The 72,089-nt window shown below is 36.8% G+C and overlaps 3 protein-coding genes and 2 pseudogenes across 4 annotated transcripts; 2 read left to right on the top strand and 3 right to left on the bottom strand.

Moving 5' to 3' along the window:
• The first annotated feature begins 26,317 nt into the window (after positions 1-26,317).
• Positions 26,318-29,888, top strand: LOC143589055 (uncharacterized). Its single transcript, XM_077069911.1, has 2 exons — positions 26,318-26,639; positions 29,373-29,888. Exons 1-2 carry the CDS (start codon positions 26,363-26,365, stop codon positions 29,753-29,755), a joined length of 660 nt encoding a protein of 219 aa, XP_076926026.1. The 5' UTR covers positions 26,318-26,362; the 3' UTR covers positions 29,756-29,888.
• Positions 29,889-32,860: 2,972 nt separating this feature from the next.
• LOC143589054 (mitogen-activated protein kinase kinase kinase 17 pseudogene) lies at positions 32,861-35,178 on the bottom strand (annotated as a pseudogene). The gene is made up of 2 exons (XR_013145204.1): positions 33,865-35,178; positions 32,861-32,914 (listed from the first exon to the last, which is right to left on the bottom strand). The product of XR_013145204.1 is annotated as a mitogen-activated protein kinase kinase kinase 17 pseudogene (transcript).
• A 2,499-nt stretch (positions 35,179-37,677) lies between these two features.
• On the bottom strand, positions 37,678-40,765 carry LOC143589060 (uncharacterized). The gene is made up of 3 exons (XM_077069914.1): positions 40,698-40,765; positions 38,916-39,685; positions 37,678-38,801 (listed from the first exon to the last, which is right to left on the bottom strand). Exons 1-3 carry the CDS (start codon positions 40,763-40,765, stop codon positions 37,678-37,680), a joined length of 1,962 nt encoding a protein of 653 aa, XP_076926029.1.
• A 10,532-nt stretch (positions 40,766-51,297) lies between these two features.
• On the top strand, positions 51,298-52,696 carry LOC143589053 (mitogen-activated protein kinase kinase kinase 17-like; annotated as a pseudogene).
• A 1,850-nt stretch (positions 52,697-54,546) lies between these two features.
• Positions 54,547-60,617, bottom strand: LOC143589050 (cyprosin-like). The gene is made up of 13 exons (XM_077069908.1): positions 60,261-60,617; positions 60,098-60,158; positions 58,909-59,003; positions 58,741-58,853; positions 58,501-58,669; positions 57,774-57,813; positions 57,618-57,682; positions 56,959-57,072; positions 55,998-56,062; positions 55,743-55,896; positions 54,987-55,106; positions 54,791-54,879; positions 54,547-54,706 (listed from the first exon to the last, which is right to left on the bottom strand). The coding sequence occupies exons 1-13, from the start codon at positions 60,612-60,614 to the stop codon at positions 54,622-54,624; spliced, it is 1,524 nt and encodes a 507-aa protein (XP_076926023.1). The 5' UTR covers positions 60,615-60,617; the 3' UTR covers positions 54,547-54,621.
• Positions 60,618-72,089: the final 11,472 nt, after the last annotated feature.

Raw genomic sequence — 72,089 nt, 5'->3', positions numbered from 1 at the left:
AACCGTCGACTCTATAAATCTTGCCACGACCTCCGTTGGAGTAAGAGTTGGAGGTGGCAAGGATACAATCTCCGGAGTCGATAGCTGGAATGAAGTGGGTGGGAGGCCAAATGAGGATGAGGTAGCCACCACGGGAACATCCGTGGCGCTTGGCCTTATAACAGGTAATGATGAAGGAACTATTGTCATACCGGACAGTGCGGGTGGAGTGAAACGTACCACCCTTGAGCTCTCACCAGCTCCCGATCCTTCACCTGTCCTCTCCCTTCTTGATCTTCGAATCAACTGATGTACTTCTTCCTCAAAATCTGACTCGCTGTCATCATCAGTTCTCTTTCTTTTCCCTTGAACCCTTTCTTATGTAACTAAGATGCGTCTAGCTTTAGCCACTTCATCATCTGATGAATCTGAGTCAGCCACCGTCGTAGCTGCCCTAGTAACATTCACACTAGAAGCTCGTGCTACCGGGACTTGTACATTCTCCTCAAGGTCAACACGATCCATATCAAAGAAGCCTTGACCACCAAATGCTTCATCAAGGTCTACAGCCTCCTCCGGTGACACAACAGGAGCAGCAGGGATAGCTTGAGGTGCTCCAGCCTGTTGTGGTTGAGGATCCCGAAACTCGTCCCCAATAGCTGGCACATACTCCGGGTTGATCAGGTACCCAAATAAAGGAGTATGTCGAGGACAGAGCTCAGGTTTGCTCCTCGCACTGGATGATCTGCACTGAGCAAAGATCCTCTTGCTCACACTTTCTACATATCTGATTGGGCGGCACTGAGGTAGCGTTGGAGCAACATGATTCAAGATCATCTGAAGGAATCTTAGATACATGATAAATCTCTCACGCGCCACCGCTCTTCTTTGTCGATCTATCTCGTAAAAGACCATCTGACTAAAGCTGTAACGCTTATTGTAAGTCAGAGCAGTCATCGCCGACTGCATGGTCGCGCCCATCCCATCAGTACCAGCCTTTCTCCCTGACATGCACACGATCATCACATGCATGAGAAAGCGCCACTGGTCTAGCAAGAACCCCTTCCTTCTCTGAGTATCCCCCAAGGGACCAGAGTATCCCATTCTCAAAAACGCTCCATCTCGGAAAGGAGCTACAAAGTCTGTCGGGTCGTCTCTTGTTTCATTTCCAAACCGCAAAGCCGCCCGGATTTGTTCAGATGAGAACTGAACAATCTGATTATTGACCGTTGCACGCATGACCGGGGGCTCGACTCGACAGTCATACTCCACCGTCTGCCAAAAATCCTCTATGTTTGGCAAAGAGATAGGCAGGGTGGTAGTAATTGCGTGAAAGATACGCGAGCGAAGGAGAAACGTGATGATCTCGCGGAAATCATCAACTCCGCTCGCATCCGGGTCTAATGTTATGTACATGTTGTGACCCGGGAAAAACTGTCGCTGGTTGTCTCCTCCATCATCACCACCTGCGCCGCCTGCTCCAGCTACAGCAGCCATTTCTGCAACAAACAGACTAAGTTAGATAAACGTCAAGGCAAATCACAAGTTCGTCTGTTACCATGAGCGAAGTTGTGATTTATTCTGTATAGGCGAAGTTAGAGGTGGGGCGAAGTTGGGAACAACTTCGCCTCAAGTTGAACTTCGTCTGATAAATGTTAAGTAAAAAGGGGCCAGGCGAAGTTAATGAGAACTTCACCTAACCACAACTTCACCTCATAAACTGTTACATAATTAATTGTCAGGCGAAGTTAAACCTCAGGCGAAGTTACGGATAACTTCGCCTAACCTGTAACTTCGCCGAATATGAATCGGCAACAGTTAAGGTTTTGAAACAAAACTGATTTGATGAATTCGGTTAAATTGGAGATTGCGGATCCCGTAAAACATGTTTCTATGACGATCTAGACGTACAAGTTGATTACGACCACGTGAAATTAAGTTTGAAAATCGGTTATTTAGTTTTCGAATAAACGGGGTCGAGATTCGGGTCGAAACGACCGATGATTAAAGTCAATAACATTGATTATACGATACTATAACCCCACACACCTTTAATCGGACTTGTAATCGAGAAAAGTTAAACACAGATGAACCGATAGATAAGTTCGCCTAGGGTTACGGAAGATAAGTTCGCTGGGTTTTGAAAATAATAACCAGTTTGACCTTAAAAATCCTTTATATAGGGTTAGAGTTATACAGGCGAAGTTATGGGTAACTTCGCCTATTGCAGGCGAAGTTATCGATAAGTTCGCCTATATATTAAACTTTACAAAACAAACCTCTATAATTTGAACAATTTGCAATTAAGGTTTAAAATATCCTTTAAAGAGTTAAATGATACGATCAAGACCAAGTAACCAGGTATAAAATCATACAACTACATAAGTAGAAAAACTTTAAAAAATAAAGTACACGGGATCAAATTTCAGTCTCGACGGGGACAACCATGTTTTAGAAAAGATCCGAACAGGAATCATACTAATTACGTGACTGTCACACAGATCCGTGTTCAGCTGTATTATGACATAAAGAAACAGGTTGTAGGCAGGTATATAACTTAAAATGGTCTTCATCGTTTCTGTGATACGGGTTATGTTCAATTAAGCTCAAAACTACAATGGGCAACAACTCAGAGATTATGATGCCTCCTATCTATTCTCAAAGCGTATTTGGCTTTCCCTAAGTCACCCTGAGTTGACCTCGACCCGTAGTGTCTGATTAAATAGTAAGTACTCTTCGATCTTTAGACTCTTCTTCCCGTTCTCTTTCTTACATCTTGATTGAGAATTATTAACATTATGAACTCTAGAATATCTCAATAACACACACATTTTTTTTTACACAACTTCAGAGTAGTAAACAACTGCAAGTCCCGAATCTGGATCACTGCAGTTTCTTGACACACTATCTTCACGGGAATCAGAACACTCACGGGCTCGTGTATGACTGGGTAATCGCTTTTCTGCCTATCATTCGGAAAGATATATGCGGAGACATACACAACTCTTAAGGAGTTTCCACGTAAAATCGAGTAGATTTAGTTAGTATCACTTCTACTTTTACGCACCATAAAAAGCTACCATGACATACAATGACTGTTCTAAAGTCTTTTAGGCCTAATAACTTCACTAGTTAAGCACACAGAATCAGTATATCTATCACTTTCCAAGGTTGGATCAATTTTCTGTTAAACATAGTTAAGGAACTTCTTACGAAGTAGTAGACTTGAAAAATAATTTCATCTCCCCAAAAATTTTAACTTCAATCGCCCCGATCAAATTGAAGTTTTCAGGTAAACGGCTATCCTGAAGATCCAATGGATCAGCTGGACCGACCACATACAAGTATGTCCTTCTAACTACTTATGAACGAATAATTTTCAGCGAAAGAATAAAAACACATCATAAATCGCCCCGGTCACTTTCAGTCATCTGGTTAATGGCTATCCTCATATTCTACAAGTAGAAATGAGGACCAAACATATCCGAAGATATGTCCTTCAAACTGAGGCAACCGACATAATTCTAAGCAATAGTGACGTTTTTTTTAAACAAAGACTAAATACACGGTTACTCGGGATTGATCATCCCATTCAACTCAACAAGGTTTTGAAAACGGTTTTTGTCAAACGCTTTAGTGAACAAATCAGCGAAATTATCTAACGTATCAACCTTTTCGAGCACAATCAGTTTCTTCTCAGCACAATCCCGTATAAAATGATGACGGATGTCAATGTGTTTAGTTTTACTGTGCTTTACGGGATTGTTAGTTACTGAGATAGCAGCAGTGTTATCAATGCAAATAGGAGTATGAGTGAAATTCAGACCATAATCGCGCAATTGCTGTTGTATCCAAAGAACCTGGGAGCAGCAGTTAGATGCTGCCATGTATTCTGCTTCACAGGTTGAAATGGCGACTGAGGTCTGCTTCTTGCATTGCCATGACACTAATCTGCCACCAAGAAACTGACATCCACCTGTTGTTGACTTCCGACTCTGATTGCACCCTCCATAATCAGAATTCGTGTAGGCGACCAACTCCAAGTCTCCTCCTTTCGTGTACCACAACCCCAGCTTAGGCTTGCCTTTGAGATATCGCAATATTCTCTTCACACCCTTCAAATGAGATTCTTTTGGGTTTGCCTGAAAGCGTGCACAAAGACAAACTGCAAACATAATATCAGGTCTAGAAGCAGTTAAGTACATTAAAGAACCTATTATTGCCCGATATTGGGTTGGGTCCACGTCTGCATCACTGTCTGAATCAGCACTCAATTTATGGTTGACGCAGACTGGAGTATCAAATGGAGTGCTGTCCTCCATCTTGAAGCGTTTGAGAACGTCTTGGACATACTTCGTCTGATGAATGAACATCCCATCTTTCTTCTGATCAGCCTGCAGTCCTAAAAAGAAAGTTAGTTCACCCATAGCACTCATTTCAAATCTTTTTTTCATGACGGCCTCAAATTCCTGACACATGGCGACTTTTGATGCACCAAAGATGATGTCGTCCACATAGACTTGCACCAGAAGAAAGTCGCTTCCTTTTCTCTTAAAGAACAGTGTGCTATCAATCTTTCCCCTTTCAAAATCATTCTCAAGCAAGTAATCAGATAGTGTTGAGTACCAGGCACGAGGAGCCTGATGTAGCCCATATAGCGCTTTACTTAGCTTGTACACATGATCGGGAAAGTCTGGGTCAGGAAATCCCGGAGGTTGCTCAACGTACACTACCTCATCAACTTTACCGTTAAGGAACGCACTCTTCACGTCTAACTGAAATACCTTCATCTCCTTGTGTGCTGCAAATGCCAAAAACAGTCAAATGGCTTCCAATCTCGCCACAGGAGCAAACACCTCATTGTAGTCGATCCCCTCTTGCTGATTAAAACCTTTAACAACCAGCCTCGCCTTGTTCCTGATAATTATTCCTTTCTCATCTCTCTTGCATTTGAAAACCCATTTTGTGCCAATCGCATGCACATCCTTCGGTTTTGTAACCAAATTCCATACTTCCATCTTCTTGAACTGGGCTAACTCTTTTTGCATGGCTTCGACCCACGAGCTGTCCTTGAGAGCCATTTGATAGTTCTTTGGTTCAATCTGGCTGATGAAGCAGGTGTACAAGCATTCGTTGATTATGCCCGTATCTTTAATGCTTGTGTAAACACAGGTGTGCTCATTCAAGCTTTGTCTTGTTTGTACACCGTCGGACAGATCACCTATCACGTTCTCCAAAGGGTGATTTTTGTGAACTCTCGTAGTCGGAACCGAACTGACTTGCAGATTATCTTCCAGGTTCGAAGATAGCTCATCAATGGGTGATTGTTGTTGAGAGTGAAACGGATTGAAGAATTCTTCTTCTGTAGAGGCAGCAGGGGTATCGACAGCATTTGACGAGGAAGGCTGACATTCATCGTACAACGGTCTTTGCACAGCATTTTCTTCCTCATCATAAAGCATCTTCGTAGCAATTCTCTCATCAACTTCTGCACAATCCAAGTAAGGCATGTTAAAAGATTTTAAAAAGCCTGTCATAGTCGAAAACCCCAGCGGGTCCCGTGCTTGGTTTTGGTGATTTGTAACTTGTGATATCAGTGTTACACACCACCTCAACCTTGCTGGTCGATGTATTAAAGACTCTTCTGTTGGGAGTCCCAACAACATATCCGACTAAAATACCTTCGTCGGCTATTTCACCAAATTTAGAATTTGTCTTTAATATCGAACACGGGGACCCGAATGGTTCGAGACCACTCAAGTTGGGCTTTCTCCCATGCATAAGTTCATAACATGTTTTATTCAATCTTTTAACAGTTAACACTCTATTAAGGATATAACAGGCTGTTGCAACAGCTTCAGCCCAGAACACCACAGGAAGTTTCGAATCAGCCAGCATGGTTCTGGCTCCTTCAATTAACGTTCTGTTCTTCCTCTCAGCCACTCCATTTTGTTGCGGAGTATATGGCGCGCTGTACTGGTGTTCTATCCCTTTTTGTAAGCAGAAGATATCCATCTGATAGTTTTTGAACTCTGTCCCATTGTCACTCCTGATGTATTTCACTCTTTTCCCCATAATATTCTCAACCTTGGTAATCAAATTTATTACCATCTGAACCGTTTCATCCTTTGACTTCAGGAAATATACCCAAGAGTATCGAGAGAAATCATCAGTTATCACCAAGTAGTATGATGTTCCTCCTAGGCTTTTTACATTCACGGGACCGAAGAGATCCATGTGAAAGGTCTAGGGTACTGACTATTGAATTGACCTTCTTGGTGTGATGGGATTTCTTGTGTTGCTTTCCCTTTTTGCACGATAAGCATTGGTCTTCAAAGTTGAAATTCTTCAAGGGAACTCCAAGAACCAGCCCATTCTTGACAATGTAGTTCATTTTTCGAAGATGAATATGCCCCATTCTTCTATGCCATAACTCGGACTCCGATTCAGTTGCTTTTGACAGAAGACACGATTCTTCTGTTGCCAGCTCAGTCGACCTCATGTCCATAATATACGTATTCTTTTCTCTTGGAGCCTTCATTACAATCCAATCCTCTGGTATCTTGAAACCAGGATACAGCACGATCGCCTCATTCTTGGTAAAGTGCACGGTGTAATCTTTGTCACAGATCTGCGATACACTCAGCAGATTATGCTTCAGTTCTTCAACGAAATTCACTTTCTATAAAGTCATTTTTCCATTAGTCACCATCCCAATTCCTGTAATCCTTCCACCGCTCTCTCCAGCAAAACTCACTCTTCCTCCTTGAACAGGTTTCCAATCGTGTAACAAATTCTTTTTACCCGTCATGTGCCGGGAACAGCCACTATCCACAACCCATAGATTGTTTGCAGCCCTGTTCAACTGTTCCTGCACGATTAAAGCAGTGGATTAAAATCTGGGGGCCCAAGACCTATTGGTCTTAGGTCGATACATCCCGTACTTTGGCTGTCCAAAGTTAGTATCAGAATAATTTCTGTAAGTCCTAAAAGGATACCTTCTTGTAGATTGACTATAAGGCCATCCAAACCTTCGTGAATTAAATGAATTATTACTTATGGTTTGGTTGTTAGCAGTGAAAAACTGAGATCGATTTCTTTGAAAACCTGGATTAGTCCAATGTCTGAACTTTGATGAGTTTTCATTTTTACCATTATTGTATTTACCGTTAGATCTATTCTCAATTTTTGAAGGCCTCAGACCTCTGAATCTCTGCTTCAGAGGGCAATCAGCAATCAGGTGTCCTGTTTGATTGCATCTAAAACAACTTCTGTGTTCAACTTTCTTCTCAATAGTTGTTTTAGATGTTGAGGCTGCATTACTGCCCGTTTGTCTCACATATGGTGGGACATACGGGTTTAGTGAAGAATTCTTTTCATTTGTTTTATGTTTCTCTCCACTTTTTGGTAACACTGCCTCTTCTTTTGTCTCACTCGACTTGGATGTCTTGTCCGAATTTGATGAGACTGGACTAGGTACAGAAATCTTAACACTCGAAACAGGCTTACTTGTTTCGCCTTTACTAACTTCTGGTTCTTTAATAGTAACCTTAACCGGAACTGTCTGACCAAAATCAACATCAACAGATTTCTGATTACTAGGATCATAAGTGTAATTATGATTGTAAGGTGGTGGAACTTCATGATATCCAATTCCTCCCCTTTTAACTGGGGAACCTTGATCACTAACGAGGTGATCAAGTATAGCAGAGGAATTTCTGAATTGCTCAAGTTTTCTGTTAAGTTCCACCACTTTCACCTGGTGATCAGCTATCTGTTTATCCCTTTCAGCTATTAGTTTGGTTTTCTCTTCTAACACTTCATAACTAAGATCAATTACTTGCATTTTCTCAGCTAGATTGGCTTTAAGACTTCTGATATCTTTCTCACTAGCTTTTATTTTTACTTTGTAACTATTTTCTCTAGCTTTAGTGAAATGATGATCTTCTTTTAATGTTTTAAATTGAGCATCCAAACTAACAAACTGATCAGTTATAGTTGTCAATTGTTCAGACAGATTTTCACATTTAGTACAAGGGAGTTTAGTACTTACCTTGGAGAGCTGATCTGTCACATCGGCCATGAAAGCTTGATTTTCTCCAGTCACCTTCTCACTTTCTGCAGTTTCGATGTTCGCCAAATTAGCCTGTTCAAACACTTCCTCAACATGCAGATTCCAGTTGTACTCCCCGTTCTGTCTGGATATCATGGCTCTATTCTTATTACCACCCCCACTCTGCTGTGTAGACCTATTATGACTACGTTCAACACGTTCATTTGTGCACTCTTTTGCAAAGTGGCCATTCTGTTGACAGTTGTAACACCGAACCTTTGACTTATCAAAACCTGGTCTTTCACCAACAAACTTCCTACCAGTCTTCTTCATAAACCGTTTAACCCTCCTTAGAATCATCGCCATCTGCCACTGCAGATCCATCTCTTCCAGATCAACAGCATCGATCTGATCATAGTCTTCATCTAAAGTAGCAGGATCAACAATCTTACCTTGAATGTAATTTTCATATGAGGCAATGAAAGATGCATAGAGAGCAAACTGCTGTTCAGCAGATTTAACACTCATGGGCATCTTAGAGTAGTTGTTGTTAGGAACACTTGAGGAAAAACTACCCTTGGTTGCTTGAGGTTTAGAAGCATTTGATCCACCAGCTACAAAACACACATCACCATTCATGTTGAGAGATACATGACCTTCATATGTTGAGTTAGCGCCCGACTCTCCCTTTGAGTAGTAAGCAGATGATTCAGACTTCGAACTTAAACTTGAGTTAACTTTTGCACCATACATTCCAGGATCTTGAACCTGATCGGTTGGTGTCTCTTTTCGAACCATGTTAAGTTCAAAAGTTTGTAGTTTGTTGACTGCTGTTTCCAAGTCATAGTCTGCAAACTCTTTGTCTTCTCTCATCAAGACAGTGTACATCTCCCATTTCGGTGGGAGAGCATCAAGAAGCTTTTCCACGATCTCATCTTCTTTGTAAGTAATGGAATAATTGCTGAGTTCGGTCATCAGATGATAATATCTCGTGATGATATCATCGAGTGATTCATTCTTCAAATACTTGAAGACCGAGAATTGGGTTTTGAGTAGTTTAATCTTCGATGCACGTATCCCCACATTACCCTCAAACCGAATTTCAAGTGCGTCCCATAGCTCTCTGGCAGTTTTATACTTCCTGAAGGTATGAAGAATCTCTTGTGGAAGAGCCATTGTAATCGCAGCATGAGCTTTGCTTTCGGCCTCATACATTTTCTTCTCTTCCTCTTCCATCTTGCTGTATTTCTTAATCTGATCACGACCCTCATACTCAGCAGTTGGTGGAATGTATCCATCTTGGATGCACACCCACATCTTAGCATCTTGGTATTTGACATATTGTTCAAACCGATCCTTCCAAGCCACGAAATCGGTTCCTTTCCAGTTCCGTAATATTTATTGAAGTCATCTTTCAAGAAACACAAAGAAACCCGAAAAACAAAAATTTTATTCTTAACAGTACTGTAGGCGAAGTTGTGGATAACTTCGCTTAAGTCTTAATTTCGCTGATTCTTAACTTCGCTCCCTTTTTAAATTCGCCTGAAAAGGCGAAGTTGAGAATAACTTCGCTTAAGTTAAGCGAACTTGTGAGGTAGGCGAAGTTGTGGGTAACTTCGCTTAGGCGAACTTGTGACGTAGGCGAAGTTGTGGATAACTTCGCTTAACCTTATATCTTCGCCAAAACCCTACGAACAGTGACGGCAACTTCGCCTGATGAACACGATGGTTTTGCAGGTTTGATTTCTGGATTTTGCGAGGTTTGTGAAGGTGTTATGGGTTTTTTATGATGGTGGGAGGTGAGTAGGACACAAAAACTCGGTAAACTCGTCCCGCGAATAGTCGAACGGAACGATTTTTACACCCGCGTGATAATCCCGAACCACACAATCACGAGCAATTGCTCTGATACCAATTGTAGGTTCCCAGCCGGATCTACACGGAATATCTCGTTCTACGTAGGTGCGGAATCCCTACGTAAGACGTTACGAGCGTAGAAGACGATTTACGTTAACACGATCGAACACACGTTACAATAAACAAATACTCGTTGTATTGCAACTGGAAACACGTGATATCAATGATCACCGATTACACAACACGTTAACTAACTCGTACTATCAAAAATCACGTTCTAAGCCGTAACCTAGCCATATATAAACACGACAACTTCGCCTGGCATGTTCAGGCGAAGTTGTCCCTAACTTCGCTTAGTTCATAAGTTCGCCTGTATCAGCGAACTTGTGAGCTAACTTCGCTTACATCCAAATACAAATCTAAAAAACTCGATTACAGACACTTGACACTGAACTACTGACATCATGTACCAACAGACTCCCCCTTGGCAGTAGCTTCATATCTCTATCTTCAAGCACGTGTCTCGTAATCTTCAACAATCTTGTATCTCTATCTTTAAGCATGAACTCCTTCGCGTACACAAACCGAAACAACTCTTTGATATTTCCTCGCTTCGTCTTTCCAAGCAGGAATATAAAATATTTTCTTCTCATTCAGCACCTGCAGATCAGCTTGAGACAAGTTCACTAGATGCATCGGATCATACACTCTCAGCAGCTCTTGTTCATCTTCATCCTCCATTACTGCCTCAGCTGTTTCACAATCTACATACCACCACTTCAGGTCTTTGAGCACATCCTTGGGCATTTGTTTCATCGGCACTTCTTCTTTTTTTTTTTTTTTTTAACTTCGCCTAAAGTCAACTTCGCCCCTCCTTAACTTCGCCTGTCCATAACTTCGCCTGTCCATAACTTCGCTTGTACATAACTTCGCTTAACCTTATATCTTCGCCTAAACCCTAAAATTTAAGCGACAACTTCGCCTGAACCCCATAACTTCGCCTGCGGCGGCTGTTCGGCCAAAAACGCATCAGAAACGTGCCAGAAACACCAAAACGCAGATCTCGAACCATAGCATAAGAGCCTAAGGCTCTGATACCACTTGTAAGTCCCCCCGGGGCGTCGCCGATCGATACGAGATCCGCACGAGGTCTAGGAGTGCGGAATCCTCCTAGACTCGTTTAATGGTATAGAAGACGAAGAACACGATTACACACATACAAACACACGAACAAACACACGAATGGGATAAACACATCTGCAGATCTTTTATATCATAACCAAACCATGTTACAAAACGAACAAAAACAAAGACATGGCCGACCCGAGGTGAGCTCTACCTCGGGCCGTCCCACACGACTCGGCCTCTCTGTTTCTCTCTAGCTACTTGAACTGAACACACAATACTCTAATTTTCTGGCTGCTCAAACCTAAACAAGACACACATATATATATAAATAAACTTCGCGGGCTTATGCTTGGGCCAGTAGGCAAAGTTGTTATAACTTCGCCTATGGCGAAGTTGTTCTAACTTCGCCTATGGCAGAAGTTGTTACAACTTCGCCTATGGCGAAGTTGTTATAACTTCGCCTATGGTGAAGTTGTTCTAACTTCGTACTTCGTTTCCGCTGATCAGAATTGCATAGCGACGGTCACAAAATGCACCAACAGACTCTCCTTTGACCGTTGCTCTCAATTCTAACAAACACAAAAGATCATCTGTTACAAAACATGCACCAACAGTGCTCAATCGCAAAAGTACTTACGCCAAAACTACGTTCCGTTTCTAGCTCTCTCGATGACAAAAGACAAAAAGGAAAGGAAGATCCAAGATGTTCCTGTTGTTCGTGATTTCCTTGATGTCTTTCCCGCTGATGTTACCGGTCTTCCTCCCGTTCGTCCGATTGAATTTCAAATCGATCTTGTGCCCGGCGCGATGCCTGTGGCCAAGGCTCCATATCGTCTAGCCCCGTTGGAAATGCAAGAACTATTAAACCAACTCGAAGAACTTTCCGATAAAGGCTTCATTCGTCCAAGCTCTTCTCCTTGGGGCGCTCCCGTTCTCTTCGTGAAAAAGAAGGATGGTTCGTTTCGTATGTGCATAGATTATCGTGAACTCAACAAGCTTACTATTAAAAATCGTTATCCATTGCCACGTATCGACGATTTATTCGACCAACTTCAAGGTGCAACTTGTTTCTCCAAAATTGATCTTTGATCGGGTAATCATCAATTGCGTGTTCGCGAAGAAGACATTCCTAAAACCGTTTTCCGTACTTGATATGGACATTTCGAATTTTTGGTTATGCCCTTCGGGTTAACAAATGCACCCGCGGTATTTATGGACCTCATGAACCACGTTTGCAAACCATTCCTTGATAAATTCGTTATTATCTTTATTGATTACATCCTTATCTTTTCTAAATCCAAAGCCGAACATGAACATCATTTGCGTTCCATTCTCGAACTCCTTAGAAACGAACAACTCTATGCCAAATTCTCCAAATGTGAATTTTGGCTCGAGGAAGTTCAATTTTTGGGACATATCATAAACGACAAAGGTATTCATGTTGATCCCGCTAAAATTGAGGCCGTTAAGGATTGGAAAACTCTAACGACTCCCACGGAAATTCGATCCGTCCTCGGTTTGGCCGGATATTATCGGCGTTTCATTCGGAATTTTTCCAAGATCTCTTTGCCTCTTACCTCTCTCACCCATAAGGGAAAACCCTTCGATTGGGGTTCGAAGCAAGAGGAAGCCTTTTGTACTCTCAAGGACATGCTTTGCAATGCTCCTATTCTAACCCTTCCCGATGGAAACGACGATTTTGTTGTATTTTGTGATGCATCCCATCAAAGCCTTGGTTGTGTTCTCATGCAACGAGGTCAAGTCATCGCATACGCATCAAGGCAACTTAAGGTCAACGAGAAGAACTATACGACTCACGATCTCGAACTTGGTGCCGTCGTTTTCGCTCTCAAAATCTGGAGACATTACCTTTATGGTACAAAATGTGTGATTTTTACCGATCATAAAAGCTTTCAACACATTTTCGACCAAAAAGATCTTAACATGAGACAACGACGATGGGCCGAATTACTTAGTGATTACGATTGCGAGATTCGCTACCACCCCGGTAAAGCGAATGTTGTCGCCGACGCCCTAAGTCTAAAGGTTAATGTTAAATCCGTTCTACTTCTAAGCGTCATTGTTCAAACCGATCTTCAAATTCGTATCTTTCAAGCTCAACGCACCTCCGTCGAAGAAGGTAATATGTACGACGAAATGTCATGTGGAGCCGAACTTCAACTCGAAACCAAACCCGATGGTCTTTTGTATTTTCTCAATCGTTTATGGGTTCCCAATCGCGATGACCTTCGTACTTGTATTCTCGACGAAGCTCATAATTCGCATTATTCCGTTCATCCCGGTGCGGATAAGATGTATTTCGATCTTCGTGCTACCTTTTGGTTGCCGGGTATGAAAAAGGATGTAACGTTGTTTGTATCTAAATGTCTTACTTGCTTGAAAGTCAAAGCCGAACATCAAAGACCTTTTGGTCTACTCGAACAACCACCGATTCCCGTTTGGAAATGGGAAGACATTGCTATAGACTTTATCACCAAATTACCCAAAACCCAGAAAGACAACGATAGCATTTGGGTGATCATCGATCGATTAACCAAATCTGCTCATTTCATTCCGATTCGCGAGAAGTACTCTGTCGAGCAGCTTGCTCAAATCTATGTTCGGGAAATCGTGTGTCGACACGGTTTGCCATTGTCTATCATCTCCGATCGCGATGCCCGTTTTACCTCTCATTTTTGGCGATCTCTTCAAGAAGCTTTGGGAACACCTCTCGATCTTAGCACCGCTTATCATCCTCAAACGGACGGTCAATCCGAACGTACAATCCAAACACTCGAGGATATGCTACGAGCATGTGTTCTTGATTTCGGTGGGAATTGGGATTCTCATCTTCCGTTCATCAAGTTCTCCTACAACAATAGCTACCACTCTAGCATTGATGTGGCTCTTTTTCAAGCTCTTTACGGTCGTAAATGTCGTTCCCCGATTTGTTGGAACGAAATCGGTGAAGCTCAAATCACGGGACCCGAGATGGTCCAAGAAGCCACAGATGTCATTAATCAAATCCGTAAGAATCTCCTAGCCGCTAGAAATCGTCAAAAGAGTTACGCCGATATACGACGAAAACCTATCGAATTTAATGTTGACGATATTGTCCTTTCAAAAGTATCTCCTTGGAAGGGGGTAGTCCGTTTTGGAAAGAAGGGTAAACTAGCTACTCGTTTCGTTGGTCCTTTTAAAATCCTTGAACGTGTTGGGAAGATGGCTTATCGACTCGAACTACCGGAAGAACTTGCGGGTGTTCATCCGACTTTTCATGTATCAAATCTTAAGAAGTGCTTAGCCGAGGGTAATCTCCATATACCTCTCGACGAAGTACATGTCGATGATTCGATGATCATGGTTGAACGACCCGTTGAGATCATGGATCGCAGCGAGAAGAAAACTAAGCGTAGTTCGATAGGAATCACGGCGTGGCGCGGAGTTCACTTGGGAACAAGAAGACACAATGAAGGAGAAGTATCCACACTTGTTTGCATCATCATCGTCATCTTAATTTCGGGACGAAATTTCCTAAAGTAAGGGATACTGTGACATTCGTCAATTTCGGGTCTCGTTTGTATTCGTTTATCATGTAAACCGACCCATTTTGTAAACCAAAGCTTATGATATAATCAAAATGATGGATTTTATGTTACAATATTGTTTTACACTTGTTGGGTCTTGAAAACATTTTTTTTGGTCCTTAAAACTCCTTAAAATGACTTAAACCAAACTTTGGGGACTATTATTGCCATTTACCAAAAACTTGTTTGACCATTTCAACCATCACATGCATCTTTACCCTATTTGTATAACCATACTCTTACCATTATAAAAGCAAGACTCCATACACCATTTTGGCTGTTCATCTTCTCCAAAATCTCTCTCAAATCCAAGTATTCATCTTCAACATTTTGTTATTTTGATTTCTTAAGTTCGACTAACTATAGTCTTTCATTTTAATTTGTTCATCTAATATTACTAACACTTGAATATGGTGGTACAACATATATATAATACACACCCCTTGTTTCCTTTATTTGTTACTTCACCGACTCCGGTTGGTTAAGTTTCGAAAGTCATAAGGCAAGGCTTCATGGAGGACTTCGTGTTCTTGATATACATACACACACATAAGTTATTATACATATCACTTATGACTAACTTATAACCCTTTTAGTTTGTTCATCTTATTTACAAGTTCCATGGTGTGGGTTTGTATAAGACTAACCTCGGTTTAACCGAAACTAGTCCAAACCGGAAACCAAACTTTTGTTTACTAGTTTTGTTAAAATAGTTGTTTAAACATGTTTATTGCTAGATTTGAGTTTTAAAAATAATTTTTACAAGTTCTTTGATATTAAGCATATGGAATCCATCTATGAACTCGTTGGGAGATGGAAACTGAACTAAACCGAAACTTTTGCTTAAAAGACTTGTAGTTAACTTTTTTGTTGTAAAATTTAAGTTTTCTTCATTTATAAACCAATATACAAGTTCTATGATATTTGGGCATGTATAAACCATCTATGAACTATTTTTGAGATGGAGACCGAACCAAACCGAACTATACCGACTTTTACTCGCTTAAGACACACAAGACTTGTATATTTCTTTAAAAATAGTTTACAAACTGATTTTAATTATTTTCTTAAGTACTTGGAATTGTTGGATCCAACTTGATCTCATCATATAGTTTGGACCAATAAAACCGAACACTCGCTTAACGTGCGTTGTTAGTTCAAAACAATAGATCTACATACTTGGTTAAGTGTTAGTATATTTTAATGAGTTATCTCATAACAATTAATATGTTGGAAAGTTGACTTTGGGTTTGACCATTTGTCAAGACCCGAATCGACAGCCCGAACACTCGTTAAAAACCCGTTTTAGTATCTTTGTACCAAAGGAACTTGCATTTTAGCATTTTTCCCACCTTATTACTTAACATTGGTTAAGTAAATATTAAGGTTAGATACTTTAACCCGGTTTCGAGCAAACTTACATTTTTAAAGGATTGTTATTATAAATTCTTAAATGGTTACATTTTAAACATTGAACTTTAATTGTTTACTTTTTGCAACAATTATTTTATTTAAAGATCTTCAAGACAACCATTCTAATTCCAAGATTTTATTGTCATTTAGGCCTTGCTCGTTAAACTTCATCCATCCGGTTATTCATCTTTTACCGATCAAGTTTTATACTTGAACGTGAGTAACTTCATACCCCGTTTTCTATCTTTTGTTTTGGGGTGACATTTCATACTTATTTCAAATCAAATGCTTTATACTTGAGTCTTTAAACACAAACGTTATTGTATACTTTACTTGAATAATTGCTCGATTTGGTGTTCTATGCATATATGCCTATGTGTTTATCGCCTTCGGTTGGTGGAATCTATAAATCCTAGACTACTTGGCATCCCCTTGTAGCAAGGTGTCGTTAACGTAATGCAATTAACGATATTCTATTAAATCCTAGACTACTTGGCAATCCCTTGTAGCTAGGTGGCGCTAACGTAATTCTATTAGCTATTGTCAATTTATCCAAGTTTATAGCTATTATTTATGGTTTTGTATATTAGTTTTGTGGCTTTTCATACTATATATCTATTGTTCAAACTTATGAATTGCTCACCAACCTTTGTGTTGACAACTTTGTTTTATGAAATGTTACAGGTTTGCATCTAGTTTGATTATGGAGTTCGGTGAAGAAAATGACACAAATACCGTAAGGATATTAGCAAAAATGAACACTATTTGATTTGCTATATTTTGCTATATTTTGTTGTATTTGACTTAGGAATATTTGGTTATGTGACATTTTCGATGTTGTGAAATGAAATGAATTTGTTAAATATTGTCGCTTTAAATAGTGTCATGCGCTTATGGGCAATCGTTACACCTCGGCATGTTCCGCCGCCTTTGGTCGGGGTGTGACAGTGGAGGAGGTGGTTAAAGGGGATGGGCAGGAAGTGGTGGTGGGTTCAGAGTGGGAGGTGGTGGTAGTGAAGTGGTGGAAGAGGTGTTTTAGGGGGAGGTTCAAGAAGTGGAGGGGGCTTTGGAGTTGAGGTGGTTTAAGAGGTGATGGCGGTCTAGGAGGAGGTGGCAGTGGAGGAAGTGGTGGAGGTGGTGGTTTAGGAAGAGGTTCAGGAAGTGGAGGGGGCTTTGGAGCTAGAGGTGGAGTAGGTGGCGGTATAGGAGGTGATGGCGGTCTAGGAGGAGGTGGCAGTGGAAGAAGTGGTGGAGGTGGCGGTTTAGGAGGAGTTCAGCCAATGGCAGAGGGTTTGGAGTAGGAATAGGAACAGGAGCAGGAGCAGGAGGAGGTGTAGGCGGTCTAGGAGGAAGTGGTGGAGGTGGTGGTTTAGGAGGAGGTTCAGGCAATTAATGGCACAGGGTTTGGAGCAGGAGGAGGTGTAGGCGGTGGAGCTGGAGGTATTAGTGGTGGAGGTGGCGCGGGTGGTGGCGACGGAGGAGGTGGTGGTTTCTAATGCTTAATTTATATAAACCGTTTATACGTTTTATACGTTGTAACTCTTTTCATTTATGTATTTGAAGTTATTATGCTAATAAAGTTTAAGCCATAAGGCTTCGTGTTATAACTATTCAAAGTTTAAAAAAACATATTAAAGTATATCTTAAGTATACAATATGAGGGCCAATTGCATATATCCTGCTCTAAAACGATGATGATATTTACGAAACGAATATAAATGTAAAATGAGTAAAGTTGTAAATCCCCAAAATTTCGATCCAAATTTGACAACTTGGTAAAGTTGAAGGATCGAAATTATTCTCTAAAATAAGTAATGAGAAAAATTAAATAAGGAAAATAAAATTATTTTATAAAGGAAATAAAATATTCCATAAAGAAGGTCATCTCATGTTAAGGATATGGAATAAGGAAATTCCTTCCCACATTGAAAGATGTAAGAAAGACGAAGCATTCCACATGGGTATAAATAAGGAAGTTAAAACCCATCCCACATGGAAAGTGGTAAAGAAATGGAAGCTCTTTATAAGGAAGAGATTTTCCATATTTATATTCATATATACCTAGCATGCACCCAGTGGTCCTAGCGGAGGGTGCGAAGCACCCGATGCGCACACGCACACGCACGGGCTCGGGCGTTGGGCGAAATGTGGCGCTTTGATGGCGCACTTTGCACTTCGCACGCTAGCATCGCCGAGAGCCGCCTTAGTATTTTTGTACAATAAGAGTTAGACCCGGAAGTGACAAGCTAACAAAAGACAAGGGACTAAAAGTAAAAAATTGTGTTTAGGGACCCATCGCGCTACGCGACGAGCCCAGAACAGGTCATCGCGTACCGCGATGGTTCCGATGACTCAGGGACACGTGTCACACTCTGGTGACACGTGGCAGTAGGGAAGGACACGTGGCAGGCCACGTGGCATTCATGCAGAAATGGCGGCGTCGCGGTACGCGACGGCTAAGGAAGAGGACCCATCGGCTATAAAAGGGGGGTTCACGGCTCATTTATTCCTCACACCAAACTTTCTTTCTCTAGAAATACTCTCTCTACCTCGGTTTCCGTGCACCGACCCGACAATCGTCACCTCGTAATCCGTGCCATACACCGATGAAACCTCGAAATGCGTGCCACCCGAAGATAACTCGACAATCTATCTCGAAGTACGTGCACGACACGACGACCACCATATGTTGCCTCGTTTGCGTGCCAAGCATCGTAATGCGTGCCAAGCTCTAAGGTTATGACAGTTTAAGCTCTAGAATGCGATAGAGAATGGAATTGTTGCTCAGTCAATCTTAGATAATCAAACTCCGAATACCCATGTAAGGTAGGGGTTCTGCCTAAGTCATTATTTTATATTATATGGCTTAGACTATAGTCAGGGATATAGCCCAAACCTTGATCATAATTATGTTTACATAAGCTTTAAACATACAAAGGATTATAGTAAGGTTTCTTTACAATTAAGAAACACATATTTTTCATTCATAAGGATATAGTCAAGATATAGTTTCTTAACGATTAAGAAACATAGTATTTCATACACAAGGAATATAGTAAAAACATTGTTTCTTTATGATTAAAAAACATAAGATTTTACATTTAATACTAAGCACTCAATGAATGTTTCTTCTTGAAGAAGAAAAAGATTATAGATGTTTCTTCATGAAGAAGAAACTCAGCATATGATTTGGTAAATAAATAAAAAAGACTATTTGTCTCAATATTTTATTCAAATAAATGATCAATCAAGGTTTAAAGCTATCAAAACCAGACTAAGGGTCTGTAGCCGGATCAAGTAACGATCTGGATATTTATATACCTATTTTATAGGTCAATCATCAATCAATCAATCATTCACAAAAGGTTTCAAACGAGATCACCATATCATTCAGAACAGACAATCACAGGTGAATACGTTAACCTTTTTAATCAGTCAAAACAAATTTATACTCAATGAGACGAACGGGCGTTTGTCTTAACGAGTCAATCAATGTCTACATGAGATAATGAAATTTCTAAAACGTTATAATACAAAGTAGAGAATAATATCAACTCAGACCGAATACGCATGTGTATGGATCCAAACATAATTGTTAAAGCTCAATCAAAAAGGCAATGAAGCCGCGAGCTTAAACGGTCACGACCAGTTCTCAGTTTAGGGCCGTTTGGCTTGGGGAATGCCGTTGTGTGTGTAGGGCAGTGGTACATATACCGGAAGTAGAAATGCTTCCGCTGAGATTGTCAAGAAAACTACATTTGTATTATAATGTCATTCAAAATGTTTTATTGAGTCATACGTGTTCACCAGCATATCGCTGACGTATTTTTCCCCACATTTCAGGGAAACAAATTAGCACAGGTACAAGGAATATAGTCATTCATGAAGCTAGATGCTCGCAAGGTAGAGATGGCTCGGTTTTAAACTATTGAATTATCATAAACAAGATTTAAAATATGATTTATAAGTCAAACACTCGGATATTTGTTATCCGAGAAGTTTCAAATAAATTAATAATTTATTATAAACAAAGTCTTCCGCTAAAATAAACCGCAACTCTGATGTATTTACAAAACAGGTACCAACTATTGGTCATATGCCTAGGCCCTAAACCGGGGTGTGAGAAAGGTGACCATATCTCCTATGTTTTATAGCAACAAAGCGAACCATTACAGTAATCTAAACGCGGCCATGATACACCATTAACATTCTTTTCAATATGTCGTGTCAGTATTCAAAGCGCTCTTACCATTGACTATAAAAACAGTCTACCAATAAGTTTGATGCAATTTCACCAATAGGGTTGCTCATTCATATGCATTAATCACATTTACTTATGTTACTTATGTAGAAGGGGCAACTCACTAACTTTCGATTAAATTCTTCAACAACATTTGTACAAGTTGTCGTATCAAAGTATCATTAGACTTCTCATTGACCTAACACTCTCATATCTTCGCCTTCATGTATGTAATTAAAGACATTAAAACAAAGGTTAAAAGTCTTTCATGGGACATGATAGGCATAAAAGCGATATTAGCATCGCTTTAAATGCACATGTATTCTCATATCCAACCTTCTTATGCTAAATTAACCACTGAATTAAGTTTTTAAGATATTATGATTTGTAATCCGAGTTTATAATCTATTGTATGGGGGCGATCTATGTACAAAATTTTTTTAACGTAGGAAGTATATACAGTATTAGAATACTTATGTTAACGATGGAGTTATTATTATTATTTTTACGTCACATTTTTTAACTAGAGTAATAATAATAACTCAAAATTGACCGTAATTGTTATTACTTTGATTCAAAACTAGTTTGCAAATTGGTTTGATGGTACAAACTATTTTGGTCTATTTGTTTGATTTTGTATTCATATTTTTTATCAAATAGTGAAACAAAATAATGGTTATTTTTTGTTAATGGTTCAAACTAATGGATTGCTAATGGGAGTGGTCAATGGTTAAATTTTGTTGCAGTGACTAGCTACAAATTGTACAAGCTGTACGATTAGACTAGCAATCTAACTTTGTTACCATGGTCATACTATAAAACAACGTACAATAATGCAAGCATTGATCATTGCTTATAATTGTAATGTTGTATGCAAGTGGATATGACTCGTAGGAGTAATGAACCCACATGTCTATATAATCCTTCTTTTTAGAAAGAACACATACACCAAGAGTAAGTTTAGGTTTAGTCATATAGACTTATGGGGTTATCACATAAATGGGTTTGGGTGTTGTTTCTTCTAATTAGCATAGTGTGTCACATGATTGTTATCACTCATGGAGATGAAATAATAGAGGCTGGGAAGTGGACTTGTGACGAGTGTCGGTTTAACCCGAGTAAGTGTGGCAGTCGTTGTACTCGGCCAAGGCGTGGTGGTGGTGGAGGATCTAGAAAAGGTCGTGGTCGAGGACCTGGAGGTGGTGGAGGGGGGCTTAGTGGTGGTGGTAAGTCTAGAGCTGGAGGTGGTGCAGGTGATGGTATTGGCACAGGCGGTGGTGGTACAAGGAGAGGAAGCATTGGTGGATTTGGAACTGGCGGGAGTGGTGGCGGTGGCCGTCGAGGTTCAAGCCATGATTGAAAGTTTTGAGATGGTGGCGGTATAGGTGATGGTGGTTATAAAAAGAATGTTTAATATTGTTAAATAAAAAGTTTGTTACAAGCCTTGTATAGCTCAACTGGTGTCTTTATTACATTAGCTATAATTTATTTGTTCTTGTTCATTCGCATCGTAACAAAATGGACTATGTTAAAAATGTTGAGCTTCTCGGAAATTGTCAGAGCTCAAGTTATATTGGTAATAATGTTAAGTAAATACACGAGAAAGTTAAGGGTGTATGAGTTATCGTTAAAAAAATATTGTTACTGCTTTTTTTAAGGAAATCCCACTTTTAATGGGTTGGCCAATAATAATCCCACCTCCTGTATTTCCCGCTGGCAGTCTCACATTTACAATATTTTTTGTTTTATAAACCAGCGTTAAAAAAACTTAACGGGGTTAAGTTTTTGTTGATGTGGCTGGTGAGTTGGCAATGTCATAATCCTACATGGCTTTTCCCTTTTAATCCTAAAATGCAATTACTATATTAATCCTACAAAAACGGGCTGCAGGGGATTCGAACCTGCGCCTCCAGCCCCGCAGTCAACACCCACATGCATAAGCCAACTGATCTGAGTGATCCTTTGATAAAAATCCAGAAACAGAACCTATATAACCAGACATTCGCAACCCATAGAGTATTATGAACCCTAGATCATCAATCGGCCAGGTCGTTATTTGATTGGCCGATTGAAATTAGGGCTATTAAAGAGGGAATGACGACGAACACAAAGGTATAATTAGTTACCTATAAAGATGATTGGAAGAGGGTTAATTTGATCCCGGCAGTGACGGCGGAAGGGGCTCAAGAACACGCATCAAAACATCAATGATAATATAATTCATTATAGGGTAACTGTAGGCGATGTATGTGATGTTCTTTTTGAAAGTTTAATTGAATTATTATGAACAATATAAAGCATATTGATTAACAGGTTACGTCGGTTCATTCAAACGAGTAATAGGAATCAATAATTGATCTCATTCCATGTTTATGGTGTCGGTGGGCTCGTTATGGTATGCATAAGGATATGCAAGATTCAATTTCTAAGTTTAGGACGAGAATTATAGTGCAAGCTAGTGATTTGGGTATCCGGGTTCGCTAATCGGGTCGCGGGTTTGGGTCAGATCCAAGTTAATAAATCTGGATAATAGGATTTAATATAATAAAATATAGTAATTGCATTTTAATTCAAAGGGAAAAGCCATGTAGGATTATGACACTGCCAACTCACCGGCCACATCAGCAAAAACTTAACCCCGTTAAGTTTTTTTAACGCTGGTTTATAAAACAAAAAACATTGAAAAGGTGAGACTGCCAACGGGAAATACCGAAGTTGGGATTATTATTGGCCAATCCATTAAAGATGAGATTATTTAAATCCAATTTTCATTTTTTTAATTGTACCTGCCTACTAGGTACATATTAACCAATGCATTTTGTTGTTTAATTCTTTTACGACTCTTGTCACTATGTTGATTTATGGCTATCAACTCAAGAATACTGTCGGCAGGAAATTTCAACCGTTTTAACAGTCACTATTAAGCAATTTTGTAGCAATGAAATGCTAATACAAATTGTACTAGCCAACTAGGTACATATTAAATTATCAACCAATACAAATTTCATTTGAATTCTTTTACTATATATTCTTATCACTATGTTAATTTATAGTCAATTGTGTAGTAATTAAATAAATAAAATTTTCTTTTGTTTTTTTTTTATGATTCTTGTCACAATTTAATTTAGGTTTATTGGATTTTTAATAATCTTAACTAAAGGCTATTGGCCGATAATAATTCTAACTGAGTTTATCGTTAGTGAGGTCCCAAAATTAGAAAAATTAGCTCTTAGTGGTCCCATGGTAAAAAAAATTCACGTCGTTAACTTTACTTTTAATGAATTTCAAACTGATTTTTAGGGTTTTTCTATCAATAGGATGATACGAGTCGATTTTTGTTAAATAAAGTTCAAACACCCGATTTGAAGCACTAAGCAAGCCGTTTGGAGCATTGTTTCGAGCTAGATTTTACATCAATCGACTCGTATCTTCCTTCTGATCAAAAACCCTAAAATATCAGCTTGAAATTCGAAAAAAAAGAAACGCCGATAAGTTTCTTTTAATAAGGGACCATCGAGAGCCAATATTTTTTTTAAATTTGAGACTACCAGTGACGATACACTTAGTTGTGATTATTATCATCCAATAGCGTTTAGTTAGGATTATTTATATCCAATAAACCTTTAATTTATGGTTATTAACTCTAGGAAATTATCAGCATGAAATATACGACCGTTTTAATCATTACAATAAGACTATATGCAGTGGAGGGGCTGCAAATGGGGCGGCTTGCGTCATGTGGTGCTCAGTCAGTAAATGGTGGGTTTTGGTTTTAGGGGTGTAATGGTGTTGTAACTCATATATGTATACACACACATATATATATATATCACACACACACATATATGATTATAATAAACACAAACACAAACCAGACGACAAATACCCCCCCTAAACACAAATCGCCCCAATATCACCTGCGAGTGGTGTTCACCAAACAAATTGCCCCTTCTCACCCTATTGTCACCCCACTACCAGTGGCATAGTAGTTAATTGTTAGCAATTAAATGTACTACAAATTGTACTAGCCTACTGGCTACATATTAACCAATACAATTTTCTTTTGAATTCTTTTACAATTCTTGTCACTTTGTTAATTTATGGTTAGCAACTCAAGAAAATTATTATTAGCATGAAATTCACGACTTTTTTACCAATCACACTAATAGTCAATTTTGAGTAAATACTGATGATCCCACATGTCTATATAATCCACATTTCCAAAAATAACTCATGCACCAAAAGTAAGTTTAGGTTTATTGAGTCATATAGAGCTATGGGGTTATCTAATAAATGGGTTTGGTGGTTTTGTCTTCTAATCAGCATTGTGTGTCACATGATTGTAGTCCAATGTGGGATGTCTACGGCTGGAGGGAGTGGAAGTGATTGCGTCGGAGGATGTGGTGTTAATAGTGGGGATCCAGGGGGAGGTTCGGGAAGCGATGGTGGATTTGGAACTAGCGGTGGTGGTCGTTGAGGTTCGAATCATGCTTGAGGATTTGGAGCGGGTGGCGGTATAAGCGGTGGTGGTCATGAAAAATGTTTAATGGTATGCAATAAGAAAGTTGTGAAGTCTTATAGCCTAATGATATCAAGATGTTGAAAATGTAGAGTTTTTGAGGATTCGAGTCACACTGATAACAATATAGGAGTTAGTTAAAGGTTTGGGAGTTTATGTTACAAAAAAAATTTGTTGTTATATTATATGTGATTATAACTGTTTTGTGTAAAAATTTGATAAGTGTAAGCGATAAAAGAAATAATAAGACGAAGAATGATATAAAGAGCAATGGCATTATAGACTTTGTACACCTGAAAATGGTTGGAGAAAATATGGGGTGTATCTCGCAAACATTCCGCATGTGTGATTTTTTGCAAAGACGGCTACACACGAATCAAGTTACTTGCGAGCTACTTAAGTTTGGATTGCTAAAAAATTAGATGTGTCGTGCTTAAATGAGCTCAAACCCGAGCTTAAGCCTAAAAACTAGCTTGTTTATAAAACAATTCAAAGAATGAGCTTAACTTATTGTGCCCGAGCTAACTCGCAAGTCTAAACAAAGCTATAATTTATAAAACCTTATTTATATTCTATTCTTTGCATATTTATATAATATGTATTGCTATATATAAAAATATGATTTAAACAATTAAATAAAATGCGTATACATTTAAATTATAAGCATATGTAAAAACTAACTATCATTTATAAATTAATCAATAAATGACAAGCATGTAAAATGAGTCGAGTTGTAGAAATAAAGCTCTAAAGGAGCCGAGCCGAACATAATTGAGCTTGAACTCGTTTGATGCATCGATTATCCAAGCCCAAATTCATTATTTTGGGCATAACTTTTTCACCCAAAAATTTTTCAACTAAAATACCAAAACCGTAAAAACCGAACCAAACCAAAAAACTAAAACCGAATAACCAAATCAACTGAAAACCAATTACTTAATGAAATTGATTGACCGATAACTTAAGTTACGATTTCAGTTTAAGTCATTACCGACCGAACCGAATCGTATCGGACCAAATCAAATCAAACTATACACACCTAGAGGTGCACAAATCGGGTTTTCAAATACCTGGTTTCGGGTTTGGAACTGGGTTCGGGTATGACCGGGCATTGGAAAATCGGTATTGGCAATACCCAGGTCGGGTTCGGGTCTGGGTATTGTCTCTAAAAACCATACCCTATACATCGGGTTTAGGTCGGGTAATTCGGGATATAGATCGGATATTTTGATAAACTCGGTTCCGGTTTTCAGGTATTACCGAGTACAAATCGGGTCCGATTTCGGGTACGGATTTTGTTACACAAATGCATGCCCTATCCATACTCTACAGGTAGGCCCGGGTATAGGTTCGTGTATTAAAATCCCGTGTATAAAAAACCCGAACCGCTTCCGGTTTTTTTTCACCTCTATACACACCCCTTTATCCAAGATTACAACGCCACGGTCTACACCTATATATAACCAAACACTCTCCTTACACCACAAACAAACAAACACGAGTCTTTCACTCCTTCAACCATAAATCAACCTACCCATTCAAGTAATCAGTCAAAACCCTAAATCCAATCAATCAATCAATTAACCATGATTTACCTCTTCTACTTGGTTCTACTAACCGAGATGCTAACCATCCTCTTACTCTTATTCAAAACACCACTCCGCAAACTCCTCATACTCGGACTCGACCGTGCCAAACGCGGACGAGCACCGTTAGTTGTCAAGTCCGTTGGCGCCACTGTCTTCGTTATCATGATGTATAATGTTTATAGTGTTACCGAGATTCAAAACCGACCCGCTGACGTCATTAATCCTACGGATCAGATTCTCCTCGCCTATCATATGCTTGAAGCTTCTCTCATGGGTAATTTAGTCATTTTGGATGTTAATTTAATAACGTTAGTTATTGTTTTGAGTTGATTAACTAATTATTGGCGTTAGATTCCAGAAATTTAACTTTAAACGAACACGAACACACGGTCACGCTATCGAATAATTATTTATGTTCGTGTTCGTTTATTAGAAATTTAACAAACAGTTCACGAACCTAATTGAACACAACCGAACAAATATAAAACATTAACGGAAATAGGCCGGCTGACGTCATAAACCCTATGGATCAGATTATTCTCTCGTATCATATGCTTGAAGCTTCTCTCATGGGTAATTTAGTCATTTTAGTTTTTAATTCTAATTGATTTGCTAGTTTTGGCATTAATTTCGAGAGATTTAACTTTAAACGAACACGAACACCGGAGCAATTAATTGAACAAACGTAACCGAACATGACGTCATACACATTACTGATTAGATTATTCTGGTGTATCATATGCTGGAAGCTTCTATTAGGGGTAATTTAGTAATTTTGGTTGTATATATATTAGTTATTGTTTGAATTTGTTGATTATTTTTGGCGTTAATTTCGAGAAATATTGTTGTAACTGAAATTAGGTTGAGAGAAATTGTTCGTGTTTGTTGATTTAACTTTGAACGAACACGTAAACGTTAATTGAGAAAATGTTTGTGTTCGTTTTTTTTCTTTATATTCATTCATTCGTTGAATATCTAAGCGAACAGTTCGCGAACATATATGAAAAAATATAAAACATTAAGTACATAAACAAACAAATATAAAACCTTACAGTGTAATGGAAATCCAGAGCTTGAAGCTTTTCTTAGGGGTAATTTCGTAATTTTTGTTGTTAGTTTTAGTTATTGTTTAAATTAATTAACCAACCAACAATGATTTAATTTTGGCGTTAGATTCGAGAAATTTAACTTTAAACGAACACGAACACACCGCCAAGTTAACTGAAGAATTATTTTGTGTTTATGTTTGTTTATGTTAGGTTGTTAAAAATCTAAATGAACATTTCACGGACGTTTGGTTGGTTGAATTTGTTGATTAATTTTGGCGTTAATTTCGACAAATATTGTTGTAACTGAAATTAGGGTTTAGTAATAGTAGAGAAATTGTTCATGTTTGTTGATTTAACTTTAAACGAATTAAACGGACACGGACACGTTAATCGAAGATTATTTGTGTTCATATTCGTTTATGTCTGTTTGTTAATAATCTAAATGAACAGTTTAAGGACATAAATAAATATGTATGAACAAATGTAAACGAGCACAAAGAAACGTAAATGAACACAACCGAACAAATATAAAGCATTAAGTATGTAAGCGAACAAATACAAAACGAATGTTTACAGCGTTAACGGAATCCAGAGTTATCTGGCTGAAGTCATAAACCCTACTGATCAGGTTATGCTTGCGTATCATATGCTTGAAGCTTCTATCATGGCCTCATGGGTAATTTTGGTTGTTAATATTGGTTATTTTTTGAACTTAGGGTTTAGTAGTTGAGTTTTTAAATTGTTGAGTTAATTGGATTTAATTAAACGAAGGAACATGACCGCACGTCTTGTTCGTTTATTTATGTTTATGAACGTCCTCTTATGTTCATTTATAATTTTAAACCACTAGATGTGTTTTTGGATGAATTGTGACGTGTTAGACTTGCCAGAACCCATACTTAATATATAATAAAAAAGATCAAAATTATCAAGTTATCAAGTGATAGTACCCAATCATTTTAAAGGTGAATGAAGATCATGTATTTATCTTATTTATTATGTTAAATTTTGGTTAAAGTTGTCTTCTGCTGGTCTTACATTTGAATTTGTCTTGTATGTGGCTTTGGTTGCATAGTTTTTGCTGCTTCATAAGATACCTGCTAATCATCACGCTAATTCTTTAGATGAACAGCTAGTTAACTGGCTGTTGTTCTAAGGGACATGCGTGATGTTTGGTTGGTATGAATCACATGAGTTTGGTTATCAAGCAACAAATAATATGCAAATGAAGCATGATACCAGAGCAATATCGAGTGTGAAGTCAGCGCAAGGTGACTTTATGCAAAGTTTAAAAAAGTAAACGAGATAAATCCATTATCTCACTCTCTGTCGTCCTTAGATAATTTAATATATACGAATCAGTTGTTTTTTAATTTTGTATTATTTCAATATTTTTGGTATTAAGCTTTTTATATTATGTTTTGAGCAGTGTTTTAAAAACTGGTTCAAAGCGGCCGGTTGAACCGGATTTCGCACAGTAGGACGGTATTTTGAGTCCGCTATTGTGATCGGTTTGCTAGAACATCGTACCGGCGGTTTTTGTCTAAAATACTGATTTTTACCAGCAAACCAGTTTTAAGCGCGAGAAATTTTTAATATTTGCAGCCCGTTTTTTTCAAAATTACTTTTAACCCAACAATTAACATTCAAACGTGTAAAATTTAGGACTATTTTTTTTTAAATTGAGTGCTTTTGCGTTGTATTTTTAATATGGATTAACTTTTGGATTATTTTTGTTATAGGAATCATTTAGTTTTGGGTTATTTTTGTATTGAAGTTACATTTATAGAAAATTATAAGGCAAACTATTCACAGATTAAACCACCCGGTATAATTCGGTTCAACCGTTTGTACCATTTTTTTGCCTAATCCGGTACAAGTAAAATACCGGTTTTTAAAACATTGGTTTTGAGTTTGATCTCTAAATTTTGATATATTTTTTATTTAATTAAATGCAGGATTCTCTCTTTTCCTAGCACTAATGATAGACAGACTACATCATTACATACGAGAGCTTCGAATACTCAGAAAAACAATGGAAGCTGCAAAGAAACAAAACCGAGCCGCAGAAGAAACCAAGAACAAAGGTGCGGACGATGTCAAAATCCTAAACGATGAAATATCTAAACTGAAATCGCAAATTAAAAAACTGGAATCTGAGCATGAATCAAAGGACAAAGAGGTTAAATCAGCAGCAGCTAATTCAATGGCGCTCAAGAACCAATCGGAAGGCTTTCTTCTTGAGTACGATCGGTTGTTAGCGGAAAACCAGAGTCTTAGAGATCAGTTGCGGGCCATTGACGAAAACATGTCTTTTTCTAGTGGAAAGAAGAATATGTGAGGTATGAAAATAATAACCCGTGTTGGAAAATAAAGAATTTAGTGTTTGGTATCGGGTTATCGTGGGTATTTTGGTAAATTTTCGGCGTTTATATTTTGTATTTTAAAAGAACTTTAGTTGCAGTGTTGGTATCTATTTCTCTTTTTTTCTTTTTTTAAATGTTTACTTGTTCTTATATGCCTGGGCCTGATTCTAAAATATCCGGGCTCTAATCAAGTTGATAAATTCGGTTCACTAGGCCGTTAAGGACTTATTTTAAGTTAGCAGGTTGGAGTTGCCTCGTTTTAACCCGTCGCTTTATCTGATTCGACCCAACTTGACAGACTATATAGTTTGAGTGGAGTCGTTCTGACTTGTTTTTATCCAGAATCAATCTCTGTTGATTAGCTGGTTGTTATTGGTTAAACATAATACACGAGTTTTAACACAAGTACAACCCTAATAGATTTAACTGTTCCATAATTATCTTAGAACTCGTAACCTTAGATATATGATGAATATCTGTGACTTGATCGTCGAAGGGAGCGGAGTGGTTCCTGAGGCTTCGACCCCGTGATCCCATCTAATGGTCTATTTTATAGTTGACATTTGACAACTTATGTCGGCTTTGGGAACACAGTGGGCTAAAAATGACTTGTTACACCGAAGTCCAAGTTGGGCTTCTTGGATTGGGCCGTGTTTAGCGTTTTTGAGCTTTTATTCAAGTTGTAACACAAAATAACTCGTGGAAGTTATCCCGAGGTTAAATACTTGAGAACACCCGATAATGATCAAGTCAGTGACCGATGTCATTAAGAGATAATGGCAAGCGGAGTTCATAAGGGAAAGAGATGCCCTTGCTTGTGTAGGGTGAGCTCTCATTATAGTAAGCTTGGACATATAACCTTGTTCTAGATCTGACCCAGTGTACCTAACCCGGAATCAATACCCAGTGTACTTGACTTGTGGATACAAACCAAGTTCTAATCCTGTCTAGACCTGGAACCGAACCGGATCATCGTAATCTGTTCCGACTCTACCCAGTCAAAACCCGGCAAAACAGGTCAAGGGCCCAATCATACCTGTAACCGATTCCTACCCGGCCTGGTTATGGACTTTATTGACAAAATTCATAACTGGTTCTTACCCGGTTTGTGAACCTTTACATTATTGGGGTGAAGTGAAGCAAACCTTAATGATTTAGCTGGGATCAACCAAACTATGAACCAGAAATTTGATCACATGGTTAGAAATAAAAACGAAGAAAATAAAATTTGCATGTCTAGAATAGCAACATATTGATTTTGTCTTAACGGTTCAACGATGGTTATCTTTTAATATAATTTACAATTGTGCACATTTATATTAGTACGCGGTTATATAATTTAGTAGGTGATTATATAACATGGTACGTAACTATATACAAACATTATATGCCCCTCCACATTCGAACATAATCATGCTCGAGATATCTAGTAATGAGAAAAAAGAAACTTTAAAGGATGTAAAATTTTCCTCGCTTTTTATATTATTCCTTAACTCCCATAAAGTTGTGACTGAGAGATAAATATTGAGATGAAATCCCACAATAAAATTTTAGTTAAACTAATAATAATAATTTTATGAGTGAAAATGCTCATAATCTATAAAAATCTTAATTAATATATTTACACCATAAAGTAAGTTGTAAGAGATCACATTTTTCATGTTTTCTATATAATAGGTTAGGTGCTTAAGTGTTTTATAAGTTATTGATTATTAAAGAGATGCATAGATTGAATGGCCATTTATGAAAAGATTTGGGGAGATATTTTAAAGTCAAATAAAAAGTTTCTTTCATGTAGAAAGAAATTGCTTTGCTTTTAAATAATCTGTTTAAATATGTTACTTTGAGTGTGACTAAATAATATATCTATTGCTTAAATATTATACATTAGACAGTTATGTAATCATTAATCTCATTGTTTGTCTCTCTTTTCGAGTGTTACGTACACGTGCATTATGCATTTCTCCGTAATCTGGAATTAAAACTATTTTTTATCATTGATAATAAGATATTACAAGATGCTCTTAAGCAAAGGGTATGCAAGAGTTAGGAATGGTTGCACAACCACCCAAATAGAGTATCACACATTTTATAGTTTTCATCATATCTGTCCAACAAATATGGATGTAATTCTGTTTAAATTTTGTTGTGTAATTGTATAGTAATGCACAACATTAATGATTAAGATATGGTTTGTTATTATTTATTACTTTTTTGGTCTGGCTAGGTTTATGTAATAAGTAATTTGTAGCATGTTAATTATTCAACATAAAAGGATCTTCATAGGTCCTAAAGAATCAATTAAAATGGACCCACAATGGAATCATGGATGAGTTTTGGAATCAAGGTTTGGGCTACCTTAAGGTGTAAGCATGGTTTGCTTCACTTAGGTTACATGCTAAAACTTAAAAACCGAAAAAAAATTATTTTGATTTTAGATCTTCTTAATCGGTTTGTGATGGGTATACGGTTTAGTTAATTCAGTAATTGGAAAAGATGGTTCGTTTAGCCATTGGTTAACCGCTGGCTTTCGATTAATCATTGGTTAAACTAAATAAACGTGAAGTATTGTTTTCTTTTAAAATAATACTAGCAACTCATTTAGAATAAAATAAAGATGACAATTAATATGTTATTTTATAAAAATGTACGATCAATTTTAATGTGATTTCCTATTAGCAAGTCAATTATTTAGACGTATATATATAACTAAACAGTAAAATATCAGTTATCAAAATATCATAAACGAATCATCTGTTTTTTCAACCGATTCTTCGTTCCAATTATGATTCATCAATCCATTTTTTTCTAACCACTCATGCAAGTATGCAACTCGTCTTAAATCTTTACTAACCCCCATTAAATCTTTAACAACCGTTAAAAGTAAAATATAGTAATCCTTACTATTAAGATACCTTTTCTTTTCCTTTCAAAACTATTACCAACCTTAATATTTTAAGATGTTGCAAAAATAATCATATATATTCTCTTAACTTCATAAGTCAATAACAAAAACGTGTACCATCTATAAAAAAAAGTGTTCACATAAATAATAATATACATAAAAACTACAAAACTACAAAAGTTAATCCCCTAAAACGGTGCCGTTTAAAGTTAAAACACTACATTTACAACTATAAGGTTGTGTTTGTTTTTGCTTATAAGGTCTTCAAGGAACATACGTCTGCGGGCGCGCAGACATAAGCTCTTGAAGACTGTTTGTTTTTAAATTAAAAAAAGATCTGAAAACTGCTTTTATGGTCTTAAAAAATAAGCTTTTTTCATCATCTTCACACATCTTCACACTTCTTAACATCATACCAAGTACCAACACCCATTGTCCGCCACCACCACCACCCACCGTCCGCCACCGTCCGCCGCCGCCACCACCCACCGCCACCGTCCGGCGCCGCCACCACCCACCGCCACCGTCCGCCGCCGCCACCACCCACCGCCACCGTCCGCCGCCACCACCACCCAACACCATCGTCCGCCGCCACCACCACCACCCAACACCACTGTCAACCACTCACCACCACTACCGTTAACCACCCACCACCACAACTGTCCATCACCACCACCACCCCCGTCGGCCACAACCACCGTCTACTACCACCACCACCACCTACCGTCCGTCGCCACCAACACCCGCCACCACCACCACCCGCCACCGCCACCACCCACCGTCCGCCGCCACCACCATCCACCACCACCCGCCACCACCGTTCATCACCACCACCACCCATTGTCGGCCACCACACGTTCCACCACCCACCACCACAACCGTCCATCACCACCACCCACCGTTCACCGCCTACCACAATTGTCTACCACCACCCACATCCATAGTTCGTACACCACTATCAATTATTTTAGCAGTCTACAAACGTTAAATGACTTTTATCTACTGTAATATATATGATATCTAACTACTTTTCAGCTTATGAAGACGATATCCAGTTTATAAAACAAACAGTATTATATTTTCAGATTCCAAAACCTTCAGACCACATCTTCAATTGCAGACATTAAATCAGTTGAAATCAGATTGCAGACATTTTTTGTCTTAAAAAACAAACAGCACCTAACTCTAGCTGTATCAACAACCTACTAGACAACTCATCATCTCCACCGTCACTCACACCTATCACCACGTGTCACACACCCATTGGTTCTAATCATAATCCAATCATTTTCCATATTTTCACTAAACCAATTTGGCATCTCAGAGTTGCACACCAACTGTTCGATCCTTTGCCTCAAACACTTCGAATCACTTTCCATCGATTCCTTTGTTGAGTTCCACACCTCTTGATCAAGTATACTTGTCGGCGAACCCGTCGGTCCCGTTCCCATCTTCTCGCACTCCATTCTCTTCGAGTCCTCATCGAGTTCTCGAATTTCTAGAAACCGGTGCTCGAGAAGCTCCCTCGCTGTCCACCTCCGCCTCGGATCCCGAACCAAATTCTTTTCTAAAAAATCCTTACCTTTTTCCGAAAACCCGTCAGGGATTTTCGGCATTTCGTCAGAAAACCGAATTTTATAAAATAAAGTCCACGCTGACTCATCATTATTAACTTCTGACCACGGGGACCCACACGTGGCCATTTCAATCACCGTACATCCCAACGCCCATACATCCGCGGGACACCCCTGGTCCTCACCTCGCGCCACTTCCGGCGCCATAAACATCGGCGTCCCGCGAACCGGCGCCACGTCATCAACCCGCTTCGTGCAACCGAAATCTCCGATTTTCGTGCCGAATTCGTCGACTAAAATATTTCTTCCTTTAATATCACAATGCACTATTCCATTATCATGAATGTACTCCAACCCTCTAACTATGTCTCTTGTGTATCTCGCAACCTCGAACTCGTCTAACCCTTTACCGCTTCGACGATTAATCATGTCAATAACCGAACCGCCGACATGTGTTGTATAAAAATATTGTACACCATTTTATTATTTTCTCTAGTGGTGTCACACCCTTTGTAGGATATAACATATGGACTCTTCAATATTGATAAAAAATATTGTTCCTTTTGAAACGTGTCAGCGTGTCGAAAGTCAACGGATTTGACCGCGAACACGTCGCCTGAGGTGGAGGTGGCGGTGGTGACGGTCGCGGTCGAACCGCGGCCGAGGACATGGCTTCTAGTCCACTCCATGTGTTGGTTATGTTGTAAGAATAATAATAGGAGTTTGTTAGTGTGGTGTGAAAGAATTGTTTGTTAATATGTTATATGTTAAGTGATGCATGTAACATATTTATATATGTGTGTTGTAAAGTGTAAACGTGTGTGGTTGTGTTGTTAAAAAGGTGTAAATAAAATAGTTGTAGGTGTTTGGTTGGTTGGGTGGTGTATATAATATGTATAGGGGGCATATAGTTGTGTGTGTGTGTTTTTCTAGAGTTGTGATATTTTATTATGTTATACGGAAGTTGGAGTTGGTTGCCAACGTGGCAAAATAATAATAAAGAGTGGCAAGTTATTGGGCAGGCCATGACGGCAGCTAGGTGGCAGGGACACGTGTCATATGAATACGTATTCGAATTGGAAATATACTTGAAAAGAAAGAGATGTGTACTTGTGGCATATTTTGTTTCATAATTTTTGGAATGGAAATGGATACGTGTGACAAATAAATTGGTTATATATACTTTAAAAGAAAGAGTTTGTTACTTGGTAGTTAATTTACTTAATTATATGATATGTTGATATAGAATTAGGGTAGTTTAGTTATCTTGTTTGAAGGTGGTTAAATCAAAATAAAATAAAATAAAATTGAATTTGCTTAAAATCAAATAGAGATGTCCATGGCTTTATAGCCTAGTGGCATCTTGGTGGTGGGATAAAGCTTAGGGACCATAAGGTCCTGGGTTCGAATCTCGCAAGGGGGCTTTCCCAAAATTTATTGGGTTTCCTCCTGATTTGGTGGTTAGGCATTATTGCCTAGTGGAGATGGATATGATCGCGTGGTTCTGCTGGTGACACGATGATACTCCAGTGGTCCGTGAGTGATCATAATTTGCCGTTCAAAAAAAAATCAAACAGAGATGTAAATTCGAGTTTAAACAGAAACTGAATTAGCAGTTTGATAGAATCTAAATTTGGTTCAAATCACTAAATCATCTACACGATGCAAAAAATATATTGCATACTACATAACATGGTATCTTGAAATCTTGGCATGTATTATGTATCCTATACACGAAACAATAATGAGGGAAGATGAAGCACATATCATTGAACACGACAAAAATGTCCAGCTTTTAGCCATTGAGGAAACGAGTGGGCTGCGATTTTCGACTTTATACTCTTCAAGAATTCAGAACGGGGTCAATCACCAAATCAAGCTAGCCCCTTCAAGTCTCCTTTTTCCTTTCTTTAGAATAGAACATAGCTCACTAATTGGTGTGTTAGTTTAATTAATTAGAAAACAAAATAATCAAATGGTTCAACCCTCGGTGGCCTATATAGTATGTAGTGCCCGACAAGCTAGCCAATTCCAATCTCATGATTTTTAAAACCTTGGTAACATTTGTATTTATAAGATTCAGTCTTGTTAAAATTTTATAGCTTTAGAGCGTAAAACTTGAATTTATGTGTTATCAAATAAATTATGTAAGACATATTATATAGCCAAATTTCTCTAAAAATACAGGATGGTTATGTGCAATTGATTTTCCGGTCCAATGGTATAAAACCTGACCTTTAAGCCTTATATGACCTCTAAGGTCTCATGTTCAAACCTGGCTCAATAAGGTTTTGATTCTACAGTGATAGGTTTCCTCATTATATGTGTTTTCTGTGTAAGTCAAGTATGGGTGTCAAAACTAATATGAACGGTTGATATCAAGTTTCAGAAAAAACTTACTCAGATATTAAATGTATTGAAGTTAGTTACAAAGTTAAAATATATGAAGTTTGAAACAGACCCAAAATATAGGGTTAGATGCTTTGTTTTGTTGACTTTAGAAACCAAAGATCTTGGTGATAATAGTTTAAGTGTTGAACCATTAAAGTGGTTGGTATCAAATATTCCACTTGTTGGTAGAATATCCTCTTAAACTTTGAGTAATTTAACATACACACTTGTCCAAAAATTAAGTCATTGATCATTAAACCCCATGACTGTTTGTAAATAGTTTTAAAAATACTATTAACAATTTTATATTTATATAACATGTGTTATGGTGTGGTGGTTTCTTTTGCATCATTCATCATCTTCTAGAAAAGGTTCGTTTGTGTTAACTTTTGAAGGAAGTGTTAGTTGGAATGATTTGGTTAGTAGATTGGTAGTTTTAACTTCTAAATCAATATTATTATACTTAAACAGTCCCCTAAGCATTCCAAAGTTGAAAAGTAATCCATATATTTATAAAGATTTATTCTACACTCCGGTAATTAAATTTTTAATTCTTGTTATGTTTGTATCTAGTAATATTTAAACTAACATAATAATAACAACAATGTATTGACCATACCGAACCACGAACCTAAGAGTATTGACCACCTAAAAAATAATAATAAATAAAGGTAAAACCGTAAAAAAAACGACTCGAATAACTGTTGCACTATATATACCACAAACACAAAGCGACTTAATCATCATTTAGAACCTTCAAAGTCCCTTGGGATCTGTCGATAGCAAACCATGTCTCTCATTCTCGACTGTAATCTGATCAGTGGCGGATCCAGGAATTTTTTTTGGGTGGTGCACTATTTTTATATGTTTCAATTTCACCGAGTCGGGTATATAAAAATCCGGGGCGGTTTGAGGTTCGGGTCGGTTCATAATAAAAATACGATAAAATAATAAAAGAGACACCGTCATTAGAAATTAAAAAACACATAATATCAATACAATAGTCTTTATGAATTAAAAAAAATGCTTATAGTTGTTCCCTACGAGTCTTCATCTTTTGAAATCGTTGCATTACTTCTTCAACCGAAACTTGTTGGAGGAATTCCCTTTCAATGTAACAAATGCAAGAATCGTTCATGTATTCATCACCCATCCTATTACGCAAATCCGTTTTCACATTCTTCATTGAAGAAAAACATCTTTCAACACTTGCCGTTGCAACCGGCAAAACCAATGATAACTTTATTAAACGATACACTAACGGATAATCAATGTGTAATCTTGTTTTCACCATCATTTTAGCAAGATCACCTAAGCCACTCAAGTTGGAAAACCGCTTATCTTCTTTCACGTTAGTAATATAGTGGCCAAGTTCATATACAAGCTTATCCTTTTCATCAAAATCAAAATCACATGGATACATCTCGGCCAAGTTTATCAAGTTTACTTTACTAAAGGCACTAAAATTACAAGACGGGCTCAAAGAACTCATATTAGTAAGCAATTTAGTGGTTACCTCATTAAAGCGGCTTCCAAGCTCTTGAATTTGCATATCGAGAACCTTGTTGAAATTATTAACCACATAATGATGACGATTGGTGATACCGGTCTTCTTTCTTTTAAATCTCGGGTCAACATACTCGGCTTCCATATCAACCACTTCAATTTCATATTTTTCACAAAAGAACGTGACATCTTCCAAAAGTGAGTCAAAACCTTCAAGTGGATACCTTTTTAGGCCTTCATCAGTTAACTTAACTAGCTTAACTGCATTCAACATATCTTGATCTTTTCTTTGAAGCGTTTGACACAATGTGTTAGTAACACCCAAGATGTATTTCATCAAATGTAAATAAAATACAAAATTAAAAGTTTTTATGAATTCTTGAAGCCCACGTGATTCATTTTGGTAATTTGAAAACTCTCCCGATTTTTCTATATATTCAAGCACGTCAATAACACTAGGATATAAAGTAAGCAAACAGAGAATTGTTTTTTCATGAGAACTCCAACGTGTATCCCCAGCTCTTGCAAGTGACAATTCTTGATTCTTTCCACTTCCGGTTTCAACTTCCGAATTCAATCCTAAACTTTCTATTTGACTTTCTCTTAACAAATCTATTCTTTTACAAGATCCACCAACAACATTTACTAAATTTGATAATTCTTTATAAAGTCTGTAAATCTCATAATGTTTAAGTTGGTGAGCAAAACAATGAACATAATATGCCGAAGAATTTTCTTTCAAAATTAAAGCTTTCAAACCATTAAACTCACCGGACATGTTGCTTGCACCGTCATATCCTTGGCCTCTTACTCTACCAATACTCAAGTTGTGGATAGCAAATAGGTCATCAATTGCAGCTTTAAGAGATAACGCGGTTGTTTCCATAACATGAACAAGGCCAATAAATCGCTCCTTCACAAATCCTAATTTATCAACATATCTTAAAACCACGGCCATTTGTTCTTTTTTAGAAATATCTCTCGATTCATCAACTAATATGGAAAAGACATCATCATTAAGTTCTTCAAATATCCTCTTTAATACTTCTTCTGCAAAACAATTACAAAGTTCTTTCTGGATTGATGGAGACGTCATTTGATTATTCCCGGGAGCATTACCCAATATAACCTTACCAATTTCTTCACTTAGTTCTCCAAACACTTTTAAGAACTCAATAAAATTTCCCCTGTAAAGAGATTCTTCAGACTCATCATGACCATGAAAAGCTAATGAACCATTCAACAATGCTTTGGTAAGTCTAGCCGAAGCATGTAATCGAATTCTATATTGTTTTTTATGTAGATCTGTTCCCTTATCAATGGCCACAGGTATAGACTGAGCTTGGTTAAGTAAGTATTTCCCCTTTTTACGTGCTTTGTTGTGAAAACTATTGATTTTTCCAACATGATTGCTAAATTTCTCCCGACACCTATTCCAACATCGCAATTCTTCACTTTGAAATGCATCATTTTGTCCACTTTCCTTAAACAAGTAACAATGCAAACAATACACTTTATCCGCTTTGACACTATATTCCAACCAATTTCCAAATTCACTAGTGTACCATTCCTCATTAAAGCGTCTTAATTTACCACTAAAATTTGTTAGAGGACAATCATGCCCGGTTGGTTGACATGGACCTCTAAGTAGATATGCCCGTCTAATTTCATCTTTTTGACTTGGGTGATAAGATGAAATTGGTTGCCTTTCGGAAGGATCCCATGGTAGATCATCCAAATTTATTTTTAATGGTTTACTACTTGAAGATGATGATCCAAGGTTCGATGGTTCACTTTGATAATATTTCTTCATATTCAAAATACCTACAAATCAACAATTTCAAACTAACAAATTTAAAACTAAGAAACTAACAAAAACTAACAAACTAACAAATTAAAACAAATAATCTAACAAACTAAAACTAAATTTAACAAATAGCTTAACAATTAAGTAGTTAATAACACCTAACAATTATGAACAATAATCTAACGGTTAAGTGTTAATAACACTTAACAATTATGATTTATGAACAATTAACATTTAAAAATAAATTATTACCTTCAAAGTGGGAGCCTGGAGGATTCGAGACTGATAGGGACGGCGGTGGACGGTGGTCAGTGGGCAGTGGACGGTGGTCAGTGGGCAGCGGGAGTGGCTGAGGGTGGACGGTGGTCAGTGGGCAGTGGGCAGCGGACGGCGGTGGACGGTGGTCAGTGGGCTGGGCAGTGGCTGGCTGCGTGCTGTAGTGTTGTTGGTTGCCTGTTTGCGATTTGCGAAGAGACTCAAGAGAGGCCAGAGGCGCTGCAGCTGCTTTGCTTATGTTATAAAAAAACCCTAACATCAGTTAGGGTAACTTAAAAAAAAAAAAAAACTATTAAAAACGGGAATAGAACCTGCGACCTCCGGGTTACAAAACCCACAAACTACCAGCCGAGCATGCACTTTATATGTTTTTAAGATGGTTCCTGTATAATTTATAGGGTGGTTCCTTTATTATTTTCTATATATAAATACACTATAATTTCGAAACTCGGAACCACCCGTTACTACCGTAGATCCGCCCCTGAATCTGATCCTCACTATTATCAGTTAAAAGAATGTCTATCATTTTCCTTCTCACTTGTTCTCTATATGCTTAAATATGCAGGGAAAGAATTTATTGTTGTTTTAAAGAAAACGGATCTTGAAGTTTTCTACTTGGATTTATGTAATGCCATGTATTTTCTGTTTCTGAATCTCTGTCTTCGTTGAACTAACATTAAGCCTCTTGTTGTGGTTCTCTTATTAAACTGATTTGCTTTAGCAACATTTTACCGTTCAAGAAAGAATCGATTGTCTTTAGTGGTTCTCTTATTAAACTGATTTTTGAAATTTGATTGATGCCATAAATGAGAAACGCATATGACAAATGTCTAGGTCAACTAATATGTCTAGTTTAAAAGTTATAAAAGGACAACTAGTAAAAATTTAAAAGTTTAATGGTACATTAAATCTAAATAATATCAACTATCATATTTTAGTCAATGTCAATCCCACCTAACGAAATAACTAGTGACATACTCACATTTTAATTTGTTTGCTTTCAACAGTCCATGACTAACGAAAGCATGAAAACCACCGCCATTTGAACACCACCATTGATCACCACTACCCGAACACCACCACCGTTGACCACCACTATCTGAACACCATCACCGACAGTTTCCCACTGACAGAGGAGTCCCCCCCCCCCCCGGAAGAGGAATTTTCTAGAGACCACCACATAGGGTTCCGGCGACTTCGATAATTGGAGTTTTTCCTTAAAAAGTTCCTAAATGTCTTATCTAAGGTTTCAAAGAGGTTTGGGAAGAAAATGTTGAGCTTTCTAGCGAAAAAGAAGTTTTCCGGCCGAAAATGTTTTACAAGTGGCCGGAGACTAACGGGGTACACTTTTGCTAGTCGTGGATCGTTGGAAACAAACACGTTAAAAGATAAGAATGTCACTAACCATTTTATTAATTGAGATCGAAAGTGACCAAAATATGATAGTTAAAATTATTTAAAATCAATATACCAAGTTTTAATATATAAAAGGACTTTTAATATAAACAACCAAATATATTGTTAAAAACTTATAATTTGAAGCGCGTGTCCCTGAAGTTAGCTGGATTAATTGGACGGACGTAAAGTGTATATTGTATGGGTGAAGATCTGTATGCGTGTCCCATAAGATATTTTGTTTTTCATTATAATATTTATACCATAAGTTTTATTTCTTATTGGTTGGTGTCATTTCACTTCAACCATCCTCATTACTACTTTAAGCAAAACCAACTTTTCTGATTAGACAAATTTCATACATAATTATCAAACTTTATATAAATTGCAATTATAATGTTTTTTTCTTCCTAACATCAAAGCCAAGATGTTCGGGATAATCCTGTCAAATAGATTATTCTTTTGTTAAAAAAACAGAACGTGATGATCCGTCTCACCAACTTAAAAGGAAACCTACAGCCGAGAAAACTGTCTTTGCTCTAAATGGAAATCGAATTCAAAACCTTTTAGGCTCTCATAAAAAAACCATGTGGTTACTATTAGATCAATTGGCCTTTTGGAAAAGTGAAATTATAACTCATAATGAATTTTTAAACTTATCTTCTTAATATAAGAAATTTTTTTGTTTTTTCTTTTTACTTTGATAATGTAACCATCTTTTTGAATGGCAACAATATACAATCTGACTAGGTGGTCGCATGTTGGTTTGCATCCGACCCCGGTTGGGAACCCCAAAGAGTTTCTCCCAAATGGCATAACCCCATGTTTCTCAGGTCATCCCCGTATCCTCTGATGAACCTTTTCCCCTAATGTCACTTGAAAACAGTTGCGCCATCACAAGAGTTGAAACAACGCAAGCAGAATAAACCCCCAGCGTGGTTAGGATTCAAACTAGCGTCCTCTCAAAAAAAAGTTTAGTTCTTATCTTTATCATCATAACCAATTGGGCCATCCCTTCAACTAGTTACTTTTATAGCATACTGGAAATATCTATTTTCTTTTATTATTTTTTAAAGCATCTATTAATGTTTTTATTAATCATGCACTTGAAAGTGAACATAACATTTAATAGCCTAAAGTAGACATAATTTGGTGGGGTTTGGAATATGCTATGGTTGTAATTATATATATATATAAAGCAAATCTTGATGCCACAAAGCTTATTTTAAGACTTTTTTTTTTATCTTTTAAGTAAACTATTTCAAGCATTAAACAATCTAGTGGCTTAAGGGCTGTTTAGCAAATGCTGAATCATTAAGTGCTGAACCAGTAAGAGGTCTGAATAGTTAAGAGTATCTGAACGAATAAGTGCTGAACGAGTAAGTGCTGTTTGGTTGAGCATCTGAATAACTATGCAGAATTACTATTTTACCCTTCTAAACTAATAACAAGCATGCAATTTGAACAAATAATCTACCGAATATGCTGAACCAAATTGAACCAAACTACCAACAACAAAATACTTATCACAGAATTGCAAGCCAACATTTTATGTTAAAACAAACTTCCAAATCACGATCAAACAAATTAAACAACACATAATAAGAAACAAATTAGAAAGACAACCTACAGAAGTAACTAGTATAAAGGGTATTAAATAAACACAAAATAATATAAAGTGTATGTTGGCTTCACAATAAAGGAATCATAATCCAATATTACAACAATATGTTCTACACCAAATCGATGTCACTTGCTTGTAATCAATTACGCCTTGCTAAAGTATATGAAGAAATCAACTTGATGTCCACTTCCTTGGGATGCATCAGAATGGCGTTCAATCTTCCAAATATAATTTTGTTCAATTAGCAATAACTTTACGATCGCGACCCAAAATTGCATAACTCCAACAACGCAAACAATGACGTCCAAAGCAAGAAACGAAAAGACCTGCACGTTTAAGAGCCAACATAAGCTAAAATAATGCACAACAAAACAAGACAAGTTTGATATTTGTGTTATACATATTTTTGTGAATGCATAACATTTTTTGTTATAAGTTAAGGTCAAACAAAACTACTACTAAAAAGAAACAACATTCTACACATTGGCTTATCATGTTATAGCCACATGCCTGCAATAGGACTCCTGTACCCAAAAACCAACTGTCACTAAACCAACTAAACTTAACAAAAACAATATAATGCCAGAGTCATAGACAATAGCTTTAAACCCTCCTAAGATAAAAACCAAACAAATACAACTATCAAAATATACAACGATGCAACAATATGTTATATCCTTCACAGCCACAACTCTTCATACATCAACCAAACATCGAAATTCGAGCTGCAAATAGAAACACAAAACAATGATTACCTTAAATTCGAATCGCTGGTTCGGCTTTGGAAAATGCGTACAAAATGCAATGGACCGACAAGCACTGCAGCGCCAACCCTCTCTTTTATACTATATTTATAATTTATAATTACATGAATATTTCAAAACTAGTAAATTCCCGGCGCAACGCGCCATAACTGTTTTGGTTCGATTCATAAACCATGTTTTTTATGCACCTCGAATGGGTCTATGCAATTGATGTTTAATATCTTCAACTATCAATAAACATCTTAATGAAACCGCAAAATAACGGAAGCCTAATTTCAGAGCGCATAGAGTAAAACACTAAAAAAAACCCAACTGTGGACTCGTATTCTAATGTAGGTACTACAGATGAGACCAATTATCAGTCCATGGTTCATCGGATTTGTGTTCTTGCTAACTATATGCAATTGAAGGTCCCCAAACTCAAACAATAATCATACCTATTATAATTGCAAATTCGACTAGACATATTTCATGTTCCTGTAGAAGATGAAATTGATAACCCAATTGAAAACCCAGATACGATGTTTACCTAAACACATGGCCGGCTTCGAAAAGACGAAAAGATTTTTGGGCCAAAGACGAACTCTTTTTTGGGCCTTAAGTAAAAGAAACATTTTGTTGAGTTTAAACAATTTAATTATAAATGGGCTTATTTGATTATGATATAAGTCGTGTAAAAAACTTTTGTATAAAAATAAGCTTAAAATTGTCTTAAATAAGACTAAAACCCACACCCTTTTGGTTAGATGTCATACCCCTTTACCATTAAATCAAGCTAGTGGTTATTTAATTGTGTTGAAACATTGATTATACACATGTTTTTGATAAAAATACATATAATTTTTTATTAAAAAAAAAAAATTCGGGCCTAGCCGGGTGTCGGGCCTGTGGCCGTCGACTACCCTGCCATACCTCAAAGACGGCCCTGCCTAAACACCATGTATGTACCCTAAACCCTAAAAGGAAAATAGCAAACGCCAAAATCGATTCTTAATCAAAATTGAAAGACATAGAAATTGAACCGCATAAGCAAAATCACAATAAAATCCCCTTAATCGTTGGGTCTTCAATCATTCAGATGCATATTTTGAATGAGCCAAACGCTCAGAATGTTCCTCACATCTGAGCGAATCAGATGTATGCATCTATTGTCCCATTAAGAGCAAAACAAACAGGCCCTTAGTCTGATGGTTATATTTGATTTCTTAAAGCTGTACACTTTTTCTGTGCCCCTGTTCGAGTCTCCCTACCAGCATATACATTTTTTGTGTTAATTTTCTTCTTCGTGAGTTAGTTGTCAAGTGGATTTCTGTTATGTGTTCTATGTTTTTCTTTTTTTTACATTTTGAACATGACTAATTGCCACCTAGCTTTTAGATTGATGAAGTTAGATTAAATAGTTCTTTTCTTTTTGTATGCTTTAAATGTTTATGTTTTTGGTTTAGATGCGTTTTTTTTTTTTTTTTTTTAAGTGTGTTTACCTTGATGAAATCATTTTTTAGGTTTAGTTCGGTATCATGACGAACCTAAACTAAATAAAAAACAATGTTATTTTGTTGTATTTGGACGTTGACGAATTTATTTTTTTGTTTGGTTTCGGTGCGGAATTTAGATACCGACCGAATTCACGTCAATAAGCCACATAAACGCGCATGTTTCTTTGGGTATGTTAATTTGTTATATTTGCGCGTTGACGAACTTATTTTTTGGTTTAGTTCTAGCGTCGTAACCCGATACCGGCCGAATTTACATCAACTCACAACTGCATTGCACGGCTTTTTTACTAACCGACTACAAGCGGTTTTAAATATATATTTTTTTTAATCCTAAGTTATACGAGTGTTAATAGTATTCCGTGTGTTTACATTTTTTGGCCTATGCCATAAGTTGTTATCATTACGAAGCTAACTGATACGTACCGAATTCGCGCCGCCGCAACGCGGCGGGTTAATAACCAGTTGAAGTATTAAAAATGCAGTTATCGGATGGATACCAAAGCTTGAGGGTCTACAAACTTTTAACACAAGCACAAGTCAAATCAATAATGCTTCATATTTGAGGTGATTCATTTAACTACATAGACAAATTAAAAAAAAAATCATACAACTAAATAATTACTTTTGATATCAATTGGTGTTTTAAATTTTATAAACTCTTAGGGGTTAATAGTTTGTCTTAAAACTTGTACAATATGGTGTTTTAAGTAATTCTTAGACTATACGCTATGGGGCGGCCATGGCTGAGGTGGCGTGGGGTGATGGGCGCGGAACACCGCAGTGGGGCGCGGTGGTTCCTTGGGCACCGTTACTTCCATCGTTCAAACGGCCGGCGCGCTTGGAGAGGTTTGGTGGGTCCCCCCCCCCCCAACGTTCATTTTGAACGACTAGTTTTTTTAAAAAAAAAAACTATTTATTTTATTTATAAATACTAACTCATTTTATCGTTTTATACTCAAACAAATACCAAATACTATCAAATTTCATAACAAAAAACTCTCAACTCTCTACCATGAATCATTTCTCAAATTTCACCGGCTCGAGCTCAAACCTGAACCCAAACCAGAACACGAGCTCGAGATCAAACCCTAACCAAAACCCGAACACCAACCCAAACCCGTGGGATCCGTCTCAAAGGTGGTGGGCTAGTTTACTCGCAAACAATGACCCTACCAACCCTTACTTTGCCAACCAACATGTACCCGCAATGCCTCCAAACGATATGTTTTATCGAATTCCAATGTCGTTTATGCCTCCGCCACCCCAAACCCAAACACCCCAAACACCCGAAACCCAAGTTGTCGAAACCCAAATTCCCGAAAACCAAGTCGACGAACCCCAAGTTCGTCGCAAGCGAAGCCATAAAAAGAAGTTCGTTGCCGATCAAACACCAACCAAATTGTACGACAGGAATAAGTGGGAAGACGATGAGGAAGCGGCGTTGGCGCAAGCGTGGATCGACTCATCCGAAGACTCGATGTTTGGTGACGGTAAACGCACCGCGATATTTTGGGCAGAAATACGTGGTAAGTTTTTTGGGATAATGGGTCGAGGTCGCTACCGCGGGGATGATTCTGTCTCCAACAAATGGAAGGCAATGGTTCAAAAAATAAACCACTTCTCCACAATTCACACTCGCCTTAAGAATAACAAAGGAAGCGGCACGAACGATGCCGACCTTCTTAAGGATATGTTGAAACAATACAATCGCCTTCATGGTCACCAATTCGGCATGGGGATGTTTGAAATTTGGAAGAAATGCACGAGCTCGCCAAAGTGGCATCCGATCCCGACATCTTCACCGTGACCGTCCAAACGGTCAAAAACAACGTCTACTTTGGCCGATCAATCGCCGTCTCAAGCCGCGTCGGATGCTCGTTCTCAATTTAACTTAAAAGAGATTGATCCCGATTTTCAATTCGATGAATCGGATGAGTTGCCATGTCTGGTAGGAAGAGAAAGGGCCAAGGCGGCGGCTAGAGGTGGGGGGTCTTCGTCTAGAACGACATCCTCGATGAGTTCTGACGTGAGCGCACGGTTTGACAACTTGGAGCTTGCACGTAAAGATTTCGCGAGAAAAAAAACACTCGAAAGAGGAACTCAAGATAATACACGAAGAAAGAAAAGTGATGCATGCAGAATACAAAGCCATGCATGAAGAAAGAAAGAAGGCTAAATCGGAACGACAACGAGAGAAGGACTTCAAGCTCCTCGCAAAGGATCTTTCGCATCTAGATTCGGCCACGCGGACGTTTTTGGAGAAAAATAAAGAAAGGATAATGGCAAAATACGCAAACGAGGACTCGGACGCCGAAAATTAGTTGTATTTTTTTTCTATTTGTATGTTTTTTTATGTATTTTAGTTTAATTAAGTTTAATTTTTATTATTTAGTTTGTTAGTTTTATTAAATTAAAAAAGAAAAAAAATTAAGGGGCTTCGAAGCCCCGTCGCCATTGAGGGGCATCTTTGGGGTGGGGCTTTGAAGCCCCCAGTGCACACGTGGCTCTGACGTGGCACCGGGGAGGGGCTTCGAAGCTCCTCACCATAGTGACCAGTCTTAGTGGGTGTTTGGCATTGCTTATTTTTTTTTTTGCTTTTTGGAGAGGCAAAATGTTCAAAATGTGCTTTTAGTTACTTTTGGAGGGGCATTTTGGACATTTTGCATTTTGGACATTTTGCCTCCTCAAAAAGCAAAATAGCAAAAAAAAAAAAATAAGCAACCCCAAACATGCCCAGTCAATAAACCACTTCATTCCATAAAATGTAATAGGATAGATACCACACAATCCAAACATTTAATCTATGATTGCAAGTTAGGGATAACAATGAAACCCGAATCCGATGAGAAAACCCGAAACCCGACTTAAATGGGACGGGTAATACCCGAACCATTAGGGTTTGGGACGGGTTTGGGATTAGTTTTGAAATTTTTCGCGGGTTTGGGACGGGTTTGGGATTTCTAATATACCCGACTACCCGACCCGATTACCCGATAGCATAAACCCATTTACCCGATTATATACCCGATGTACCCGATATAGTTTATTATATTATATATATACTATATTCCAAATATATTATTTGTCTACAATTGTTTATGTCAATTATTTGTGACATTTTATCTTTATAGTAACCATATTTGTAATCAATTAGTTATATTTTGTCAAAACCCGGTAGAAACCTAGCAAGTTTTGAGTCGGGTATACCCGACGGGTATTTTATTAAAACCCGATAAGAAACCGAAACCCGATGAGAAAACCCGAAATCCGACTAGTAATTACCCGATTAAAACCCGACGGGTTTGGGATGGGTTTGGGATGAACTTTCATAACCGGGTATGGATTTGAGAATACCTAAACCCGACCCAAAACCGACTCATTGCCATCCCTATTTCAAGTGAGGCAGTGAGTTAGGTTGTACATGACTCGTTTCATACTAAATTAAAATGTTTTAAGCTAAATTTGGTAGGCTAATTAAACTACTCATGTCAATACAGGAACCAAAATCGAAACAAGCATCGTTAAACTTTCAAGGCTAAAAAAACGCATTTCGCCCTGTGATAGTAAAAAGTTGATGAGTTTCTTAATGATGAGTCGTATTACAAAACAACAATGTTGATACTTTAGTGTTTTCAAATGACGATCATATATACTTTGAAATCATATAAACTTTAAACCAGTGTAAAACATCATTTCAGTTGGCCTGTAATTTGAAAAAACCTGAAGGATTACATTTACCCCTAATTGAGAAATCACAATACAAATAGAAATAAATGAGTAAGGTCATAAGAGAACTCTTATTAGTGAGGGAAATGGAGAACTCCATATTACACATATACAATACAATACAATGCAATATATATACTATCTATACGTAATGTATAAATTCGCAGTATAGAGTTTTCTGGTTCCCTAGTGATCCTTGACTTAGGTATAACTCATTCATTCATTCATCTATCACTTGTTTTTTAAATGGTGAATCATTATATAAACATTCACGGTTACAATAAAGTGATAGGTAAATGACCACCAAGCTGCACTGCAACACTCTTTAGAATAACAAACCCAATTCTACTAAAAACAAAGTTTTGGCTCTTAGGAGTCGAATAACTATTATGCACGTCTGTTGAACCTTATTAAAAACGCAACCACCTCCGAGGCTAAACAAAACTTAATGTATCGAAAGCAAAATACAGTTTCTCAGGTTTAGTAACTTTACTTGTTTCCGCATTCATCGTAGTTGACCAGTAACAAACCAATTATCCCTAAGCCCAACCAAATAAAACACTCCTATAAGTTCCACATAAACATGTCTCCCCAGCCCACCAAAATGACAACTAGAGACTATATGGATTGCCAACATACTAGCTAGCATTTGGTTTATGAACTTGTAAGTTTTCCCATCGATGAGATATGTAAAAAATGTCAAAAAGTTAAATTCAAAAATATATTTGTAACTTAGATTTGTATGTAACATGTATTGCAAGTATTTGGTATCATGTCAATGTCATAATGAGCTCATGGATATAATTAAAAAAAATATGAAAAATGGATATGGATACATGACAGAGAAATAAGACACGTAGTTAGGTTGTTTGGGTGAGACCAAGTACACTCAACATAATCACGTTTTTGAAATAGCGTGTTAAACGTGTCACATTAGGGCCCTTTGTTATGATAATGTAATGATATTGAAAGGTATGTGACGGTGGTGTAAATATTAGATTCTTAAAAGGTAAGTTTAGTAGTAACTTTATTTTATCAATATATTCTCAGTATAGTATATAGTAGGGTTGTAAAATTTAGATTTCACGGCTGAGTACTTAGTGACTATTTGGTCCTTTGATCTTTACCGAGCCGAGTTTGTTGAAGTCGGCCAAGGTTACAATTTGGATTACTTGGTTAGAAGCCGGTGTGCTTGGCCAAGTCGGCTCTTGGTCAGTCTACTTGGCCTAGTATTTGAATTATGTACTCGGTCAAATAAAAGTTTACTAAAGATAAATGGAGAACTCCATATTACGAAATATTTACTGAAGAAAATATACTTTAAGGATTATTATTATTATTATTGTTGTTGTTGTTGTTGTGTTTAGGAGATACTATTTGATTAGATTTCTAATAATCTTCAAACTCTTTTTGATTTGTGTCACCACAGTCATAGAACTTGTTGCAAACCTAGGTAATAGTATCCCGATCAAAGAGCTGACGAAGGGGATGAGCGGAACAGGGAGTCTACCGGAGCTCTTATCCCATGATAAGCTGCTTGGCCACAGTCTAACTGCAACCAATCTTCTTTGTTCTCCCAAACACCGATGCTCGTGTTCAAGATTTTGTCAGCGCCATCTTCAAAATTTTTAGTGACCAAAATAACTATAAAAAATTGAGATTTCAAAATTTTTGGCTCAATTAAACATAAAAAGATTAAACTAGGACAATTTTCACTTATTTTGGCTCAATTTCATTTGTTACTAGCCAATTATTTTTTTAGCCTAATTAAACATAAATAGACTAAACTAGGCCATTTTTCATTTTTTTTTTGCTCAATATTATTTGTTGATGTTTGAATAAACCTAATAAATATATTTCAAAAATTAAAATTATATGCTGGCCTTGAGTTTTGTTATGATCAAAATAATTAATATTTAAACTTGCACGTATCATAAAAATATAAAATCATAACCACTTAAGCAACACCTCTTTCTTTACAAGTACATAAAGTAATCTATATTATGACACCTATCCATTCCAAATATTAATCCCACAAGTTTTAGTTTAGGTAACTTATTTCCAATTTGAATACGTATCTACCTGACACGTGTCCCTGCCACCTGGCTGCCGTCACAACCTACCCAATAACTTGTCACACTTTATTATTATTTTGCCACGTGGTCAACCAACTTCAACTTCCGTTATAGTCAACTCTAGAAACACACAACATATGCCACCTATACATACAACTATCTTATAACTTTCAACCACACACGTTTACACTTTACAACACACATATAAATATGTTACATGTATCACTTAACATACAACATATTATTAACAAACAATTCTTTCACACCGCACTAACAAACTCTTATCAATATTCTTACAACATAACCAACACATGGAGTGGACTAGAGGCCATGTCATCGGCCGCGGCTCTACCGCGACCATCACCACCGCCACCTCCACCTCGGGCGACGTGTTCGCGGTCAAATCCGTTGACTTTCGACACGTTGAAACGTTACAAAAGGAACAACATTTTTTATCAATATTAAAGAGTCCATATGTTATATCCTACAAAGGGTGTGACACCACTAGAGAAAATAATAAAATGGTGTACAATATTTTTATACAACACATGTCAGGCGGTTCGGTTATTGATATAATTAATCGTCGAAGTGGTAAAGGGTTAGACGAGTTCGAGGTTGCGAGATACACAAGAGACATAGTTAAAGGGTTGGAGTACATTCATGATAATGGAATAGTGCATTGTGATATTAAAGGAAGAAATATTTTAGTCGACGAATTCGGCGCGAAAATCGGGGATTTCGGTTGTGCGAAAGGGGTGGGTGACGTGGCGCCGGTTCGCGGGACGCCGATGTTTATGGCGCCGGAAGTGGCGCTAGGGGAGGACCAGGGGTGTCCCGCAGATGTATGGGCGTTGGGATGTACGGTGATTGAAATGGTTACTGGTGGATCCCCGTGGCCAGAAGTTAATAATGATGAGTCAGCGTGGTCTGTATTATTTAAAATTGGGTTTTATGACGAAAGTCCGAAAATCCCTGACGGGTTTTCGGAAAAAGGTAAGGATTTTTTATAAAAGTGTTTGGTTCGGGATCCGAGGAGGAGGTGGACCGCGAGGGAGCTTCTCGAGCACCCGTTTCTTGAAATTGGAGAACTCGAGGAGAACTCGGAGAGAATGAAGTGGGAGAAGATGGGGATGGGACCGACGGGTTCGCCAACGAGTATACTTGATCAAGAGGTGTGGAACTCGACAAGGGAATCGATGGAAAGTGATTCGAAGTGTTTAAGGCAAAGGATCGAATAGTTGGTGTGCAACTCTGAGATGATGCCAAATTGGATGTGTAAAAATGATTGGGTTATGGTGAGGATCAATGAGTGAGTGACACGTGGCGGTAGGTGATGAGATGGTGGTGGGTTGAACTGTAGAGTGTAGAGGATGAGTTGTAGATAAGTAGGTAACAACATAGTTAGTTGTAAATCAATAGATGTATATGTAGTGTTTAACATTAAACGACACCGTTTTATGAATTAACTTTTTGTTGTTTTAGTGTTTTAATACGTACATGTGTTTTCTGTTGATTGACAGCTAATTCTTTATACAATGAGCTTTATTTCAACGGGTGTTAGAGCATTCTCATTTTATTAATTAAATTATATACGAGTGAAGTTTTTTTTCAAACCAGTTTGATTTGATTTCCAGGTCGGTTCAGATAATCGATCTTTTTGCCCACCTTTACCTGGCACCACACCAAATCTGCTAACACATTCCGCTCGACCAAATCCACTAAAGCCGGAATACTTTCCATTCGGCTTGGCACATAGTTGCTCCACTCAAATTAGTAATATGCTACTCCTCTGGTTCCCCCGTCATCCCTACTTTTAAGCTCTTCATCGTAAAACCATTTCCTTCATCAAGACCCCAAAACTAACCGGTCTTCACCCAACCCTAGCCAAAACGGTTGGCACGCTAATAACAACCTCTAAACCCTTCTATTTCTCTTCCACCCCATCGTCCACATATCTCTCCTAAATGCATCAACAATCTATCCAAAACCTTACATCCTTTATTAGACTCTACATAATATTATCAAGGTCAATCCCATATTCTTCTAACTCCCTTGATATTTAACAATGTGCTTCCTCCATAGCCCATTTTTCTCATTTCCAAATCTCTACCACCACTTTGCAAGCACTTCTATGTTAGTTTCACGTAATGAGCCTAGACCAAGACCCCCATTCTTAATCGGCCTGGTAACTCTTGACCAAGTTTCCTCCGAACCTCTAAAAAAAATTCTTCTAATTTTATCTAACTTTTCCAGCATCCCATCCGAAGCTTTATATAATAAAAATTATCTTAATACGTATATTTTTACGAGGACGCGTGTATATACATATAAGTTATTGATATATTTAATCATTTTTGTGCACTCATTTACATTTATCAACCAACTAGTTTTGTTAACGAATGATATTGGTTTCATTACATTTAAGACCTACTTTAAATGAGTTAGTTTAATCAAGTATTAGTTGCTAGATAGATTAACATAAATGATATTAAAATGGTCCTAGAAATTTTCATTAAACTTCAAAATCACAAAAATATACATCTTGACCCACATTTTTACCAAAATAGATATTGAATTTTAGCCTTTAAAAGGAGGGCTGTAAACGAACAAAACGAACATGAACAAGGGTTTATTCATGTTCGCTTGTTAAGGAAATAATGTGTTCACAAACGGTTCGCGAACTCTTCCGCACAAGATTTTATGTTCATATTCGTTCATTAAGGAAATGAATGTGTTCACGAACACAGTAGAGCCTAGAGATTGAGATCGATATATTCATCAATGTGAATGATGAGAAAGGAAATGCAAACAATGCAAAAACGACGTGAGAATATAATTTCTTATTTTATGTTAAAGATAATAAATTAAAGAATATAAAATGGTTAGAGAAAATAAATGAGTGCACAAAAAACTTTCATGAACAACTTATACAAATGAACATGAACGAACGTTCGTGAACACATTACTGAACGCTCACAAACATAATTGAACGAATAAGGGCTTGTTAATGTCCGTTCGCTTAACTAATCAAACGGAATTTCTTGTTCATGCTCGTTCATTTATTAAACAAACGAACATAAACGAACTTCCCATCGAACTGTTCACTAAACGTTTGGTTCGTTTAAACATATCAAAATCAACCAATAAAAATGCCACAAAATATCGAACATAGTATATAAACATTAGTATGGATTTAAAAAGAGTTAAGTACTTGTTCCATAATATATATATATATTTAATAATTTTATTTATTTAATGCAACATTTACAGAAGATAAGTATGCTGGATCATGATCAATAGTCTCAAACTGCTTCTGCAAACCCAACTCGTAAGCGACCATAGTCAAACACCGTATGGTATTTGCCCATAAAAATATCACCGAGGATCCTGCGTCAATACATTAATCAAATAAAATATTATTTCATGTAGATAACAGGTCAAACGGGTAAAATAAAAGTACACAAAGCGTACCACAGGGGCCCACGAGGAGGTGCCACGTCAAGAGCGGTAAATCCACTGATGCATTGTCCTGATGCACCCTCACCAATTTTCAGGATATACTGATTAATAGTAAGAGATGTAACAAAAAAAATTAATCAAGGTTATATATAAAAACTAATGGTTACAGTAAATAAGAAATATAATCAGATTAATATGATAAACTTACATCCTTAGGGGAGAGGTTAAAAGTTTTACAGCCAATGGTAAAAGCAATATGAGGCATGGATGAAAGACTGTCGCAATTTACTCCGGATTCTCCCATTGGGCTCGGTATCCGTTCACACAACTGAAAAATAAATAAAAATAATAATAACTTTGTAAATTTTTTGCATTCAGAACACAAAGACTTTTGACCCGTTTGACCCATTTTATTTTAAGCACAAACCTAACTGATATGTTCATACGTAAATGGGTTCAAACGCTATTTAAAAAGATTGAACTTGGCTCGTGAGTAGTTTTTCAAGTTCAGGCTTAGCTTGTTTGTTATTTATTAATTAACTTATATACATTTATAACTAGTTTTATAATATTTTAAAAATAATAAATATCATTTAGCTCTTTGTATCATAACTTTATATATAATAGTTATCGCACTAGTCGAATCGAGCTCAATAAACGAACCCCTGGATCAGGCTCGGCTTGGCTCGTCTATTATATATTATTAAATTTTATATACATTTATAATTTAATTATAAATTTTATATATATTACTTAATATATATTATTTAGTTACTTTATTATAACCTTATATGTAATAGTTATTATATAAATATGTATTTAATTTATTAAATATAAATTATATAAATAGTAGGCTCGTTTATTATTTATCGAGCTTGAGCCTGTTTATTAAACAAGCTTATTTTTAGGCCCGAGCTCGTTTAAGCCGAGTAGCTCACGAGATGCTTAGTTGAAGTCACTTCACCTGACCAACATGGTTAATTATGTCTTCTTCGGTTTCATTTCTCTGTATTTTGGTTTCCATCCAATCAACAGCCGTCTGGCAGAGAGTACACATCGGATCATCTAAACCAGATGATTTTCCATCATTCTTGTCAACCACACTCTCAATTATCATGCTGTTATTAAAAACATAATAGTTAGCAGTTAGCTAACTGTGACATATAAATGTGGTCCGTTCTTGTAACTATTGATTAATGATAAATGCGTGAAAACCGACCTTGTATCAAGAGAACCATCAAAGGAGCATAAGTTCATTTGAGAGCAGACTTTTTCGGGTCGCGTCTACACAACATCAGCAGAATGGTGCGGTAAGTTATATATGTGCAGAACCATTAAAACATATTGTAAAAAATTAACAACTTATTAAAAAAACATTTTTTTTCTTAATCATGATTAGATAAGATCTCTTAAGATAAAATCAGAATTTTAAAAATAGAACTTCTAACTACTAAATCTTTGCAGGGTCAAAAGATATAAAAATACCTCAAATTAGTTTATAACACAAAAAACATAAAAAGAATTTATATTGACATTACATGTAAGAATAACGCGACTAGTCAACCAATAAAAAAGATCATATTGCAATTTGAAGAAAACAATTTTACAATCAAATGTGAGGAACTAAGGCCTGGAAAATTGGGCGAGCCAACTAGAACCGTCTCCGAGAATCGTGAAAAATTTTTTGCCCGAATGCGGAAAAAAAATATAGGCCTTAAATTAGTTGAGTAATTGGGTTTAAACATTAAGAATACATATTTTTATATTCAGAAAAATATATATAATTTTAAAAAATAAAAAAATTCGGGCCTATCGGGGTGTTGGGCCGGGTTCGGTCAACCACCCGGCCCTACCTCATAGCCGGCCTTGGAGTCGAGGCGGGATCTGGTTAATATGGATTCCAAGTAAAATGAGTTCGGGTCAAACACGTGGTACTAAAAAGAATCAATTTGGTTCGAGTCAAAATGGGTTCAACAACTATAAACTCACCTGCAAGCCCATTTAAACCGATTTAAGTTTAGAAGTTTAAAACAGTTACTCGTTTTAACCCGTTGACTGATTTAAGTAGACCCAAAGTGACCCGTTGGTTGAATTGAGATAACCCAAATGAACACACTTACACACACAATTTATTTTTGCTCAAATTAACATCAAGATTAAAAAAAAAAAGGTGAATGTACCTCAGAAAGTAGCAGTTCAATTATAGTTTTTCCATACTGATTGAGAAATGACTTGCATTGTTGGCTCATAACACCAACAGCACCAATTGCTTGATTGATTTTTGTAATAACCTCCTGAAAGAGAATTTCATATTATCAAAGTATGTTAAGTCTCATAATTACATATAATATATCAAGGTTGCAAAAGTCGCTAGGCGGACCCTGTGCGGCCGGCTGGAGAGTTGGGTGTACTCGGAATACTCGGAGAGTACTCGGAAATGGTAAATATAAAGAATATTAATTTTTGGATATCATATATATGTCAAATATAATAAGTATACTAATATTTATGATAAAATAAGTGAAATTTTAATATAAATAAGTGAAATATATATTTTTAAATACTAAATTATACTAAAATTTGCTAATATATAACTAAAAAAAGTGATATTATGTTTTTAATATTATAGAAATATGAATTATATTTTATTTTTTAAGTCAAAATCAGCCCATGTTGACCGACTAGATGTGATTCTGGCCGAGGTTGACCACATTTGATCGATTCTTAGTAACTAGACGGAGTTAAAAAAAACCATCCTCGGCGTCATACCTTGTAGCGAGTACTCAAGAAGTACTCGACCTTGGAGACCTACTTTTACAACATTGTAATATATACATACCGTTGGACCAGCCAACAAAGAGGTTCCAGAATCAGCAATTGCTGCACAGCCCTTGGCACAAAATCCTGCAATAGAATTTGGATATATCAGAAATAGTAAAAAAATAAAAATAAAATAAAACACAAAAAGGATAAAAAAAAGATGTAGAAAAATTACCGGTTGGTTTACCACTAATCAAGATATCACCCATTTCAAACTATAACAAGAGAAATAACTTGATCAGATTTGACTTTATGAAGAACCATCATAATATATTAAACGTAGAAAAATTACTAGGCTTGTAAACTCAGTGAACCGTCCGTTACTGAACCGACAGAACCGTTCGTTGAGAAGCTCGTTTATGTTAGGTTACTTTATAAACAAACGGACATGAACAAAAGTTTTTGTTCATTTAGTTAAACGAACGAACATGAACACATGTCTCGATCGTTTATTTAAGTTCGAGAATTTGTTCATTTAAATCCGTTTATGTCCATTCGATCCTTTACTTGTGTTAGTTTAGGTTTGTTCGTTTATATTTTATAAGCATATTACAATTTAGACTAGTATGAAATCAAAATATTAACCATTATTTTTTTAAGCTCAACAAATTAATGTTCATTTTCACTCTTAATTGGTGTTTGCTCGTAATGTCCATTTATGCTCGTTTACCTATGTTCAGTCGTGAACCGTTCATTTATACTATTAACGAACAAACATAATCAAGCACGAAAACACTCATTTTTTTAACGAATGAACATGAACAAGAAACCACCATGACCAATTCATTTTATTGTTCGTGTACGATCATTTGTTCGGTCAAAGTTATACGAACGAACACACCCCTAAAAATTACATAAATCAACCAGTGAAAATATAATTATAAAGATAGAATAAGACTCACCTGCCAATAACCTTTCTGAGTTACAGGGACATATGTGTGTTCACCCCTGAAGTGATTAATATCAACTCCACCAAACACAAGTTCACCGCCGTCGTCCTCTTCAGCATTGCGATTAAGCCAAAATGAAAAAACGGGTTCATGAACAAGACCTTGTGTAATCATGTTATACCTAAAATTATATAAAAGAAAATTATGAAAGTTTTCAAACAAAAGAATTAGAGTTGAGTAAGTTATTATTACCAAACAGGAACAGCATCTCCAACAGAGATTTCTTTAAACCCGAGGCCAAGTATACCATCAAACTTGGCTGCTACAAACGTGACACCGGGCTCTCTGGTTGCCTCTATGAAATCCTGAAAATGGTGACGTGTCTAGATGAGTAGATATACAGTTTTTTAAGATCTTTACTTGCTCTTTTACAACAAGATCACCAAGTTTGATATAGTCTTTGCTGAAAAAACCAGAGATGGAGCCTGTTCCATAATGAATTGCTGCAGATTTCCCTGAATACGACGAAATATGGAGAAATAATTACTTGTAAATTTCTGCATTAAAACTGAAACAGTTGGACACTTAAATGTGTGAAACTTTATGCTGTCAACTTATCAAAGTGTAATATTTCCGCACATTGAGAAGCGTAATCTTTCTTTTATATCTTTTATATTTCTACACATTTATACGTGTGAAGAATGCTTTACTTCAACCAAAATATAAATTTACAAGTATAATATATAAGGAGGTCACTCAACTATTAAATTTAATGATCACTGAAGTAGGGGTGTGCGTGGTGCGGTTCGGTGCGGTTTTTGATTAAAACTGAACCGGAAACCAAAACTTCGGTTTTTGTAGCATTCGAAACCGTTCGGTTTCGGTTTTTTCGGTTGCGGTTTTCCGGTTTCATTTTGGTTTCGGTTCGGTTTCGGATGTTTCGGTTTTTGACATTTGATCTTGAAAAATATTGGCCGAAAATAATGTTGGCAAAAAATAATGAATTTAGGTATAAATAATTTTGTTTATTGTAAAATAATAGACTATTGTACATTTTACCAAAAATATTTGTGTTACGTATTTATTATATCTTATAAATTATTTAATATAAAATATTAAAAAACAAAAATATAGGAATTCGGTTCGGTTCGGTTTTTCCGTTTTAGATTCGGTTTTTTCGGTTTCGAATTGGTTTTTTGGGGTTCTTGCACACCCCTACACTGAAGTATGTATTCAGTTTTGTTTATATCCAATCTGTCTGATAAATGTTTACTTTCAAATAACAGAAAAATAATCGCAGGCATACATGTTTTTTCAACAATTTATGGTTATAGTCTTTAACCAGTATTTTTATGTCGGATTTGGTGTAATTGAAGGCAGAGACATTTGGGTGGCCAATAAAGTAGTTTCAACGGTTGAATGGCCTCCTTATAGCAGTATCCAAATTTTAAACTATTTCACAAAGTATATGTATAATTATGGCATATGTTTTGTACTTATACTGTGTTAACAAAAACATGAACGAATAGTGTTATATGTCACAATGATACGAATATGTGAAGAAGGATTAATATCAAATGACAATCTTTGCAAGTAAAAAATGTCATACCATTTTTCTTATAAGAACTTGACTGGCTAGACTTATACTTTGGGTGAAGAAGGCAAGCTACCTGCATCAATATAGACAGCGCACGTGTGTCATGTGAATATATGTATGAATGTATATGTGTATGTGTGTCAGAGAGAGAGAAGGATTTTATCAGGAATCTCACTGAGAAGTAGCATTTTGCAGAAGGCACCCAAAGATTAGAACTACCAGTGTCGAAAACCACCGTGAACTTCTGAGGTGGAGTACCGATACCAATCTCACCATAATACTGAGCATCCAGGTAATTTTTTAGACCAATAGCATCAGCACCTAGATCCCTAATATTACCATCAACACCATCACTTCTTCTAGCGTACCCTTCGTTTGATCCAGTGTGCCAGATTTGATTCAGTTCGTTGATTTTCCTCTTCTTAAGTCCAACTCTTACCAATCCATCGTTAGGATCCGAATATGCAGTCGGTGAGAGAAGTAACCAAATGGACAACTTGAGGAAGCCTGTTTTGAATAAACTACGCATCTTCAACGCTGCAATTGTTTATCATTTATCAGATGATCATATTTCATTTAAAATAAGCTGTTTAATCTTCACAAATTTCATTCATATATAAAAGCAAAAAACAATTATTAAAATCATTTAATTGGCCACCATCTAAATCATCTTCATGTGATTCAGAAACCACTCCAACAGATGATACACACATCAGACAAAGTAAAAGCTAGCAAAAAGGAAAAGCCTACACACACACCACTATGGACACACTATCCATACATTAAAACTTTACAGAAAATGACAGATGTGACAAGTCTGTGATCTGCAATATGCGAGCCATATAATCTCATATTGCTCGTATGAAGTGACAGACAACAAGGTGTCAAGGTGGTGTACCTACGGCGTCACCCTAGCAACAAATTCCTCTTTGCAAGTTCTAGATCACGATTAACAGAAGATTAACAGACTAACATCTAAAAAATCCTTGGCTTCAGAATTCAGACAAATAGAATACAGTTGTTTACTAAACGGATTATATTAACAGCTTATTCCCTATATGATCATCACAGGTAAATTATATTTTGAAGCAAAAAGCAGTTATCAAAATCAAATAATGCATTACCAAAGTCAGTCCTCGGCCACTATCTGAATCATCATACCATGTGATTCAGAAATCGGTCCAAGAAGGTACAAAAACATCACACAGAATCAAAGCTAACAAAAATCATCTATATCAAAATCAAATTCCTGTTTGCAAGTTCTAGATCACCTTTATCAGAAGATTATCCAACTAACACTTATAAAAACCCTCAGTTGTTTACTAAACCGATAAATAAGGGTGCAAACGAGCCGAGTCGCTTGTGAGCTACTCAAGCTCGGATCGATACGCTCGCAACGAGCCTGAGCCTCAAAGACAGCTCGCATAGTTATTGAGCCCAACCTCCAGTCTTGTACGGAAAGCTCGTTTAGGCTCAGTGAGCCTTGTGCAATTTTAAGCTTTACCTCTTTTGGGCTCGGTACTAATTTCACACCGAACAGCCGAGCTCGAGCTGAGCTTTGCCTCGTTTAAGGTACTACACGAGCCGAGCTTAGCCTCGTTTAAGGTTTTTTTTTCTCAAAATATATTAAATTAACTAAAAACTAATATAAATTATTTCATAAATAACAAACAAGCCGAGCTCAAATTAATTAATAACATATGCTGAATAATAATAATAATAATAATAATAATAACATATATAATAATTTAATTTGTGAAGATAGCAAAAATTAATTAATATATTTAATGTTATGATACAGTAACTATATACTATATGTAAAATTATAATTAAAAATATATATATATAAAAATAATTAAAAATTTATAAAAATCAATTGATAAATAGTAAACGAGCCAAGCTCGAGCTTGAAAAACTACTCACAAGCTGAGATCAAGTTCGAGCAGTGTGTAAGTTAATCGAGCCAATTCGAGCTCCTGCTCGGCTCGTTTGCACACCTAAACTCCTAAACAAAACTAAACAGCTAAGCAAATATACACAAATTCCGATCATAATAATAATAATAATAATAATAATAATAATAATATATAACAGCTTATAGCAACTAACTAAGTAAGTAACTGTGAATGAAACAGAATCAAACTATCAAAGCACAATGTGTTTGGTTACCGTGTATGATGATAATCAACGCGGATAACTAAGCCAATGAAAACGATGAGTGAATGAAATGAAACGAAACAGATGAGTAAATATACTACACACAAGTTTGTAATGGAAATGAAACAGAAACAAATGCATACGTCATTAAAGCAGCAATGGTAGCAATGGAGACGTGATACGTAACGGAAAAGAGATGAGGCGTAACCTGCGTGACCGAAGCAATAATAATATGAAATGCAATGCGTGTGTGTTGAATGTTGATGTTAAGCAACTAATTCGTTACATAAGAGTGGAGTGTAAGGCACATTCTTCATCCAATTCAAATTTATTTGTTCGTATTATGTTCTTTTTCTTATTTTAATATTATTATTATTATTATTTAATTGTTTATAATTTATTTTTATTTATATTTCTTTTCTCGCCTTTATAAAAGAAACATTGTCCCATTACGTAGTTGTTGTAGTAGAGATCGTGGATGTCGTTTCGTACGGTCCTTGGTACGAGTGTCCCTTTTGCCGGTATGTGTTAGTGGTTCCGTGTGTAGCCACACCTTGTTGGCGTCTTTGCCGATATAGCTATGACATTTGTAGTAGTACTTATTTGTACCTTCTCTCGTGCAGTGCTTTGGACATGTCCGCAATGATGGTGCGAATTTAAAACGGGTGTTCTGTTTTGACGTCCGGGTCTGACCTGGGTTTTTAAGACTATATCTTCAGTTTTATTGCAATTTTTTATGTTTTTTATTGGTTAGAAGATACGTAAATCATTAGTGGGTTGACCCGGATGTCCCGGGTTCGAGTCCTGATTCTGACCGGATTTTCCCAGAGCAAAAAAACCTGTCGTGCTGGGCGGGGTGAGCCAACTGGGTTTTACCAGGAACGGCCAAGCCAAACTCGGATGCCAGCGTGGATCCCGATTATGTCAACATAGTCTGACCCGAGTGGGGTGGCGGGGCTCCTCCTCCTGTTGGACCGAGGAGTGTGATATATCTTAACTGCGAAAGTCACCGTTCAAAAAAAAAAGTGGGTTGTCCACATATTAATGACGGGTTATACAAGTAGGCATAATATTTTTCACATCTCATACGTTACATGACATGTACGATATGCGACAAAAGTTTATAAATACCCGTGTAACAAAATAAGATTTTTGTTTGAAATTATGTGAATTGTTAAAAATGTACGTAAAAGTTATACACAAGTATAACCTTATATAGTTCTTATAACTTTACTTAAAACAAACTAATGTAAGAGTTAGAGTTCGTGTTGATTTAAAAGTTATATTGACTAAGGGTGTGATGTATCAATAGAACCTTGTTTTCATAGTAGCATTCAGCAAGCACTTGCGGTGTGGAAAGATGGATCTGGTTTTGCTGACTTGGTTCTTTCTCTCTTTAATAATATGTGGGGAAGCACTTTTTCTAAAAGAGAGGTGGGAGGGGAGGAGGGTTCTGAAAACAGCCTCAATATTAAACAATGTCTCAGCAAAGTCAGAGATGGTCATTTCACAGCCGCAGTCAAGGTATTATGCTTAAGTGGGGTTGCCCCTCTCGGAGATTCAACCATGAAAGCCCTCATTGATAAACACCCAATGGTGCCGCCTCCGTCCTTGCCTTCTAGCTCTGTCGCCCTGCCTACTCTCTCTGTGGATGGGGACTGTGTGCTTAGATGTATCCGATCATTTCCTAAATGGACCTCATGCGGGAGAGACGGGATGCGAGCGCAACACTTGTTGGACGCTCTTAGTGGTGAGGGATCAGTGACTTCCATGGGTCTGCTCTCAGCCATCACTGAAGTCGTCAACTTATGGCTAGGGGGTCTGTTCCCCAAGGTGCTTGCTGAGTTTATTGCTTCGGCCCCCCTTACCCCTTTATTAAAGCCGGATAATGGAATTCGGCCCATTGCTGTGAGGGCTATCTAGCGTAGGTTGGTTTCTAAAGTGGCTATGAAGATGGTTGGGAAGGAAATGACTCAGTATTTAGGGGACTTTCAGTTTGGGGTAGGGACCCCTAATGGGGCAGAGGCGGTGCTTCACAGCGCGAACCGGTTTCTTAACTCCTTTCACGCGGACGGTTCTTTAGCTATGCTTACCGTGGACTTCTCCAACGCTTTCAATATGGTCGACCGCACAGCCCTTCTCCGGGAGGTTCATCATCATTGCCCGTCTATCTATCTATGGGTCCAGTTCCTTTATGACCAGCCGGCTAGGTTGTACGTTGGTGATGACTGTATAGGGGCTACTACTAGGGTTCAGCAGGGAGACCCCCTTGGGCCCCTCCTCTTTTCCTTAGCGTTACACCCTCTTGTTCTCCGGTTACAAAATGACTGTAACCTCCCATTTCATGTTTGGTACTTGGATGATGGGACTATTATTGGTGGTGCCAACGAAATCGCTAAAGCCCTAGACATTATCAGCTCGGAAGGGCCATCATTAGGGCTTCAACTTAATATTAAGAAAACCGAGGTTTTTTGGCCAGCGTGTAATGGAGTGAAAGTTAAAGATGGGCTTTTCCCGATGTGGAGGCCCGTTCTTTGGTGATCTTCAGTGGCGACTTGCATCTTTACCGATGCGCTGGGGGGGTTAATGGGGATGTTGAGTAAGTAATTTTTTCCATTGTGTTGGGGTGATTGTGGTGTTGAGTATGTAGGTTGTTTACTGTGTAGGTTATTTACTGTGTAGGTTACAGAACTTCTTGTGTATGTGGGTTGTTAATTGTGTGTGTGGGTTTAGGTAAAGTGTAGACTGTTTTATGTGTAGGCTTGTTGCCTATGGTTGTGGTCTGTGTAGACTATTACAATGCTTGTGTTGATTAACTTCTTGTGTATGTGGTTGTAATGTAGATTACAATTGGCTTTTAGTTGTTTGTGGTTTAATAATTTGTTGGTTGTATATGATGCTCTGTGTAAGTGCATGATGCTATGTGTAGGTGTTATATGCATGAATTGTATATTCTTAATAATATACAAAATTATTGTTATAACAAATTAGAAATTAGGGGTAATATTTGGTATTCAAGTCGCATTATAACATAAGCGGGTCATGGGTCACCAAATCCAGATAGCTTTTAAACGGGTTATAACATATCATTTATTTATGAAACTCTTTTATCATCAAACCTTAACTATATTATTAACTTTCATATAATTAAGAACATTAAAATCCAAAAAATAAATATTAAAAAACGAAAAATGTAAAACAACCATTCTCTCAAGCCATCAGATTACTTTATTTGTAAACGAATGTTTCTCACGCATTTGACCCGAATTCACGGGTAACGGTTTCACCAAACCCAGATAGCTCTTAAATGGATTATAACATCTCATTATATTAAAAATTAATCTCATAAAATATTTGATATAAAAATCCTATAAAATAGGGATATAGTAAAAATTAATATACTATTTTATTTTAAAAAAAGATGTTATTTATAATTAAGAAAAAAATTTATAATAAAGAAAATAAACGGGTAATGGGTATCACCAAACCCAAATAGCTTTTAAACCAGATTATAACATATCATTTATTTGTGAAACAATTTTATCGTCAAATCTCAAGTATATTAATGATTAACTTTCTTACAATAAATAAAATTAAAATCCAAATATACATATATAAATATTAAAAACGAATAATGTAAAACAATCCCAGTAATACGGAGGATAAAATCTAATGTGTGTGTGTATATATATATATATATCTTGAAAAGTTATTTAAGTAATTTTAAATACCAAAAGCTCATGGTTTTTTTAAGAAATTTTTACACAAACAATTACGCTGTTACCCATCCCTAACTTGCAGCCCTAGTTCTTCTTCACTTACCAGTTGTGACGCATCAACCAAACCGTTATTCACATGTTCTCCTTCATTAATTGTTCTTCATGAATCGTTTCTACCGATCATTGAAAACCCGGTTTGATTCTTGGCGATTCGATGTTGCATATTCTTCAATTTCTCCTTTCTTATCTGCGATTTGGTTTAATTACCAAGATTTTACTTTACCATTCATAGTGATTTTACTCACAGGTTTGATAATTAACGATGTTCTTCAATCCTGTTCTTCGATTTTGGTCTATTGGGGATTTTGTTTTGATTGATCAATCGATTTAGTTATAACAATAATTTTGTATCAATATTTTCAGAGTTGGCTACTTCATTGTGCTTTTGATTATTCTAGCAATTTTGTTTTTTAAAATCACAAAATATTTAATTACACGGAAGCATATTATGGAAAATGATAAATCATAAGATTTAATTATACAGTAGCATATTATGGAAAATGATAAATTATAGTAAGTGGCTTCAGTTTTGCTTCAATAAATATCTAAGTGAGTGACTTTAATATTCAAGCATATAACACCTACACATTACCACATATATAGGTTAATGTATATTCTTAATAGTTATTCATGCAAGAATCGGGTTTATATAGGGGTCCATGGGCCCTATGGCCCATAACCCTCTCCTAACCATTACCAAGCCCAAATCCATTCATAATTCAAATACTAATACATAATTAAGCTAACATAATACCCTTTATTTATTATTAACAAAAGTAGGATGTTACATATCTTGAAATGTTTTGAATTTAAATTTTAAAAAACTTATTTTTATGGATTCATTTCAAATGATCTTCTTCATTTAACCATCTCGAATATCATACTTTTAGTCAATATTCATTTTTCATCCTTTTTTATTTTACTTTCTACACGATTTGAAAATTTATATCGGGTGGTTGTATGTTGGAAATAAAGAAGCCATTGAATTGACCTATTTGCACCTATCAAACAGTATGAATGTTTTGCATAGGTTTTTTTTATTACTAAAACAAACAACAGTTTTCACACGACATCATTCTAGGGCCTCTATGTAGGATGATAGGATGTCAATACCAAATAGATGCTATGTCACCTATTTCCAACTATACTAAATTCAAAATTCAATTTTTTTATATGTAACTTTTGTATTAATTTGTGTTATTAATTTAAATCACTACGATAGTTAGCTACCAATTAAAAAATATATATTAACTATATTATTAAATACTTAATATTTATTATAATTAACTAAATTATTTTGTAAATAATAAGTAACCAAAAATAACTAGGGGGTTTACCGTTTAATACGTATGTATTAGTATTTTTAACAAACTTATTTTTAAATTTAGTGTTATAATTTGACTAATTGTTTTTAATAATATGACTTTCTATATTTAATATGAATCTATTAATGTTTTTTAATAAACTTATTTTTTAAAATTTAATGTTATAATTCGAGTATTTTATTTTATAACATGACTTTCTATATTTAGATTGTCAATCAAATAATTAATATGTTTTTTAATATCAATATATTATCGTTTTGAACATACTTATTTTAAATTTAATATTAGAATATGACTATTTTTTTTATAAATAGTATGACTTTCTAAATTTTGATTATCTTTCAAATCAAATAATTTATATTTCATGATTTCTTCAAGACTAATCATCATCATCGTACTCAGTATATCCCACCAATAGCAATGCTATGGTAGGGTCTGAGGAGGGTAAGATGTAGACAGCCTTACCTCTATCCCATAGGGATAGAGAGGCTGCTTCCGGTGAGACCCCCGGCTCGATAGTTGTTTTGAATCAAGCCTTGGACATAAGACACATAACACTCAATCATCGGGACACCGGCTGATTGGTGCATGTGCCATTGTCTTTCGGCTATCAACGCCACCACATGATGCCTGATTAACCTTCCGCCACTTTTAACGTTATTTTCACGTGATTAGTAAAACAACGTCAAAATTAGTGCAATTTTACTTTTGCCCACCCAAGGGTTCACACATATATACATTATATGTGCGCACCGCAAGCAGGGCGTAATAATTTATATTTCATGATTTCTTCAAGACTAACATGAACAATTGAAACACCACCCTTAAATGGGATCCCAATGGTACTGTGATTTGATTCATTTTATTGATATGTGAGTTTTTTTTATTATTATCTTTTTTAATGCTAGTTTTCTTTTATCAAGTGTTAAGGTCTTTCATTGTTAACTCTTTCGAGATAATATAATCAGTTTTACTCCGGTGAAGATCCTAGAAACGATGGCTGCCTTACCCCTTTACGAATGGCAGGTGACAAAATTTTTCTTTGATTTAATATCATTTCTTATTATTTTTTTTATTTTTTAATTTGTTGTTTTATTTGGTTACCTAGAGGATTACTTATATTTTTTAATTTGTTGTTTTATCTTTGATTCTAAAGGATTCTCAACCTATGAATTTTGTGCCCGCCAACGATATATAACAGTTTTCAGTTGTGAGTTTGGTCGAAACAATTTGTTTTAAAAGACTATCAAATTGGTACGGATCTAAACGTATGGGATCAAAAAGGGTTATGGTTGTTCCAAATTGTAATATTTAATGATATGACATAAACGAAGAAATGGGTTTATTGAGCTACAAGGGTTATGGCTATTTTTTTAGTATTTTTTGTCCGTAATTTATTTTAATGTTAATTATTTTCAAAGTCAACATAACTTTTCTATTATTCCCCAAGTTATATCAAATTTTATTCATTGTAAACCGTTTTAGGGTTACCAAGTTTAACAAAATATTAATATCACTAATTTCTTCCAATAATGTATTACTAGCTTTAGAACCCGTGTATTACATATTTACATGGGATTTATCAAACGATAAAAATAAAAAAAGGTCCTTTATTTCAATTGTGATTCTCAAAACACCTATAAATTAATTTAATATAGACTTAAAGGAAAAACAAATGGGTTAACAAAAATTACTAAAACCGACGGTTTTGGAAACGTCGGGTTTGGATTTGCAAGAAATTTAAAAAAAAATATGCTAAAGTTGCGTAGTTGGTCAAACTTCATGTATGAAAATAACACTATGTTATAAAATCCCTACTATGTTATAACCCCTTAACAAAATGATTTTGACCAATGGCCCATGGATAGCTAGAATGAATGAGATGAGAGATTAGAAATTAGGAGAAATGTAAGCTTGGCACATAAGTTTCAACATTTTCTTTTATTAGTATTATAAAATAAAAGACTTTTTCTATTTTTACCAATTTTAATTAATAGATTTTTTAAGTATAATATAAATTTTTCAATTTTAACATCCAAACAATTTTGATAGTAAGCCTTCATAATGTTTTCAAAAATTATTAATAAAAATAAAATTCAAAATTATTTCCTGTTTATAATTTTTTTTCCTTTGTTGGGTCGGATTTATGATAAGGAAGATTGGAATCTTCTCAACCTCCTCAGAAAACGACTAAGTATAGACTTCGAGCAAGCCTAGACGATCGAGCATGGTTTTACTACTTCGAGCAAGGTTTTCAGAACCTTAAATGGTTAATTCTTCTAAGTTTAGACAAGAAAGCTAGGGCTTGTATTACTTTGTCGTTGTCGGAAGATGTGGCGTTTAACATCATGAAAGAAACCACAGCACGTGGTATGATGGAGGCGCTATCCAACATGTATGAGAAGCCTTCGGCAGCGAATAAAGTCTATCTTATCCGAGAGCTAGTGACAACAAGAATGAAAGAGGGTGGGTCAGTTACAACTCATATCAATAATCTTAATTCGATCTTGTCCCGCTTAGTGTCAGTTGACATTAAGTTTGATGATGAAGTTCAAGGCCTCTTGTTATTATCCTTTTTGCCCGACAGTTGGTCGCAAACAGTGACTGCAGTTTGTAGTTCGTCTACAAATATTACTTTCGATGGGATTCGAGATCTGATTCTGGGAGAAGATTCAAGACGCAGAAGTTCAGGTGAATCATCAGGCAATATGCTAGTCACAGAAGGTAGAGGTAGGGGAAAACAACGAGGCAGTGGGAGCAGGAAGAGGAGTCAGTCTAAGACTCGTAAGGATATTGAATGTTGGGGTTGTAAAGAGAAAGGACACTTCAGGAATCAGTGTCCGAATGGTAAGAAAGAGGTGAACGTTACAGAAGACGACACAGAAGACGGGGTCAGTAGTGATGAGGCTTTGGTTTGTAGTGTTGATGCTTGGGTGATGGATTCTGGTGCATCGTTTCATGCCACTCACTGTAGTGAAACGATGAAGAATCTTAAATTTGGGGATTTTGGAAAGGTTCGACTAGCGAATGATGATATTTTAGAGGTTACGGGTATGGGAGACGTTGATTTGATAACTTCAGCCGGTACTTCTTGGACTTTGAAAGACGTGAGGGTTATTCCAAGTTTGAAGAAACGTTTGATATCAGTTGGGCAGTTGGATGACCAAGGGCACGATGTTAAGTTCGGAAATGGGCAGTGGAAAGTAGTCAAAGGGAATCTCGTTGTTGCTCGTGGCAAGAAAATGGGTTCGTTGTATATGGTCGATATGTCATCGAAAGGAGTGGATCCAGTTTTGGTGAAAGACAAAATCCGGTTCACAGAATCTCGTGGGCAGAAGAAGGTTCGTTTTGCAAGTAACAAACCCAGAGCCAAAGTGAAGATTCAGGATGAACGAGCTAGGAAGGTTAAATCAGTTGGGGGACATCGTGACAGTGGGAGCACAGATCGTGTTTCAGTTACAGTTCCAGGTCGACAGTGGATTAAGAAAACCAGTATTCCAGCTGTAAAAGTCTCTCCAATGAATTACTTGCTGAATATTGAGAGTGTTTGTTCTCAGGTTATCTCAGGATCCGGTAGTTCGTTACAGTGGGAGCCGGTAGGGACAGAGAACGGGTCAGGGGCAGTTTCAGCCATGACTGACGTGTTGGAGCTCCGGGGAGCTTCAACGGGCCTTCAGGTTAATTGATGAGAAGGCGGTGGCAACTAGAAGAAGTTTAATGTTCAGATTACAGAAGTACAATCAGGAGTGCAGACGAGAGTACTCAAGGCCTCCGAGTGGGAGATTGTTGGGTTCGTAGGCCTTGTTGGCCCGGTTTATTATATGAAGTCAAAAGAGGAGACGGGTGTGGGCGGTCGGGCCCAAGCCCGGCCCGGTTTAGATTTCTTGCATAATAATTTACTAACCCTAGTTCAGTCTCTATATAAACAACATTATGTACTTGTAATATTTGGTCACTCAATAAAGATATACCTAGTTGCCACCCGTGGACGTAGGTCAGTTTAGACCGAACCACGTTAAATCCTCGTGTTCGTTTATTGCTTTCGTGTCGTGTTCGGTTTCGTGTGTGCGTTTAATCCTAACATATGGCACCTCCTGGGGTAAACAGGTGATTTAAGACCGTATCATTGTTTAATTTTTTTTTATCTATGGTTCATAGTTTTTAAGTCTTATATATACTTCTTGAATACATGCATATAAGTTAAATGTTAATACACACAAAATCATCAAACTAATTTGTTAACCGCTTTGATAAACCTGTATAGGTTTTGTTTAGGTAATATAACGTATAAAAGGATTTACACATGCGTAGGTTCTATGTAAAAGTGAAATTTGTTCATATTATAATATGAATTTTAGGAGAAATAATTAAACGTTGCATTTTAACCATTTTTTATGCTAAAAGAAGTTAGGATTAGAAAAAATGAACGATTTAGTTTGTTCTTTGTGTCCTTGCAAAAAGTTGTGTTCAAGCACTAGAACTGCATAATGTACTTACCCGTAGCGTAAAATATAACTGAAAGTAGTGGGAGATATATTTCTTAAATGAATAAGATTTGCTAACCACTCAAAACATATTAAATACAAGATTTTGAAATATATTCTTAGGTTGGTTGGCTTTATGGATCTACAACAGAAGATCTTCTAACTGGACTCGGCATCCACGGGAGAGGATGGAGATCCGCTATTGTCTTGCCTGACCCGCCTGCATTTCTTGGTTGTACAACTACATCATTTCCATCTT

This window comes from Bidens hawaiensis, unplaced genomic scaffold (assembly GCF_021521415.1).
Source record: "Bidens hawaiensis isolate Kalapana, Puna unplaced genomic scaffold, B.hawaiensis_p1.1 tig00037202_1, whole genome shotgun sequence".
Classification (NCBI taxonomy): Eukaryota; Viridiplantae; Streptophyta; class Magnoliopsida; order Asterales; family Asteraceae; genus Bidens; species Bidens hawaiensis.
The sequence above is the reverse complement of the archived record's forward strand: the minus strand, read 5'-3'. Positions and strand labels throughout refer to the sequence as shown.

Bases quoted from the DNA above. Each gene is read 5' to 3' on its own strand.
- LOC143589055 (XM_077069911.1), top strand. From the start codon at position 26,363: ATGATTTACCTCTTCTACTTGGTTCTACTAACCGAGATGCTAACCATC. The intron at 26,640-29,372 runs GTAATTTAGTCA...AATTAAATGCAG, and splicing joins GCTTGAAGCTTCTCTCATGG to GATTCTCTCTTTTCCTAGCA.
- LOC143589060 (XM_077069914.1), bottom strand. From the start codon at position 40,765: ATGATAGACATTCTTTTAACTGATAATAGTGAGGATCAGATTCAGGGG. The intron at 39,686-40,697 runs GTGGTTCCGAGT...GTTGGAATATAG, and splicing joins CGGATCTACGGTAGTAACGG to TGTCAAAGCGGATAAAGTGT. The intron at 38,802-38,915 runs GTTTGAAAGCTT...TATCAAATTTAG, and splicing joins CATGTCCGGTGAGTTTAATG to TAAATGTTGTTGGTGGATCT.
- LOC143589050 (XM_077069908.1), bottom strand. From the start codon at position 60,614: ATGCGTAGTTTATTCAAAACAGGCTTCCTCAAGTTGTCCATTTGGTTA. The intron at 58,854-58,908 runs GTAAAGATCTTA...CACCATTTTCAG, and splicing joins ATCTTGTTGTAAAAGAGCAA to GATTTCATAGAGGCAACCAG. The intron at 57,073-57,617 runs GTATGTATATAT...ATTCTCTTTCAG, and splicing joins CTTTGTTGGCTGGTCCAACG to GAGGTTATTACAAAAATCAA.